The 72,089-nt window shown below is 35.7% G+C and overlaps 1 protein-coding gene and 1 pseudogene across 7 annotated transcripts; one reads left to right on the forward strand and one right to left on the reverse strand.

Moving 5' to 3' along the window:
* The first annotated feature begins 2,050 nt into the window (after positions 1 to 2,050).
* Positions 2,051 to 6,708, forward strand: LOC132635692 (uncharacterized). 7 transcript variants are annotated; one of them, XR_009580672.1, is made up of 4 exons: positions 2,053 to 3,076; positions 4,381 to 4,477; positions 4,897 to 5,093; positions 5,651 to 6,708. XR_009580672.1 is itself a non-coding variant. In XM_060352191.1 (2 exons), exon 1 carries the CDS (start codon positions 2,157 to 2,159, stop codon positions 3,063 to 3,065), a length of 909 nt encoding a protein of 302 aa, XP_060208174.1. In that variant the 5' UTR covers positions 2,051 to 2,156; the 3' UTR covers positions 3,066 to 3,076; positions 5,651 to 6,708. The 7 variants fall into 7 exon arrangements, 2 of the variants coding, with proteins under 2 accessions (XP_060208174.1, XP_060208173.1); XR_009580675.1 differs by having other exon boundaries at positions 5,696 to 6,708; XR_009580674.1 differs by lacking the exon at positions 4,897 to 5,093 and having other exon boundaries at positions 4,381 to 4,530.
* Positions 6,709 to 7,026: 318 nt separating this feature from the next.
* LOC132635691 (TMV resistance protein N-like) lies at positions 7,027 to 26,925 on the reverse strand (annotated as a pseudogene).
* Between the last annotated feature and the right edge of the window lie 45,164 nt (positions 26,926 to 72,089).

The raw sequence follows: 72,089 nt of genomic DNA on the forward strand, positions 1-72,089 counted from the left end.
GTTACTGTTTTGAGTGCTATTTTTTATGTTCACTTGCTAGTGCACTTATATTTTGGTGCTCTTATGATATTTTTCAATGAATTTATGGTGTTATTCTGGTGTATTGTTGGTGCTGAAATTTTGCTGCTGTCATTGCTGGTTTTATAAGCTGGTGCTCAAGTTTGCAACAATTTTTGCTGGTCTTGTAAGCTGGTGTTAGATTTTTGCTACAGTTTTGTTAAGCTGTTGCTGGATCTATGTTGCTGTCTTTGTTGAAGTTGGTACAGAAATTTGGCTGTTAAGCTAAAAAAAATTGGCTACTGTTTTGTGTTTTGGCTCCAACAGGTTGGAGTATTCTCTTCGCAAGTAAACAGCCAGAGGGAAAGAGAACTACGTTTGATTAGTGTCGTTAAAAAGTTAACCCTGGTTAGGGTTACGACTAAAAGTGCTCCACTCTTAGAAAGAACTAGGACTATTAATGCACCATGTAAAAAAATATGTATTTTTTGAGACTAAGACCAAAGATAGTGTATGATTTTGGGCTTTTTCTCCATTTTTGATAAACAATTATAAACTGAAAGGTTGTCCGTCGTTATTTTTGTTTACAATATCTCATATACGATTATTGATTTTAAAATTGATGTATTTTTAAATATTGTACAAGTTGTTTGGATCATTACCTACAAACCATCTACATCATGTGTTCAGAAGTTGATGTTTTTTTTAATCTATTTATGGTCACCATATAAGGTTTCAACATGAAACTCTAATATTTATTGCGCTAGAGTTTTTAGGAAAATTGCAGGATTTTAAATGATGAGATCTCAAAGAAAAAGATATTTGGTCTTGTTATGGCACATGTATTTCTGGTTGGATTTCAAGAAAGATGCCTATCACATATACACATTTTAACAGTACTTGAATAAGGATTTAACTTTGATGATAACATCGGGTATATAACAATGACAAGTTCCTCACACACAGAACTTCCTTATAGAAAGAGTAACACATTTGCATGAGGGAAAAAGAGTAAATCGTATTTAAAAAGAATAAAATTAAATATTTAAAATTTGTAATGAACTAATACCAAGAGTTTGAATTAATAAATATAAATTATTTCCTTTGGTATTACGAACAAATACTTAAAATATTGAGTTAACTAATTAGCAAAAGAATCTAATTTTATACTTTTTCAAATTCCTCACTTAAATAAATTTATTTTCAAATTGACAAAAAATTTAAGTATATAAATTTGTTAAATAAGAAAAATATCAGTGGTGAAAGAAATTAGAAATAAAGCAAAATCAAGTATAGTATAATGTTAAATGTCAAATTGGTAAAATGCAAATGCAAAATAACAAGTACTCCCTCTGTTTCAATTTATGTGAACCTATTTCCTTTTTAGTCCGTGCCAAAATGAATGACCTCTTTCCTTATTTGGAAACAACTTCACTTTATGAAATGATTTACAGCCACACAAGTATTAAAGACTTATTTTGAACCATAAGTTTCAAAGTCTTCACTCTTTCTTAAATGTCGTGCCCAGTCAAATGGGTTCACATAAATAGAAACGGAGGGAGTATGAGATAGTAGAAAAATATATTCTCAATTAAGTGTCTTTTTTTTTTGTTACACTTATTTCAACAAATGAAAATTATCAATATTCTTATACATTAAGTTATTTCACTGCTAAATAAACATGAATTATCCACAAAAAATTAAACAGTAAAATTTGTTGCAAATTCTATTAGGCAATGGATTATCAAAATAATATTTAGCTACGAGCAATTTAGTGACGGATTAGCGATGAAATTCATAGCTAACTCCAACCTTTTTTCCTATAATGTTTATTGTCAAATGAGGTACGCGCTTTGATCACGTGCAAAGCGCACACGCTGAATTAATAAGCATAAAAAAGGAAAAACAACGTAGTCAATAAATTCAAATAAAATGAAGAACTATGAAAAATAGAATTAAAGAAAACTAAAATACTACGTGTATATTTTTGATAAAATCCCATTATTTACTTGCGTGTCACCCAAAATTTCTCCGGTTTCCTAAATGGGGTCGTTTACGCTATAGTATATTAGGAGGCCTTAAGGAAATTTTGATAAAACAACTCTGTGGTTCTAAATTAGGACTAGGGTTTAAGGATTAAAAACAGTAATCAACACATTATGGAAGAGTACGAGGTTTACATTGATGAAAAGATTGAGACTGTTTTGGGTCATCTTCGTAAAGATTTTGAAGGAGTTATTTCTTCTGGTAATTTGGGTCCAAGATTTGGGGTTTATGGTTCGTTTTTGCCGACTTATAAACGCCCCACACAAGATTCATGCTTTTCTGTTCAAGAATCAAGTAAGTTCATTGTAAAACATGAAGTTTCTATGATTAGGTCGCTTAATCAGAGAACACTTACTGATTTAGGTGAAGTATCGTCCACATTTAGAGAAGTTTCGGGTGATTTTTCTCCAACAAGTATCCTTCATAATATGACATCTTTTCCGGTTGTTGGAGACATACTGCTTTCACCTCTCCATGAGAAGTTATTAACTCTGTCAAGAAATAAGAAAGTTTTCGCGAAGATTGACAAATATGATCACCAGGAAGTAAGAAGTAGTTCAGTGGAATTTGGTGGTGCTGTCTCTCTAAGAAAGAAAGATGTTACAAAAGTTGCAAGTCATAAACCTGACCAACCAAGGATGCTCCACACAAAGAAAAGAAAATTGAGGGATCACTTGGATGACAATGATGCTAATGCTTTTGAGAGGGAGGTTAGTGGTGAGAGTGGATTCAGAAAGCAGAAGAAATCGAAGGTGTATCAGACTGAAAAAAAGGAGTGCAATACAAGCAAGGGTGTTGAGAAATCAAGAACGAGAGGTTCAGTTACTAGAATTGTACCAGGAATCAGGGATTCTCCTCGTATAGATAGGAGCGTAGAGAGAGAACACCAGAAAAAGAAGTACAAAGTAAAGCTTCAGTCTCAAGCACAATCTGGCATTATCCGCAAGCAAGTTTGCAAGTTCCCGCTCAACCAGGCCCCCGGATGTGGGAAGGAAGTGAGGACCTGCATTGCAATTTGGTGAAGAGGCATGCTGTAAGTGTGTTATATTCCTCGTGTACACGTGTGCAAAGTAGGATCGATTGCTATTTCCTGAAATTTTGAGAATTCAACTTTTTTGTATGTTATGATGCTCAACCTTTAAGATTTACCGGTTTGGGACAAGAGGTGTATAAAGTTTCAATCTTTCAAGGATAAGAAGCGGAGTTTTCTTAAGATCCAATTTTGAGTGTTAGGTTCTTTTTGTTGAGAATAGTGAAATATAGGAGTTTGGATACATCAGGTACAATTTTGGTGGAGGAATTTAATGAAATTACTATATTATCTATCATTATTTTTTTTCTCCTTTTTTAACTTTACCAGTTTCAAATTTTTGTTTCTCCTTCTTTTTAAATTGGTTTATCTGGTGAAAATATATGAAAATAAGTGATTGATTCTGATTCACAAGTTTATTTATGTACTAGCAGATTAGTTAAGGAAAAAAAAAAAAGAACCTAAGCTCAAGCGTAATGATAAGTCCTCTGTAGGGATCTAGTAGCTCAGTTGGTTGACTATCTGAAGGTGAGGGTTCGAATCCCCATATTGTAATCCCCTTCCCCTACCCCCTATGTAATAAAAATATTTTTTTTAAAAAAAAAATGATAAGTCCTCTAATCCCAATTGAAGAACCAACATACTCTTAGCTACTATATTAATTGAACATCTAACTTCCAAGTCTTGTAATGCTATTTATCTAAATATATTTTAGGTGATAAGGGTTGGATCTCAAGCCACAAGGTCCTTTATAATTATCTAACAAACAATTTCGAAACTTCATTAAAAATAGATCATGAGAAGTATCATAAATGTAAAGAGAACTGAAACAATGGATATAGTTGTCACCGGGGCACCTATTGTAGATGTATTTTTCCTTTAATGAAGTTAGGCAGCTTGAGTTGTACTGGAGTGGCATGATTATTTTTAGAAAAAAATGTGAGTGAGACGTGCAGTATAAACACTTATAGTCGACATTGGCAATCAGACTCTGTAACTGCTATCCATGATTTGTTCCTGGTAGCGGCGAAACCAAGTCCGTTGAATATGACCAAAACTGTTTCCAAGTATTGCAATGTGATTGGGAATGGGAAGTTTTGTTCCTATTATCAGATATTCCATTAGGATTCAATATTTTCACCCATTGATTTTGCAGGTATGATTTCTGAAATTCTGATCTGGATTGGTTATAGTTCTCATTGACAATTATAATAACATGTTAGCTTAAGTCGAAACTTGTTTTTTCTTGAAGCACACAATCTCAAGTACTTGTTTGTCATTCTAACGTGGAAGTGAAAAATTTGCAGAGGATAACTGGAATTCGTTGTTCTGGCAGCAGATCATGATGTCTTCTTCCCAGTTTGTGTCCGTTTTACTGCCTCAAGAACGTTTGATGACCTGAAGGTTCGCACCTGGTTCTACACATGACATTGTGACCCTTGATTTTCAGCTATTAGGTTGCTGATTCATGTTCTTTCTTATTTTGATTTGTTTGCATACGATTTTCTTATGTCTGTTTTATGGTCATTTTTGTACATTTTCTCAAGAAATCTTGTGGTTGTGTGGAGAACAGTTACAATGTTGAGTGAGTCTTTTGTGATTTTATGCATATGATGTTTTCCCGGGTTACTTCCAATAGGTTGTTAACCGTTGTCCCTAAGAGTTGGTTGATATGTTGATTCATTGTACTTTTATAACCTGTAACAATTTACTGGAAACTGAGTGTTAAAACATTGCAACTATTAAACCATCATTGCAATGTCAGATTTATGCACTGATAGCATAGCATGTTAGTTCCTCGTCGTTTAAAACTTATGCTTCAGATGATAGATTCCTCAAATTTGCAAAGGGACTAGGAGAATGCTCTAACAATCCATGAAATCATCGACATGCACTGCATATGATAACTCGAAACAAATTCTGAAGAAATTGTGAAATAGAGAACGGAATTTGCTTCTGATTCTTCTCAGGGCAGCTCTAGACAAGACTGAGACTATGAAAGCCACAAAGCATTAACTTGGTAAGTGATGTCTTCTGGCAAAAGGTTGCAACATGAACAACAGCTTTCCTTCACTTCCTTTAGTTCTTGTGCTTGGTGTTGTTGGAGTATCATGAATGCCTCTGTTGTAGATTCACTAATTAATATATGAGGCTAGAAACATGCAGATAACGATTATTCTTGTTATTATAGGCAAACAACGAATTTGGAACATATGTAAAATCACCTTGCAAGTTATTAGTTGTGTATGCTAGACTAATAGTAATATTATTGTCATCATACTGTATTTGTATGTCGAGTCCATCTAACAAGGGAAGACACAAAAACATGATTTTTTTTCTTCAGCTTTAACTTTCTGAGAGGACTTGCTCAGTCTACATCAGTGTAAACTGTTCTTTCAAATCTGCTATTTTTCTTCTACTTGTCTTTGATCTTATTGTTTCCAATTGACACATCTGTGCAATTCGTTATGATGTTTCTCTCATTTTTATGATTTTCATTTGCTTCATGTAGTGGAATGGATTTTAGCTTAATTTGCTGCCCATCCTTGGCTCATTTCTTTTATGGATCATTCTCAGGCTGAATCTCTTCAGACTGGATTGTTATCTTACATGTGTGAACAGATAGTTTGCAAATCGGAAGACATTAAAGCCTAAAAAAGGGCAGCCTCGCACAAAGCATCCCGTATTAGCAGGGTCTGGGGAAGGGCGGCACTGCAAGGGGTGTGATGTAGACAACCTACCCTAATGCAAGCATTAGTGGCTGCTTTCTCGGCTCAAACCCGTGATGATTTTGCTGGTGAAAGGGAAGATCCTTCTAGAAAATTTAGTCTTCCAGAGCCAGAGGCAGTGCTACAAGAGCTATTACGTAAATTTTGATTGTTGTTCCTTACACCAATAATCAGCTGATGAATTCTGTTCGTCATTGCTCAGATAATGGGAAATAACTCTTTAATCCATAAGTGAAATATGCTTTGTTCATTGAGCGTATTTGATTCAGAGATTAGCCACTCAGATCCTTCCACCAATAGTTCAGAAAGCTTCCTACTTTCCAGGGAAAACTATTCTCTTTGCCAAGCTGCTCAAAGTTTGAACTATTAAAGCTTCGAGTTGTAAAAGGCAGCCTACAGATGCTGGGACCAGATGGGTAGTTGAAGAAGCATGGAAACCATGCCCATGCCCCATACGTTTGGTTCCACTGTCCGTCTTCCGATTCTGATTTTGTGGACGATTCAATAGAAGTTGCAAAATCATCAGTCAATGAAATCCCAGAAACTGATAAATGTGGATGCAAGCTGGAGGCTTCTTCTGCGATGGAACACTTAAATGATCCTAAAATTAAGTGAGGAAGACGGAGAAGGCAGCTGATAGCCAGTGTATGAAGAATATGGAGGTTGAAAGGCATTTTATCTCGGATAAAAATGACAATAATGATGCATTTGGAAGGTTCAAAATGGCACCTGATGATTGATGGAGTCTGCAACCAATTTTGTAGCTTGTATATTATTGGCCAATGGAATTCGCTGCTAAATTCCAATATTTAAAGTTATTTGTTTTACCTTCTTAATGTATATGATTCCATTATCATGCAAAACAGACAAGGAAAATGAATTAATATCACTGGGTTGTTGTTAGCATATTTAATCTTTTGATGGTTACGTGAGAAAGTTATTTTCCTTTTAGCATTATGATGTTGGCACTGCAATTTTCCTTTTGTGAAAGCAATATATGTGCTTGCTGTTGTGTTAAGGTGCTTTTTGACATATGTACCTTTCTCTACCAGTTGTTTTCTTTCAAATTCTTATCCTAAAAGGGAACATCAGACCTCTATGCTAACCATACAACAGAGGAAGATAACTCATATTCATGCTTCAAATTCTCTTTTGCTGAATGTTTTTCAATGATGTTATTACATGTTATTACTTTTTCAAGATCAACTTCAACAAGAAACAGCAGACGGTAAGATAAAAAAGATTGCATATTCCTAATTAAAATTGATCACATCACGCCTAACCATGAATTAGTGCAAACAGTCTTGAAAGGGAAGGGCTTCTACGTAACATTTGGTATCTATGTTGCAAGACATTTGAAAGATCATAAGCCTTTAACTCTACCACAATTAGTGTTCTGTTATATTATCTGATGTAATAGGCAAGTCAACACAAAGACTTTGTTGCTTATTTTCCCTTCACAAGGGAGAACGAACTTCAACTTCACCTCATACTCCAGCTTCCTCCACTGTCACCTTCACGAGGCAGAACGAACTTCAACTTCACCTCGTACTCCAGCTTCCTCCACTTTCTCACGCTGAACTGCGTCTTCAATTGTTTCATCGTTTTCCCAACTCCCTACCATAACAAGAAAGACATTTGTATTTAAAAGTTAAATCCGGAAATTTATCCTATTAAGACATCCAGAGTTAAAACAGAGATTTGCCCAAATGTAACAATCATCAGGAGTATTAGTAAGTTTTGCTTAAAATCTGCCAATATTCCAGACAGACTTCTTCCCCTCTCTCACTCTCACTTTATGCCTCAAAAGATTGAATCAAATCGGTAGGCAATAATGAGGAACACCTCTACATACTGTGACTAATCTGGTACTTCTATGATTAGGATTCCAAATGAAACAGCAATCAGCAGGATCTTTTAATGAAACAAATGCACATATTTAATGTTTCTCTTTCCTACTGTTGTTTATTTTCTGAAAAAAAAAATGCTGTTTGCTCCAATCCTGAATTGAACCTCCACATTTAACTTGGTATAGATATGAAAATGGCCCCGACAAAAATGTATTGCTAAAGTTAATAGACGATCATTACCTTTCAACAAGAAATATTTAAATGCAGATTATGAGAGAGTAGTTTTTTTTTTCCCTCAATATGATGACAATCACAATGGTTAGTATCTGGTGACATTCAAGTTTGGTTCTATAAATTATTTCCGGAGTGCTTACTTCCTCAACATCTTCAGTTTCTTGCCTTTGCGTAACCAATTGTTGATCAAACTGTGGCAACTGCCTCATAAACTCCTCAACAGATGCACTGGACTGAAAACTGCACCAAAATATTACTTCATGAAGGGAAAACTAGTTCTGTAACTAATGCAACATGTAGTCAAGCTAAGCACTCACCCTTAATGGTTCAGACACAAGGGTCTGAACAGGGATATCTGAAAGTTCTAGCTGTAATCTGCTTTCTCAATCGAGCATTATCACCTTGAACAAGATCTCTATCAGGTAAGAGAATTCTAACTCGAGATGTAAGACATTAACACACATTTCCAGAGGGTAGCTTTACTTGAGAATCTATTGAAGAAAGAATCATACAATTAGATCTCCTATTTATATATCATATGAGTAATATTTAACCATGCAGAAGGCCAAGTATTTGAAGGAATGATGATACGGAAAGCACCCCTCCCACCTCCATTGGATTGAAGCTCTACTTGGGGCAATGGAGATTACCAGATAGAGGAGAATGTTTCTCTTGGGGAAGCTTGATATAAAGGAATGCATAAGTTGATACTATGCCATTTTTTGCCAACTATATGGGGATCAGTGCTTAAATATCACACAACAATACCAAAGAATTTTAGAAACATATCCTTATAGAAGACTCCGATTAACCAATTTAACAAAGGAAGAACAGCGAAAGCATTCATCATTTGAAAGCAAGATGTATCAAAATAAGTATGATAATTAATTATCTAGGAGAAAGCCTAGTTCTTCATTCACATTGAAAAGGGTAAGTAAACTAATTAAAGAGACAAAATATTTTATCTCAGAGAACCGTTTTAGAGCCAATTAAGCAAAAAGAACCGCCATTATTTTTCCTCACTTTTAGCATGGCCTCAAGCTCAGGTTCATGTTTATACAACAAATGAAATCTCAACTCCATTTCTCCAGAGAAAGGTAACCTAATAAGCCCACAGTCATTTGGTGCTTTCCATTTGCTTTAGATGTATCTCATTACTCATGAGCCATCAAGAGGTACCAAGAAAAAATGAAAATTAAATTCTGGAAAATATTTTGAATAGTTGCACAAGGCAAGAATCTAGGACATATCCATGACATCCTGTCATCATATAAGGGAATCAAATGAGTTGTGGTTTCAATTAAGCTGCCAGAGTGACATAGAACAAGTACCAAGAAGTTATCAGATACATACCGATTCTCAGGCAAATTGACTGTGGTGTGAGGATCACCAGCTGTAAGTTCTTGTTGGTCGCTAAACTATGAAAACTGTTCAGAGCCAGATGATAATCTGCATGCGATGCATCTAATTTTGGTGGAAGTCCTGGCAGCTGTGCAAGACTCTTGCACTCTGTTAAGTCAAAGGATCGAAGAGCACTAAGTTGGCTATGCTTTGAAGCAAATGCTCAAAATCATTTCCCCTACGATAAACTCTTTCAAAGAGGATAAGGATCCAATGCCTTCCGGAAGTTTGTAGTTATTAAGATTCAAAGTTTCCAATGAGCATAATCCTTCAGCCAAGGCTTACTTCTGATTTTTGTTTTGCAGAACTCAAGAATTTAAGCTTTGTTCAAGCGGACAATGGAAGACGGAGGTCGTGACATTATAGTGCATGTGCCATTAAGCGTTTCCAGATCACCTATCTCTGCTGGAAAACTTTCAAGCTTAGAGCAAACTGGTACATTTAGACTAACCAAACTTTTCAACCTACAAATGCTGCTCCGAAGAGTTACAAGATTTTCTGAATCTCTCAAATCTAGGTACCTTATCTCACTCTTCAACTCCAAATTTATGCTTCCGAGGTTCTGGAAAATTTTCTAAATTAGAGCATCCCTGTAGATACAGATATTCAAGGGAATTGATGCACAAAGCTGGAAACCTCTTAAGCCGTTTACAATTAGTCAATTCTAATCTAAAGAGCTTTTTGAGAAATCCCAGGGAATGATGAACTTCTTCAAGATTCATACAATTTGACAGATCCAAAGTCTCCAAATTTGGCATCCCCATGAAACCTGGCAACTCTTTAAGCCTCGTACAATCTGATAAGTTCAAGAATTGAAGAACACCAAGTTGGGCTATGCTTTGAGGCAAATACTCAAAATTGTTTCCGGTGAGATACAACTCTTTTAATGAGGATACAGATCCTAGGTCTTTTGGAAGTCCTCCATCTATTAGATTGCAGTAACTAAGATTCAGAATTTCCAATGAGCGTAACCCTTCATTCACCTGAGGGAACACAAAATACACTTCATATTTGAGGCCTACTTCTGATTTTTGTTTTGCAAAACTCAAGAATTTAAGCTTGTTTAACCGGACAATGGAGGGCGGAGGCTGTGAGATTCGAGTATTTTTGGCATCAATCCACTCCAAGTTTTCTAAATCCCCTATTGTTTCTGGAAAACTTCCAAGTTTTGAGCAACTCGATACATTTAGACTGACCAAAGTTTTCAACTTACAAATGCTGATCGGGAGTGCTAGAATTTCTAAACCCCTCAAATCTAAATCCTTTATCATACTGTCTAGCATGTGATTCTCTAACTCCAGTTTCATGCTTCCAAGGATTTTTGGAAAATTTTGTAAACTAGAACACCCTTGTAGCCACAGATATTCAAGGGAATCAATGCACAAAGCCGGAAACCACTTAAGGCGTTTACAGCTAGTCAATTCTAATGTACAGAGTTTTTTTAAAAATCCTAGGGAATGATGAACCTCTTCAAGATTCATGCAATTTGACAGATATAAAGTCTCCAAATTTGGCATCCTCATTAAGTCTGGCAACTCTTTAAGCCTCTTCCCATATGAAAAGTCTAATAACCGAAGACCACCAAACTGCACTATGCTTCGAGGCAAATGATCAAAGTTATTTCCAGCGAGATACAACTCTTTCAAAGAGGATAAACATTCAATGTCTTCCGGAAGCCCTCCGTCCATTAGATTGCAGTTACTGAGATTCAAGATTTCCAATGAGCGTAGTCCTTTAGCCACCGGGGGGAACACAAAGCGCACTTCATCTTCGAGGCCTACTTCTGATATTTGTTTCGCAAAAATCAAGAATTTAAGCTTGTTCAACCGGACAACAGAAGGCGGAGGTTGTGAGATTAGAGTATCTCTAGCATCAAGCTGCTCCAAGTTTTCTAAGTCCCCTATCTCTTCTGGCAAGCTTTCAAGTTTTGAGCAATACGACACATTGAGACTAACCAAACTTTTCAACCCACAGATGCTGCTTGGAAGAGCTACAAGGTCCTTTAAACATCTCAAATCTAGCTTGGCAATATGAGTTTGTGTTATGTCCCGTATTTTTATACATTGGGACAACCCGGATTAACTATGATAATTTAAGGCCAAGACCATTCCGAGATTTGAAGTCGGGACTTTTGACCTTTGATTGTATTTTGAGACATAAGTTGTACATGAAATTGTTGGCATTGAACACTTAGGAAAAATTGGGACCACAATTCATAAATTTGGAATTGAAAATCTTGCACAAAATGGGCCCTTGGCCGTGTGGACTTGGAATGGTCCCACACATTGTTGTGGCCAATTTTAATTGGTCCAACACATGTGTGGGCCATATACAAGTGGAGATATTTTTGTGGGACTAAAAGATGACTTTCAAGTCATCTTTCCTCATTTCTATACTTAGCAAAATAAAGCCACAAGTTGAAGAGCTTCTCCAAGAAGCTCACGGCCAAGCTCCATGGAAAATCAAATCCAACTTCAAGCCTTCCAAAATTATTTCCTTGGTATAAATCAACTATTTTGAGGTCCCTAAGTAACGTGGAAGCATGGTTGGAGCGATCAAGCCATCAATTTTGTGGATTTCAAACCCTAGCCTAATTGTGGAGTAAAGAAGAAAGGTAAGAATTTCTCTTGTTTTATGAGTTGTGAATGTTTTGTGCACATTGTAGTATGTTAATATGGATGAAAATCATGAGATATAGTATGTTGGAAGTGGGTTGTGTGATGGGTGTGCTAGCCGTGTAAATGGGGATTGTGATTGGGTTATTGAATAAATTCCTTGTAGCATGTTAAATTGTTGTAGCGTGTAGGATGGCCAAGAATCATCAATATATGTATATGTGTAGTGATAGATGAATATGGGTCATGCTATATGCCCAAGAACACACTAATGTCGCTTAGCGTTTTAATGGTTGTTGTGATGACTTCTAGTTTGGAAATGAAAGTTTAATGTCCCAAAGTGATATGGTGAATTGTTGCGGGCTGATTTGAGGCTTATTGTGCGTTTGGCGTAATTTGTATATCCATGAAAATGATATCGTTATATTGTAAATTGTCGATACAAATCATGAATTGAAAATGAGGAATGTGTTAAAAGGGGCTGTTCTCGGTTGGGACTGTTTTCGGCCAACTTGGAGAAGTTGTTGGATTATTGGAAATATTATGTGAATTGTTTAGAATGTCCTTGAATATTGTTGGTAAGGATTCGGGTTGATAATTGAATGTATAAGCGATAATGTGGCTTGAATGTAAGCAGTCGAATAAATTATTATGAAGGTTATTGAATGATGAAAAAGAGAGTATTAATGTAATATTGCCTTTCGAATTGATTATCGATGTTGCTAGGTTGGTTATTGTGGTTGTTGTTGTTGATTTTGAGCGAGTTAAATTCTCGGGTTGGCCTATTTACAGGGGAAATGCTGCCGAATTTTCTGTAGAATTTAGAGTTAGTTTGGAATAAATCGCTTAAGTGCCTATGTTTAATATTGGATATTCGTTGGCATATTTGTAGACCTTGGGGAGCCCGAGGCGTAGATTGGGATTTACTTTAGATTGACTATTTTGGAGTGCGTACAAGGTATGTAAGGCAACTTCCTTTCTTTTTAGCATGTCTTAGTTTTCATAGGCTAAATTAGAGCCTTAAGGAAAATTCCAAATCCGAAATCCGAGCATGTTATGATCCGTATATGTTCTTTGGCACTCGTACGTATGATTTGACGAAATATGAACCTTTATGTATTTGAAAAATCGCTTTTCGAACTTTGCACAAAAAGGTTTCACTTTAAAGAACTTCGAAATATCCGAATGCCATATCTTTCACAAAAATGCTCGGATTGCTCCAATATATTTTTATAAAAGTTTGCATTACGCATAACGAGTATGTTTTCCATAAGCGGGCCCGACTTGGGTAAAAATCCCATCCGTGGGTCCCGCGACTCCCTTTATGTAAATTCGGGAACTTTTGAAAGAATTTGTTAAGACTATTATTTCGATTTTCAAACATGATCATTTTACTTATGTTTGAATTTATGATAATGATTTTATGCATATGACTACTCACGACTCTATTCGTGCACCTTGTTATTTCCTTCGCCGAGTCCCGGGCCGGTTCTGTTATCGTGCACATTTTCTATACTCCGAAGTTATGCTGTGTTTATGGTTCACCGAGCTACTCGCAAAAGAGGGTCGGGTTCCACCTATACTTGGTGTTATGCTGTGTATGGCGTTATGTTGTGATGTGATATGTGACGGGGATACGGAGATTTGAGACTTTCTGGTGTTATGCTGTGTTATGGCGCCATCGACGGGCGGGCGACCATATTCTTCTGTACCTGATGCATGACTTGCATATTTTTGAAAGCAAACAAATTTTGATATGTTGGATTTGCACTTATGTTTGATACTCCATTTCGTTTATGTCTCAGATTTACTTTCTGTACATTCTGCTTTGCATACTCAGTACATATTTCGTACTGACCCCCTTTCTTCGGGGGGCTGCGTTTCATGGCCGCAGGTACAGACGCACAGTTTGGTGATCCACCGGTTTAGGTCATCCCCTTTTTGCTGTTGGAGTGCTCTTCTCCTTTCAGAGCATATCTTTCGGTATATATTTTGTTCGCTATGTATGCATATATTCGTTCAGGGGTACGGCGGGGCCATGTCCCGCCATATGATTCGTTTGGTCTGTTTAGAGGTCTGTAGACGTATTTGTGGGTGTGTGTGCCTACCTCTGCTCAGATGTGTTAGTATGAGCCTATTCGTTATGGCAGCCTCGTCGGCGTGCATTTTGTATATGTTTTGGTTATGGCAGCCTTGTCGGTGTGCACTTGGTATATGTTTTGGGGCCGTCGTGCCATTTGATAGCCTTGTCGGCTTTTGATATATGTATACGCCTATGGTTATGTTAAAAATGTGTTTGCAGCAGTTTGATATAATTTGAGACGGCAGATAGTATTTATGGCCGTATATGTTATTTGTATGTGATTCGATATGGATAGGTATGTCAGGGTGCCCAATTAGGGCACCAGTCACGGCCTACAGGGTTGGGTCGTGACAGAAGTGGTATCAGAGCGGTTTGTCCTCGGAATGTCTACAGACCGTGTCTCGTAGAGTCTTGTTTATCGATGTGTTGTGCACCACATCGATAAACAGGAGGCTACAGGACATTTAGGGTGTTTCCTTTCTTTGAATCTTAGATTGTGCGATAGAGCCAGCCGTAGGAAATGAATCTCTTTCTACTAACCTTTAATTTCAGCTGGAGGGCAGTATCGACGTAAGAAAGTGACCGATGATGTTGGAAGCTATACCGTACACAGGTAAGAGATGGTATGAAAAATGTAGGTCGGGGAAGCTATTTGAAGTATGATGGAAATATAAAGTTGAAGATTGAAAAGAAAAAGATAAACAGGAAAGTGTCACCGGTGCCGTTAAGTTAGGCATGTGAGGTAAGTCTCGACATCTGTATACCTTTATTTGCAATTGTTAGCCCTGTGTGGCTACGATATGACACGATATGATATATAAATATGTATATGTGTTGGCCCTGTGAGGCATGATTGGTATTTCCTGTCTACAGGTTTTGGGATAGTAAGAAATACAGAGGAACCTCTGCCTAAATTTTTCTAGAAGTACGAAGTGGAAAATTAGATATGAGTTCTTAATATGTCTTTAAAGTTGATATCGATAGGGTAATATATTATGTTGGATTGAAGTTAAGAGATACCCTCCATGTCACTTGTAAGAAACATTATCCCTAATTGGGAAATTTTATTTCGAGGAAGCATATATGAGCAGCAAATTCGCAATTCATTTAAACGGACCAGAATATGTTCCAACCACATTTTGCTTCAGAAAAGCTTATGTTGAAAGGCAAAAATGTCCAACGATTAAGTTCCGATTCATTTGAAGAATACTAAATGTATAACAGACAGTTGGGAATTAAATGGTTCGTTTACGACTCAAAAGAAAAATATATATATGTATAAATATGGATGTAGTTATGTGAATTTAGTACAAAAAGATTCCGCGATGTTCGTCGGATTCTAGTGTTCTTTTGCTGGCGGTTGGAGAATGCCTTACAGTAATACTTTATCAGTTTTGCATCGACTAATTGGAGATGGAATTTGTGGAATGAAAAGTTAAATTTGTGGGCTGTTTAAAAATTATATATATGCATGAAGGTAAATATTGAGGAATTATCGGGGGCGACACGGTAGTTATATAGTAAGAAAAGTAAAAGAATTCTCTCTAGATCGCGGTGGGACCCGCTACGAGAACGTTTCGAAAGTTGTTAAGACCCCGAATTGCCTTAAATTACGTGATAAAGGTCGTGCGGGGAAATTGATGCAATTATACCGGCCTTAACGTGCCTAAATGCATTAAAGTTGTAAAGTTAAGCGTGCCAGGGCCAGAGCAATTCTGGGATGGGTGACCCCCTAGGAAAGGTACAAAAAATTTCGCAAATCTGGATATAAGAGACGAGTAGGAAATTTGAAGTAACCAAAAAGGAAATTAGGGTACGTGGAATGATTAGAAACTTTATAAAGGTCGCGTGGGCTGAGACGGATTAGATTAGTGAAAAAGGGAGAAAGAACAACGCAGCTCCGGAATTAGAGTAAGTTTGAACAGGTAATTGAAGACGCTTTGTAAAAGAAATGCTAGTGATATATATGTATGTATAGGACCCCCATTTATGATTTTGCCGATCGATTGGCGAACCTTAATAGCCAGCGTTATAATATATGGGAGACATTAACAGAATAGAATTTATGAGGCAAAGTAAAGGGTATGGTACAGATGATACGAGATAAACTGATATCCATTTTGCTACCGGTTGAGATTGGAAGATTCTAATACGATGACGTTTGGAAAGAAAAGAGAATAATTGAGTGGAAGGTAAGGAGATCAAAGTGTCAGAAAAAGTGAACCGTAAGAAACGTAATTAAGCAGAGCTTCAAAAAGGGTCGACGGGCAAAGCACGAAATTATTTGCGAAAACGGACTGGAATGTAATAGTACAGGGCAAAATAAAAACCTATGGCATGGAATGATGAATCATGCGAATATTAAGTAATTCGACTATCGAGAAAACAGAACGACGGATAAGGAACGGGTATGAAGGAAGGATATGATTTTTAAAAGATAAATTGCTATATTAATTAAATTATTTGAGTGCCAGTTATCAGATAAGATTTTGTACTATATGATTGAGAGTTTTTATCACTTCATGATTTTGTTAAGATCTCGTACGAAGACAATCAAGTTATAGATTATAAAGGAAAAACACGGATACGGTATGAGCACAACCCCAAAAGAGGGGGAGCGGATGAAAGTGAAGTAAAGTAAGTATAAATGGAAATAATTCACACACACAAGATCAGAGCGATAAAGAATTGGCCTAGGTCTTCAACATAGACCGAGATACGCAGTTTTTGGGGATTAGCCAGGTATTACAGAAATATTTGTGAAGGACTTTGCTTCTTCTACGACACTATTAACGAAGCTAACTCAGAAGGCCGTGAAATTTCAGTGAACCGGTACGTGTGAATGCAGTTTCCAGTACTGGAGGAAAAAATTATTTCGGCTCCAGTCTAGCTCTTCCCGAGGGCCAGCCGGGTATGTTACTCATTATGGTGCATTTGGTATTGGGATAGGTTATGAATTAGTGCAGCACAGTCAAGTTATGGCATAAGCTCCCCGGCAGTTCAAATCGCACGAGAGAAATTATCCCATACATAATCTGGAATTAGCCGCGGCGATTCATGTTTTGAGAATGTGGCGGCATTACTTACATGGGGTCCACGCTGATATTTATACGGACCATAAAATCCCCAGTACATTTTTAAGCAAAAGGGAGCCAAATCTGCGGCATAAATGGCTTGAATTATTGAAAGATTATAATGTCGATATTCTGTATCATCCTGGAAAAGCCAATGTGGTGGCTAATGCACTTAGCCGTAAGTCCATGGGCAGTTTGACTGATGTACAACCTAATAAGAAAGAATCGGTTTGTGAAATTTATCAATTAGCCAGCCTCGGAGTCCGCTTGGCAGACTCTGGAGATACTGGAATTTCTGTTCGAGAAATTGCTGAGTCATAAATTATGGAAGAGGTAAAGCAGCGCCGATTTGATAGTCCTATGTTGGTACAGTACGGAGATACAACCCTTGATAAGGAAAAGACCCAGTTCGAGGTTTCACCTGATGGGTATCGTTATACAGAGGCAGGTTATGTGTGCCTGACGTTACAGGGCTGCGACGACCAATTATGGGCGAAGCATATAATGTTCGGTATTCTGTTTATCCTGAATCAAAAAAATGTGTACCATAAGCTTAAATGTTTGTACGGAAGGGACGGTATAAAAAGGGGCACGGCAGAGTTCGTTGGCCAATGCCCACATTGTCAGTAAGTCAAGATCGAGTATCAAAGGCCCGGCGGATTTCTACAGGAACTGGAAATTTCAGTTTGGAAACGAGAAACGATTCGCATGAACTTCATTATAGGTTTACCGCGCACTCCACACGGATACGATTCTGTTTGGATTATTGTCGATAAACTGACGAGATCAGCCCGTGTTCTCCTGGTCAGGACCACTTATTCAGCTGAGAATTATGCCAGATGATATATTAAAGAGATGATAAGACTTCACGGGGTTCCTGTACCTAGTATAACCGACAGAGGTGCTCAGTTACAGCTAATTCTGGAGATCATTTTAGGAGGGATTGGGGACCCAGGTGAGCCTGAGTACAACATTTCATCCCAGTCCGACGGACAGGCCGAGCGCACTATTCAGACGCTGGAAGATATGTTGCGTGCCTGTGCTATTGATTTCAGGGGTAGCTGGGATGATCATTTGCCGCTTGTTGAGTTTGCTTATAACGACAGCTACCACTCCAGTATTCAGATGACATCATATGAGGCTTTGTATGGCAGGGAATGCAGATCTCTGATTGGTTGGTTTGACGTGGGTGAGGTTCAGTTAATTGGTCCAGATGTGGTCCAGCAGGTAGTCGATAAAGTGAAAATGATTCGAGAGTGACTATTAGCGGCCCAGAGTCGACAGAAATCTTATGCTGATAAGCGACGTCGACCGTTGGAATTCCAGGTTGGAAATTGGGTGTTCCTGAAAGTGTCACCAATGAAAGGTGTTAGGCGATTTTGCAAGAAAGGAAAGCTCAGTCCGAGATATATTGGGCCTTATCTGATTATTCGTAAAATAGGCAAGGTGGCCTACGAATTGGATCTGCTAGCTGACTTGGGAGCGGTTCACCTGGTATTCCATGTTTCTATGCTTCGTAAGTGTATTGGTGACCCTTCCAGAATTTTTCCTGCAGTTGATATACAGGTCACCGAGGAGCTATCTTATGAAGAGCAGCCTATAGCCATCTTGGATCGTCAGGTAAGAAAATTGTGAAATAAAGATGTGGCTTCTGTTAAGGTGTTGTGGTAGAATAATAGCCGAGAAGAAATGATCTGGGAAGCTGAGGAGCAGATGAAGGAAAAAGTGTCCTCACCTATTTCCAAAACCTATAGGTAATCCAAATTCCTTGTTTGACTAAGTTGAATTGTGAATAACTTGTATGTGATGGCTATAAAAGAACCTCCCCTGAATTTGTGGTAAGACCCGTAGAATTAATCCAACATTCGAGGACGAATGTTCTTAAGGGGGGGAGAATGTTATGTCCCGTATTTTTATACATTGGGACAACCCGGATTAACTATGATAATTTAAGGCCAAGACCATTCCGGGATTTGAAGTCGGGACTTTTGACCTTTGATTGTATTTTGAGACATAAGTTGTACATGAAATTGTTGGCATTGAACACTTAGGAAAAATTGGGACCACAATTCATAAATTTGGAATTGAAAATCTTGCACAAAATGGGCCCTTGGCCGTGTGGACTTGGAATGGTCCCACACATTGTTGTGGCCAATTTTAATTGGTCCAACACATGTGTGGGCCATATACAAGTGGAGATATTTTTGTGGGACTAAAAGATGACTTTCAAGTCATCTTTCCTCATTTCTATACTTAGCAAAATAAAGCCACAAGTTGAAGAGCTTCTCCAAGAAGCTCACGGCCAAGCTCCATGGAAAATCAAATCCAACTTCAAGCCTTCCAAAATTATTTCCTTGGTATAAATCAACTATTTTGAGGTCCCTAAGTAACGTGGAAGCGTGGTTGGAGCGATCAAGCCATCAATTTTGTGGATTTCAAACCCTAGCCTAATTGTGGAGTAAAGAAGAAAGGTAAGAATTTCTCTTGTTTTATGAGTTGTGAATGTTTTGTGCACATTGTAGTATGTTAATATGGATGAAAATCATGAGATATAGTATGTTGGAAGTGGGTTGTGTGATGGGTGTGCTAGCCGTGTAAATGAGTATTGTGATTGGGTTATTGAATAAATTCCTTGTAGCATGTTAAATTGTTGTAGCGTGTAGGATGGCCAAGAATCATCAATATATGTATATGTGTAGTGATAGATGAATATGGGTCATGCTATATGCCCAAGAACACACTAATGTCGCTTAGCGTTTTAATAGTTGTTGTGATGACTTCTAGTTTGGAAATGAAAGTTTAATGTCCCAAAGTGATATGGTGAATTGTTGCGGGCTGATTTGAGGCTTATTGTGCGTTTGGCGTAATTTGTATATCCATGAAAATGATATCGTTATATTGTAAATTGTCGATACAAATCATGAATTGAAAATGAGGAATGTGTTAAAAGGGGCTGTTCTCGGTTGGGACTGTTTTCGGCCAACTTGGAGAAGTTGTTAGATTATTGGAAATATTATGTGAATTGTTTAGAATGTCCTTGAATATTGTTGGTAAGGATTCGGGTTGATAATTGAATGTATAAGCGATAATGTGGCTTGAATGTAAGCAGTCGAATAAATTATTATGAAGGTTATTGAATGATGAAAAAGAGAGTATTAATGTAATATTGCCTTTCGAATTGATTATCGATGTTGCTAGGTTGGTTATTGTGGTTGTTGTTGTTGATTTTGAGCGAGTTAAATTCTCGGGTTGGCCTATTTACAGGGGAAATGCTGCCGAATTTTCTGTAGAATTTAGAGTTAGTTTGGAATAAATCGCTTAAGTGCCTATGTTTAATATTGGATATTCGTTGGCATATTTGTAGACCTTGGGGAGCCCGAGGCGTAGATTGGGATTTACTTTAGATTGACTATTTTGGAGTGCGTACAAGGTATGTAAGGCAACTTCCTTTCTTTTTAGCATGTCTTAGTTTTCATAGGCTAAATTAGAGCCTTAAGGAAAATTCCAAATCCGAAATCCGAGCATGTTATGATCCGTATATGTTCTTTGGCACTCGTACGTATGATTTGACGAAATATGAACCTTTATGTATTTGAAAAATCGCTTTTCGAACTTTGCACAAAAAGGTTTCACTTTAAAGAACTTCGAAATATCCGAATGCCATATCTTTCACAAAAATGCTCGGATTGCTCCAATATATTTTTATAAAAGTTTGCATTACGCATAACAAGTATGTTTTCCATAAGCGGGCCCGACTTGGGTAAAAATCCCATCCATGGGTCCCGCGACTCCCTTTATGTAAATTCGGGAACTTTTGAAAGAATTTGTTAAGACTATTATTTCGATTTTCAAACATGATCATTTTACTTATGTTTGAATTTATGATAATGATTTTATGCATATGACTACTCACGACTCTATTCGTGCACCTTGTTATTTCCTTCGCCGAGTCCCGGGCCGGTTCTGTTATCGTGCACATTTTCTATACTCCGAAGTTATGCTATGTTTATGGTTCACCGAGCTACTCGCAAAAGAGGGTCGGGTTCCACCTATACTTGGTGTTATGCTGTGTATGGCGTTATGTTGTGATGTGATATGTGACGGGGATACGGAGATTTGAGACTTTCTGGTGTTATGCTGTGTTATGGCGCCATCGACGGGCGGGCGACCATATTCTTCTGTACCCGATGCATGACTTGCATATTTTTGAAAGCAAACAAATTTTGATATGTTGGATTTGCACTTATGTTTGATACTCCATTTCGTTTATGTCTCAGATTTACTTTCTGTACATTCTGCTTTGCATACTCAGTACATATTTCGTACTGACCCCCTTTCTTCGGGGGGCTGCGTTTCATGGCCGCAGGTACAGACGCACAGTTTGGTGATCCACCGGTTTAGGTCATCCCCTTTTTGCTGTTGGAGTGCTCTTCTCCTTTCAGAGCATATCTTTCGGTATATATTTTGTTCGCTATGTATGCATATATTCGTTCAGGGGTACGGCGGGGCCCTGTCCCGCCATATGATTCGTTTGGTCTGTTTAGAGGTCTGTAGACGTATTTGTGGGTGTGTGTGCCTACCTCTGCTCAGATGTGTTAGTATGAGCCTATTCGTTATGGCAGCCTCGTCGGCGTGCATTTTGTCTATGTTTTGGTTATGGCAGCCTTGTCGGCGTGCACTTGGTATATGTTTTGGGTCGTCGTGCCATTTGATAGCCTTGTCGGCTTTTGATATATGTATACGCCTATGGTTATGTTAAAAATGTGTTTGCAGCAGTTTGATATAATTTGAGACGGCAGATAGTATTTATGGCCGTAGATGTTATTTGTATGTGATTCGATATGGATAGGTATGTCAGGGTGCCCAATTAGGGCACCAGTTACGGCCTACGGGGTTGGGTCGTGACAGTTTGGTACTGGATAGATGATGGTAGTTCCCTTATCCCAGAGCCTCCCATGTGAATCTTTAACTCTAGCTTCATTCTTCCTAGGATTTCTGGAAATTTCTCTAAACCAGAGCAATCTTGTAGATACATATATTCAAGAGATTCCACGTTAACACATGGAAACCTCTTAAGGCTTTTACAATCACGCAAATTTAACTCAACGAGTTTTTTGGAACATCCCAGGGAATGGTGAACCTCTTCAAGATTACTACAATCTGACAGACTCAAATACTCCAAATTTGGCATCCCCGAGCAATCCGGTGTTTGGATCAGGTGCTTAGAGCCGCTGAGATTTAGCATCCGTAGATACGGAAAATGCTGTTCAAATAAAAAAAGGAATGTGATAGAAAAAAATGAACAACAAGGTAAAATGGAAAATACTTGAGTGAGTTTTAAAATTGAGCTTCTTACTTAAAATGATGATGGGACGATTTGGAAAAAGACATAAAGATCTTATATCAATCTTGAAAACTATTGATAAATCAAGAATCAAATGAGATTGAAAGGGTTCTATATATTTTGTGATTTACAATTCATGAACTAGAGACTATTTATACACAAATACCTACATAATTACAAGCATGATTCCAGGCGTATGTCTTGCACAATATCAAGTCATATCTTCCACAATATTAAGGGTGTGATTCTGCATATTTAAAGAATATATAAAATCATATTTGACAATAAAACCATGTCTGATATGGTCAACAAATCTGAGAACAGACCAAAATAATGCATAATGCATATATTTTAGTTTTGGAATTAATGTAACATTTTTCATCTAAGGACATGCATCCAGAGGCGGATCCAGGATTTGAAGGTTCCGGGTGCCACACCATCCAAATAGGATAAACGGGTCGGTTTGTTGGATTTTGGGTTACGGTTCAGGTTATTTATCTTTTTCGATTTATTTAATAGTGTTCTCTTCTAGATATTTTGAGATTAAAGAAATCTAAGCAGTCTAAAAAAATTGTAGGAACAGGATGCCTTATTCTCTAAAACTTAGAGAGAAACAGATTTTCCACGTTAAAATCCTTACCTGTATAAACCATCTAATATCGTTACTTCAATATCTTCATCTTCCAATGTCTTTGTGTGTTGTTGCAGATACAAAGTTGAGAAAGAATCAAGAATTGTAGCTTTAACTCAATCATCTTCACTTAGCGCAAACATCGGTGAAAGATCACAATATCCTTTAAATTTTATCATAATATTATTTATCCTTATTACTTAATATTTATGTGATATTTTAAAATTTAGTACTCATTGATATGGGATATGCACGCAACGTGTATATCAAGAGATTAATAATTGAGAAAGAGGGAGGAAAAAAAGGTCAAGAATTAATTAAAGCAAGTAAAGAAGAATTGAAGAAAAAAATAAAAAATGAAAAATGAAAAAGGATACAGCTGATGCGTGTAATTAGCAGCAAGCAAAAGAGCAAGCCAAAAAATATGTGCTAGATGAGATTCGAACTCAGGTCAATTGTGTGGTATGGATACCAGATTGCTTCAATTGTTTTGGTCCCCTGGTAAAAAGATCATTAGTATAAAACTTTAAATGTTGTATAAATCTGCTTGTCAATATAACTACTTACTCACTCCTTGCGATGACAAATCTCGTCATGTTTTGTACTATTTATTGTTGCACTTGAAGTTCTAGAAGAGCACTGTTCAAAACTTTTAAGGTAGTATATTATTTAGGTCTCTTTTCAGAATATGTTGCTTAAGGGAAATACTTTGTGCAATTAAATCTATAATTAAATTCTATAATAATTTTTTCTAATAATACATTTTCCGAGATGTTCTTTAGAGTCAGGTCTAAAAGCTTTTTATGTTGTGATAAAACAAAGATGTAATTGAAATAGTACCAACAAATTGTCATTTTCGAAAATAAAAAATAACCACGGCAAAAAGAATTCATGATTGAGTTGTTATGTATAAAATATCATACAAATTTCAAATTAATCCAAAGAATGAAGTTGGATTGAACAACTTAAGAAGCTACAAGTCTAATTCAGAAAAATTAGGCCGCATTAGGCAATTAATTTTTCATTTGCTTCTCCTACTAAAGTAAACAAGTAAAATGACTTACGTGCGAGAATTTGAAGCAAGAGAAACAAACATTTGGAATTGACCCTATATGTCTTTGGAACATGAAGAATAGAAATTGAAAAGTATTGCATTGTTTAGCCTACTAACCGTATTGTTGACCACCACTTCTTCGAAATCTTCTGCGAGCCACAGTCTACTACGTTCTCCCGATTCCTTTTGCATGTTCACCACATATTTACTCATATCTTGTATTAAATCATGCGTTTCAATCATATCTTTTTCAGATAGAAACACAAGGGATTTTTCAAATAGGCTATCCAATCCATATTCAGCTCCAATATGACAGCTCTCAAGAATTTCACGATCTCATCTTTTTTCCTCCCTCGTAAGAAGCATGCTATGTCTAGAAATATGTCTTGTTGTATGGGCTCCAGTCCATCATAACTAATTTTGAGCTTGTCAATAATTTCTAAACTAGAGTTATTTTTCATCTGCTCTATAGCACTTCTCCACACATTTATATTCCTTTTATGTAAGAAAGAACCCCACACTTTGAGGGCTAAAGGAAGGCCTTTAGCATGATTTACTACCTCCAAGGAAAGCTTCATAAAACACTTACTTGGAACTTCTTTTTTGAAAGCATGTTGATTGAACAATTGAGTAGCTTCATGATCAGGTAGTGTAGTCACTTCATAGATTGCATCATCCTTCTCTATGAGATGTCTGTTTCTAGTTGTTACAACAACTCTACTGCCATTACCAAACCAATCAAGATCACCTGCTAAATACTCCAAATGATCAGTATGATCTATGTCGTCAAGCACAACTAGCACCTTTTTAGAACAAAGTCTGCTCCGAATCATGTCTTTACTGTTAAACTTATTATTGACATAATCATCTTTTCTTCTTAACAGTTCAGAGAGAAGGGTATTTTGTAAAGAATGCAGTTGATTCTTTTTTTCATTTTCTTTTACATCCGCAAGAAAACAAGCAGCTTCAAATTGATAATATAGAGTATCAAAAATAACTCTTGCTATTGTCGTCTTACCAACACCTCCCATGCCCCATATCCCCACAATCCGAACATCATCAGTTTCCATATCAAGTAGGGACTTTAATTTCTCTAAATGAACATTCATTCCCACAACATCTCGCAAAGAAGATAAAGAAGCACTCTTGCATAGTTTGGAAGAAATTTGCTCGACAATCTGCTGAATATTCTTTGACTCAATCCTACATAAATAAGAAGATTAATTGTGGATGTAAGAAAGTCAAGAATTAGTAAGTATTTCATATTGTTGATGCATAAATATATAAAAAGACTGCACATAAATCAAACTCTTAACTAATCCGAATATTATATATGTAAGAATGTTAATGAGGAATTCAAGTGATAGGAACTATAATGTCTTCTAGCAGATAAAAACATATAAATCATCTGTCAATCCTTGTTACCAGAAATCATGAAATAAAATATTTCTAATGTCTAATGTACATATAAAATTAAATAATTGCATATATTTTTTTACTCACCCTTGGCGGATGTCATATCCTTTTAGATTTGCGGCAGCAGTTAGGGCAGTCCTCCATCCTTGCACCTTCTGCATTCCTTCAACATCATCCTTACACTTTGATTCATGTTTGACAAAGGCTTCAGCAAAGCTCTCCCTCTGGTTTCGAACTTCTGATGGATCCACATCATAGAAGACAGGTATGACAGTTTGTCCATTATCGTTCTTGCATTTCATGATCTTCACTAGTTCATCTAAGCACCACCTCGATGTAGCATAATTCTTTGAGAAAATGATAACGGCAACTTGAGACTCTTGGATAGCTTTCAAGAGTTCTTCTGTGATGGATGTGCCATGCTTTAGCCTTTCATCATCTTCAAAGGTGAATATTCCTCTATTTCTCAAACCTTCATACAAGTGACTTGTAAAATTTCTGCGAGTATCTTTGCCTCTAAAACTTAGGAAGACATCATACTTCCATCGAGGACACTGTGAATTACCCACAGAAGAAGAACATGATGCCATTGATTTAGTTAATTTGTTGAAAATTGAGAAGAAAAATAAACTGTGTGGATAGATTTGTGGTTGTGATAGGAGATAAATTGATGATATTTTGGACGAAGTTATATATAGGACTTCAAATCTACTCCACAGAATTATTGCTATTGGTCTAGTCAACTGGTATATACTGTAGCATTAGATGTGATACATTATCATTGAATATTATTTATAACAATAGTAAGAAGTAGGAAATTTCTGTGAAGCTTCTTAATACTCTTTGAACTGTAACTGAAGGAAGTGGGAACTTCCTTTCAAAGACCCACCCCTCCACCCTTTGTGGCTCCTGCACTAAGACTCCACAATAATATGTATACAATGGACAGCTCAAAGTACAAGCCGATAAAGCTACAATTAAAAGAATATACTTGGAAGAACATCCCAAATGTGAAGAAACGAAAATTTGTGTGATGTTTCACCAGTTGGATAGAATTATTGCTCCAGAAGTCCAAACACCAACGTCCCTTTCTCTTCTCTGCCGAAAATTGTTGTCATATTAATCAATTGATTGAATTGTTTTTAATTTTCCACGAAGTTGAAAAAGTCTTCGTCCAGCAAAATATTTCTCTAATAAAAATAATCTAAACAAAACGGAGAAAAATGAAACTTTACTCAACAATTTATGAGCTTGTATTTGAAATTGTAAAATACTATATTAATGGGTAAAAGTAAGGTAATACAATTTCTTTGTCACCAACGACAGCTATAAGACGACTTGACTTCATTGAGATTGAAGATAACAACCAATTAAAAGCACCATGGTCCTATTTTCTTTGTGCAGATGGAAAAGTAGAAACAAAATAATGTTACTTTTTCCAAAAGCATATTTGTTAGTTTAATAAGCAATTTCCAGAATCTATATAGAGTGAAATGAACACATATTTCATGTTTTTCTTTCCAGCTACTCTTGTGTATCCTTTAAGAAGTTGCTTTATTCCCTCTATTCCTAAATTGAATGTCCATGTTGGAACATCACATTGTGTGCACAAGCCAGTGTGTACACCACTGTCATAGAAAAAAAAACTTGATTGTCACCTTTCGTCAATTCCCCTGTAAAGTTTTTGAAGCTAGGTAGTGCAAGCGAAAACTTATGGTGTCAAGACAATAGAAATTATTTTGCTCACTTTTTCATGGAGGGACCTGTTCTAGTGAAGGACCAAAAGCTTTAAAAAAACATAGTATAAGGCTATTTTAAATGAGAAATACGATTTACCAACTAAATGTGAAGAACATAATAATGAGCAGAATTGTTAATGCTCTACTCTAATTCTGATCAGAATTATTATTGGGGATTCCTTGATCCGTAATATAAGCTAGTATGAAAGTTCCTTCAAAGACCCAACCCTCCTTGCACTAAAGCTCCACTGTTATATGTACACAATGGACAGCTCAAAGTACAAGCCGATAAAAGCTACAAATAAAAGACTATACGTGGAAGAACATCCCAAATGTGAAGAAACGAAAATTTGTGAGAAGCTTCACCAGTTGGATAGAATTATTGCTCCAGAAGTCCAAACACCAGAGCCCCTCTCTCTTTTGCCAAAAATTGTTGTCATACTAACCAATTGATTGAATTGTTTTTAATTTTCCACGAAGTTGAAAAAGTCTTCGTCCAGCAAAATATTTCTCTAATAAAAATAATCTAAACAAAACGGATAAAGATGAAACTTTACTCAACAATTTGTGAGCTTGTATTTGATATTTTAAAATACTATATTAATGGGTAAAGTAAGGTAATACAATTTCTTTGTCACCGACAGCAACTGCAAGACGACTAGACTTCATTGTGATTGAAGATAACAACCAATTAAAAGCACCATGGTCCTATTTTCTTTGTGCAAATGGAAAAGTGGAAACAAAAGAATGTTACTTTTCCAAAGCATATTTGTTAGTTTAATAAGCAATTTTCAGAATCTATATAGAGTGAAATGAACACATATTTCATGTTTTTCTTTCCAGCTACTCTTGTGTATCCTTTAAGAAGTTGCTTTATTCCCTCTATTCCTAAATTGAATGTCCATGTTGGAACATCACATTGTGTGCACAAGCCAGTGTGTACACCACTGTCATAGAAAAAAAAACTTGATTGTCACCTTTCGTCAATTCCCCTGTAAAGTTTTTGAAGCTAGGTAGTGCAAGCGAAAACTTATGGTGTCAAGACAATAGAAATTATTTTGCTCACTTTTTCATGGAGGGACCTGTTCTAGTGAAGGACCAAAAGCTTTAAAAAAACATAGTATAAGGCTATTTTAAATGAGAAATACGATTTACCAACTAAATGTGAAGAACATAATAATGAGCAGAATTGTTAATGCTCTACTCTAATTCTGATCAGAATTATTATTGGGGATTCCTTGATCCGTAATATAAGCTAGTATGAAAGTTCCTTCAAAGACCCAACCCTCCTTGCACTAAAGCTCCACTGTTATATGTACACAATGGACAGCTCAAAGTACAAGCCGATAAAAGCTACAAATAAAAGACTATACGTGGAAGAACATCCCAAATGTGAAGAAACGAAAATTTGTGAGAAGCTTCACCAGTTGGATAGAATTATTGCTCTAGAAGTCCAAACACCAGAGCCCCTCTCTCTTTTGCCAAAAATTGTTGTCATACTAACCAATTGATTGAATTGTTTTTAATTTTCCACGAAGTTGAAAAAGTCTTCGTCCAGCAAAATATTTCTCTAATAAAAATAATCTAAACAAAACGGATAAAGATGAAACTTTACTCAACAATTTGTGAGCTTGTATTTGATATTTTAAAATACTATATTAATGGGTAAAGTAAGGTAATACAATTTCTTTGTCACCGACAGCAACTGCAAGACGACTAGACTTCATTGTGATTGAAGATAACAACCAATTAAAAGCACCATGGTCCTATTTTCTTTGTGCAAATGGAAAAGTGGAAACAAAAGAATGTTACTTTTCCAAAGCATATTTGTTAGTTTAATAAGCAATTTTCAGAATCTATATAGAGTGAAATGAACACATATTTCATGTTTTTCTTTCCAGCTACTCTTGTGTATCCTTTAAGAAGTTGCTTTATTCCCTCTATTCCTAAATTGAATGTCCATGTTGGAACATCACATTGTGTGCACAAGCCAGTGTGTACACCACTGTCATAGAAAAAAAAACTTGATTGTCACCTTTCGTCAATTCCCCTGTAAAGTTTTTGAAGCTAGGTAGTGCAAGCGAAAACTTATGGTGTCAAGACAATAGAAATTATTTTGCTCACTTTTTCATGGAGGGACCTGTTCTAGTGAAGGACCAAAAGCTTTAAAAAAACATAGTATAAGGCTATTTTAAATGAGAAATACGATTTACCAACTAAATGTGAAGAACATAATAATGAGCAGAATTGTTAATGCTCTACTCTAATTCTGATCAGAATTATTATTGGGGATTCCTTGATCCGTAATATAAGCTAGTATGAAAGTTCCTTCAAAGACCCAACCCTCCTTGCACTAAAGCTCCACTGTTATATGTACACAATGGACAGCTCAAAGTACAAGCCGATAAAAGCTACAAATAAAAGACTATACGTGGAAGAACATCCCAAATGTGAAGAAACGAAAATTTGTGAGAAGCTTCACCAGTTGGATAGAATTATTGCTCTAGAAGTCCAAACACCAGAGCCCCTCTCTCTTTTGCCAAAAATTGTTGTCATACTAACCAATTGATTGAATTGTTTTTAATTTTCCACGAAGTTGAAAAAGTCTTCGTCCAGCAAAATATTTCTCTAATAAAAATAATCTAAACAAAACGGATAAAGATGAAACTTTACTCAACAATTTGTGAGCTTGTATTTGATATTTTAAAATACTATATTAATGGGTAAAGTAAGGTAATACAATTTCTTTGTCACCGACAGCAACTGCAAGACGACTAGACTTCATTGTGATTGAAGATAACAACCAATTAAAAGCACCATGGTCCTATTTTCTTTGTGCAAATGGAAAAGTGGAAACAAAAGAATGTTACTTTTCCAAAGCATATTTGTTAGTTTAATAAGCAATTTTCAGAATCTATATAGAGTGAAATGAACACATATTTCATGTTTTTCTTTCCAGCTACTCTTGTGTATCCTTTAAGAAGTTGCTTTATTCCCTCTATTCCTAAATTGAATGTCCATGTTGGAACATCACATTGTGTGCACAAGCCAGTGTGTACACCACTGTCATAGAAAAAAAAACTTGATTGTCACCTTTCGTCAATTCCCCTGTAAAGTTTTTGAAGCTAGGTAGTGCAAGCGAAAACTTATGGTGTCAAGACAATAGAAATTATTTTGCTCACTTTTTCATGGAGGGACCTGTTCTAGTGAAGGACCAAAAGCTTTAAAAAAACATAGTATAAGGCTATTTTAAATGAGAAATACGATTTACCAACTAAATGTGAAGAACATAATAATGAGCAGAATTGTTAATGCTCTACTCTAATTCTGATCAGAATTATTATTGGGGATTCCTTGATCCGTAATATAAGCTAGTATGAAAGTTCCTTCAAAGACCCAACCCTCCTTGCACTAAAGCTCCACTGTTATATGTACACAATGGACAGCTCAAAGTACAAGCCGATAAAAGCTACAAATAAAAGACTATACGTGGAAGAACATCCCAAATGTGAAGAAACGAAAATTTGTGAGAAGCTTCACCAGTTGGATAGAATTATTGCTCTAGAAGTCCAAACACCAGAGCCCCTCTCTCTTTTGCCAAAAATTGTTGTCATACTAACCAATTGATTGAATTGTTTTTAATTTTCCACGAAGTTGAAAAAGTCTTCGTCCAGCAAAATATTTCTCTAATAAAAATAATCTAAACAAAACGGATAAAGATGAAACTTTACTCAACAATTTGTGAGCTTGTATTTGATATTTTAAAATACTATATTAATGGGTAAAGTAAGGTAATACAATTTCTTTGTCACCGACAGCAACTGCAAGACGACTAGACTTCATTGTGATTGAAGATAACAACCAATTAAAAGCACCATGGTCCTATTTTCTTTGTGCAAATGGAAAAGTGGAAACAAAAGAATGTTACTTTTCCAAAGCATATTTGTTAGTTTAATAAGCAATTTTCAGAATCTATATAGAGTGAAATGAACACATATTTCATGTTTTTCTTTCCAGCTACTCTTGTGTATCCTTTAAGAAGTTGCTTTATTCCCTCTATTCCTAAATTGAATGTCCATGTTGGAACATCACATTGTGTGCACAAGCCAGTGTGTACACCACTGTCATAGAAAAAAAAACTTGATTGTCACCTTTCGTCAATTCCCCTGTAAAGTTTTTGAAGCTAGGTAGTGCAAGCGAAAACTTATGGTGTCAAGACAATAGAAATTATTTTGCTCACTTTTTCATGGAGGGACCTGTTCTAGTGAAGGACCAAAAGCTTTAAAAAAACATAGTATAAGGCTATTTTAAATGAGAAATACGATTTACCAACTAAATGTGAAGAACATAATAATGAGCAGAATTGTTAATGCTCTACTCTAATTCTGATCAGAATTATTATTGGGGATTCCTTGATCCGTAATATAGCAAGTATGAAAGTTCCTTCAAAGACCCAACCCTCCTTGCACCAAAGCTCCACTGTTATATGTACACAATGGACAACTAAAAGTACAAGCCGATGAAGCTGCAAATAAAAAGAAGGGTAATATCCCAGCAATTTCTTTAGAGTTAGATTTCTCATATGGTCATTCAACTAATGATCATCTCTCTTCTTTATTCCAATTTTTGTGTTGTTGAGTAACCATATGAGAAATTAACTCATTTCTTTGTCGATGACTTTACTTCATCCATTCATTGTGATTGAAGATAACGATCTATCAATAGCAGTACTATTTTTTAATGGAAAGTGAAAACAAAAGTGGGTTCATACCTTATAATTCTCTTCAGAAAGAATATTGTGTATCTCACGAAAATCCCCAATGGTGGTGCAACTTGCAGTGTTTGTCATAACGTCCATGAAATCCTACCTCGCACGGCGACAATTTTGCTACTATAGGTCTTTTGGCCTTTGCCACTAAGTGTCTGTTCGTCTTCCTACCTATATATACATATATAGAGCTAGTTAAGCCGTCAATTAACCTTTGAACCTATTCATTGATGACTTCTAATATCCATGTAAGTGTAAAAATTCAGACCCCACAGATAATGATTTTATTATAAGAACACATAATCCAAGACACAAGTGTATCAAGACCACGAAAAACTAGCTATGCAATTGTAATTTCACCAGAAACTACCTATGCAATTCTAGTTTCTTGGCCAATTAAGCACTATAAGGATAAAATCACGGAACAGCCAAATATTAGGATATTCAAGTTTGAAGAGTTAATTAACAAGGAGTTGGAAGTAATGTAGGAAAACAACTGCTTAGAATATTTCAACTAAGAGATTTTACAAATACCTTGATAATAAACATATCTCCAATGGCATTGAAGCTATTGGATAGTAACATGGAGAGATCAATGAAATAGATTGAAACAGAGATGTTTGGTTTAAAATCAGGGATGATAGATATAGACACACCGCGAATCTGAATAATCAGAATTGTAGCTGCAGGGCTGTGACACTCAAGGAAATTTCTTGTGCACATGCCACAGTTGCCGTGCATCGTAGGAATTAATATGAACCAACTGACTGGGTTGATTGTTATTATACCATGAAGACTTATATAACTTGGAGACTTATTCTCATCTCCTGTAAACAACAAAAAATGGTGCCCAAGAAATGATAGGCCTCTTGTTGGCTCTTCAATGGTATGTAATGTTCATTCAAATAACGAATGACAAAATCATCATTCCAACTGTAGACATATTACACATCCAGTTAGCAACAACTATATTTCTAACTCACCTTGAAATATGACCAAGAATACTTACCGCATCAACGTGTCCATTAAATTACTTCAGTGATTGTTCCTTATCTCCAAAAAAAAAAAAAAAAACCGTTAGATTTTTTTCTTTTCGTGGGGAAGCTTTGTCAATTTATGTCACATTGATATTAAATTCAAATTCAGGTGAATCTGCTACTAGTACTACATCAACTTTTTGATCTCCCTTTTTTCATGCTCTTTTTATTCATTTCAATTTTCATTTAAGTGAGAATTTGATTAACAATTCAAATAAGGAAGTGATTTATATAAGTCATCCATACACTAATCATGGTCGTCTCATCGTAATGTCATACAATTTTGATAAATTTACTAGTATGGCCAATATTTTACGTTCTTGTGGTCTGCCATTAGGCCAGCCTACATAGACACATGTGATTCTAGACCTTGAACCCATCCCGATTAGAACTTATGAGCAAATTGTATTTGGGTAATTTTGATCTTTGTTCAATCGAAAGAGGAAGTGATAATGTTGAAATAGTTGATGGTAATCTTAATTAGTTCATACATTAAGCTAAATTATTGTATACACTAAAATGTGAAGTCATATTCTTTTTAGGAAAAATATATTTGGCACAATCACAAATGACACAATTTGGCACAACTCCACCTTTTTAGGGGTATTAATATAATTCCACATGGCATTTGAGGGTGTACCAGTAAATTTCTCTTTTTTCTATTCCATTGATACCCTTCCTGAAAAGTTAGAGGAAAAAGTCAAAATAATTCAAATTTTACTCTCTCTTTCTTCAAGACCATAATTATTTTTTTCTTCCCAATAATATTCAACAAGAAAAAACGTGCAATACACCTATTCCAAGTACATATTTGCATGCCTATTTTTTTTTTAAATACAACTCCAAAAATATCTTCATTGGATAAATCAGATAATTATCATATGCAACATATTGTTGACATGTTGAAAAAATTCAAGCTCAATTCAATGGCTAAGAAATTTTTCTTCCTTCTTATAATAATCATGGTGGTGATCAGATGCTTCTCACTAACTTTGTACCGACTAATAAGACTGATGGTTTTCAATATAACAGAAGGGTATACATTTCGTTTTTTTAATTCTGATTAAAATTCTTTGTAATTTTTTTATTTTTTTTTTGGAAATTGATGTTTTTGCCTGTTTTGTCTTATGGATCGATTCAAAATTGAATTAGTGCAAATTAACTAAGATTAGATTAGGATTAAGTAAAAAAAATTGCTAAAAAAATTGCTAAGTGTTGATTTAATTTCGTCAATTTTAAAAAAATGTATGTAACAAGTAGTCAACATTATGGTTGAGACGAAAAAATGAATCAACTAGAACATAATATAATCTAAAACCTAACATTCTCTTCTCTCTCTAGACAGAGGCCTGAGGGCGTAGCCGTTGCTGCCACAGCTAGTTGACTTTAACTGAAGCATTAAATTATCGCAATTTAGCTAAGATTAGATATAATTGAGTAATAATTAGCAAGTTTTGATTTAATTCAATAATTTATTTATTTTAAATAGTGAATGTAACAAGTGTTCAACACTATGGTTGACTTTAATTGAAATATAAGATTGATTCAATTTAGCTAAGTATTATATAAGATTACGTAAAACAAATTGATAACTACTGATTCAATTTCATCAATTTAAAAAAAAAAAAAAAAGTGATGTAAGATTTTGTCAACACTATGGTTGACTTTAATTGAACCATTAAATTATCTCAACTTAGATAAGTATTAGATAGAATTAAGTAGCAATTAGTAAATTTAGATCTAATTTAATCAATAAAACAATGGATGTAACAAGTACTCAACACTATGATTGACTTTGATTGAAACATTGAATTGCTTCAATTCACCTAAGTATTATATAAGATTGAGTAACAATTAGCAGCTTTTGATTTAATTCTATCAATTTTAAAAGAAAAAAGTATATGTAATTAGTAGTCAGTACTATGGTTGACTTTAATTGAAACATATCATTGAATTATCTCGATTAGTTAAGTATTAAATGGAAAAAAGTAACAATGAGCAACTTTAGATCTAATTCAATCAATTTTTTTTTTTAAAAAAAAGAGTGGATGTAACAAGTAGTCAGCACTACGGTTGACTTTAATTGAAACAATGAATTATCTCACTTTAGCTGAGTATTAGATAGAATTGAGTAGCAATTAGTAAGTTTATATCTAATTCAATCAATAAAACAGTGGATGTAACAAGTGAAATATTACGATTAACTTTAATTGAAATATTGAATTGCTTCAATTTATCTAAGTATTATATAGGATTGAATAACAATTAGCAACTTTTGATTTAATTCAATCATTTTTTTAAAAAGTAGATGTAGCAAGTAGTCAATATTATGGTTGACTTTAATTGAAACATAGAATTATCTCAATTAGTAAAGTATTAAATAGAATTGAGTAGCAATTAACAAGTTTAGATCTAATTCAATCAATTTAAACAAAAATAAAGGATGTAACAAGTAGTCAACACTATGGCCGACTTTCATTGAAACATTGAATTCCTTCAATTTAGCTAAGTATTATATAGGATTGAATAACAATTTGCAACTTCTGATTTAATTCAATCAATTTTTTTTTTTATAAAAGTAGATGTAACAAATAGTCAATACTATAGTTGACTTTAATTGGAACATTGAATTGTCTCAATTAGATAAGTATAAAATAGAATTGAGTAACAATGACTAAGTTTAGATCTAATTCAATCAATTTAAACAAAAAATGTAGATGTAACAAGTAGTCAACACTATGGTTGATTTTAATTGAAATATTGAATTGCTTCAATTTAGCTAAGCATTATATAGGATTGAGTAACAATTAGCAACTCTTGATTTAATTCAATCAATTTTCTTAATAAAAAAGTAGACGCAACAAGTAGTCAATATATGGTTGACTTTAATTGAAAAATTGAATTATCTCAATTAGTCAAGTATTAAATGTTACACCTCGGATTTTCACATGTTAAAGTCGCATCATGGGTTAGTCGACGTAAGTTCAAAAAGAAATTATGTTGAGGATAAAAGGGATTGATTTTATTAATAAAAATGGTTACAAGAGTCTATAATAATATTAGTAAGTGGCGGAAGATTTGGAGGGTGAATGAATCAAAGAAGCAAGAGTTTCGTTAAAAGTCGGCAAGTTGGGAATACGATAACTTGTACTTTTGGGTGAGATTAGGAGTGCTCCACATGCTAAGCAAGTAATGATATGAAGTATTTGAATTGTATAATGGTCTCTTGTTAAGTTTGGAAGTCAAACGAGTTGTAATACGAAAGTCGACAAACGGCGTCGCAAGTTAAGCTTGTAAATTTCACTGAAATTTGGGTCAGATGTCTCGGAGCTTTTCTCTCAATATACTTGGAGTTACAAGGTGATCCACCTATCAAATCGAAGGTCTATGAGTCTAGTTTCTAGCCGATTTTACCGTTCGTCAATAAGACATCGGAGTAGAGAGATATTCGCATTTCCATCCAGGGACATAAACTGTCGCTGGAACAGTGCTCTAGGTCAGTGGCAGCTTATTCCTTTTTATATAAAAGACCCACAAATCAGATTGGAACCTCATTTCTCTTCAAAGAACAAACCCTAAACACTCCCTATACTCTCTCAAACATTTCTCCATCAATCATAAGCAAATCCAAAGGCTAATCAAGTAACTTTAACGTAAGGAATCATGTGGTAATCGTAGAATCGTCGTTTCTTCGTTGTTTCGCTTTTCGGAAGAAATCTTCAACTTGAAGAAATCTCTGTTTTGGATTGATTCTGGGAATCTAAGGTATGTTTTATCCTCTTAATCATCTCCTTATGATTCTCTAAGCATTTAATCTAAGAAATTTGGAGGAAATCCCATGTATATGAACCATATGAACTAGTATGGATGAAATTGATTGGTTGAGCTGATTTATGTGGTTTAAATGTATTTTCTTGGAGCTGTGAAGGTATGGATGGATTGATAAGGAAGAGTAGGAGCAAAGAAGAAGAAAGTGGTAGTCTTGAATGAAGAAATTGAACTACAAATGGCCCTACGAACTTACGCCTGCAAGTTGTTCGGCGAAATGTCTCATTGAGTATTTCCATAAAATATGAACTTGAAATTGATCCCATATTGGTCGTGTGATGTAGGAAATCTTTCGTAAGACGTTCGAGGACTCGGGAAAATGTATATAACTCCATCGACGAGGTATGTAGGGCTTTCTATTCTCTTTGTGGCATGACTAGACTTCAAATGACCTTTCATTGAAAAGTTGTTCCGCTAACTTGGATCGATCGCGTTCCATGATAATTGAGCTGACACATACTCATCTATGACTTGTACCAAATTATGGTCCACGTCTCCTTTTGGCTATCTGTCACGCCCCGAACCATGGCCTGGACGTAACACGGCACTCGGTGCCTGACTGCATGTGACCGAGCGAACCACATGGCCTGCTGAATCATCATGATACATAACATAAGCGGAATATAACGTGAATGCATGATGAGCCTTTATAAAACATGGTAAGTCATAATACTTAATAGAATACTTGTTTAAACATGAGTGAGCCAAATTGGCTATACGACTCCAAATGTCTGGCATGACATAACTCACTTGTCTAGTCTATGAAACCTCTATCATGAGTCTGACTAGAAAACATACTTACTGGGACAAGGCCCCCAACATACCTTTAGATACAAAACTAAATAAAGAAATACAATGTCTAAACCCTGAATGAGATGGGGCTCACCAATAAGCTGGTACGTGCAAATCCTAATGAGCAGAAGCGTCGTCCTGTAAATCCGTACCTGCATCGTGAAATACAGGCCCCCGGGCAATAAAAGGGGACGTCAGCACATTGAATGTACTGGTATGTAAAGTAACCGAAAGAAACAACATGGGACATGAAATAACATAATAAGAACTGAAACTGAAAACCTGGACATGAACATGAGAATGTGTACATACGTATATATATAACATAAGTAAAAACATGATAAGTAGGGAGAACATTTCATAAACCGACACATGATATCACCACGTGGATACGTGGAGTCTGGTACCTCGCCGGACCAGCAGAGCCCCTATACCTTGCCAGGGTATAAGGTGGTAACATGCCTGATGGATCCATTCAGTGTAAAATTAAGGTATCGTCCTAACTGGGCGGAGCGATCCTTGTCCTATGGTGGCTACATAGTTTTAGGCTATCTGAGCCTTCTCGGTAATTCGTGCAACTCCTAAAAACATGAACATAATATAGTTGGCTAAGAAGCCCATGACTTTCGTGAATTAACTTGTACTTGTCTTGTAATCATGATTTCACGAAATAACTTGTAAGCATGGTTTCATGAAATAGCTTGTAAACATGTTCTTGATTTATGAGTAATACAATAGTTCATAATCATATATTTGTAATTGACTTGAAAACATGCTTGTAACTTGCAAAATAAAATCATAAAGTTTCATATGAACATGATGAGAACACATGAGGAAGAATTCATGATTCATGGATTAAGCTAGGGTTCCTAATAACCGTAATGGAAGATTAGGAATACAACAACGAATATAGATACAAAATTCATGTACATAAATACTTAAATACGGGCTACCAATATGTTGGGTTTAATGCCCTAAGATTTGAACTTCATGGATATCAAGGAAACGAAGCATGGGGAAGAACATAGAGATTCCCTCATGTGGATGGAAGTTCTACATACCTTAATTGCTCCAAAACTTGAATTAAAGACTTGAATTTTGGAGAAGATTTCCTAAATCTTGATTCTTGAATCTTGAGATGGGTTTTCTTGAAAACCCTAGATTAGGAATGATGATTTCTTGTTTAGATTACAAGGATATATGTTAGAATTGAGTTGGAATAATTAGAATGGACTTACCTTGGTGTTCTTGATGTTGGAGGAGAGTAGGAGGTCGTTCTAGGGTTTGAAGGAATGAAAAATAATGAGTTGAACTGGTATGGATGAATATATACTGTCCTGTGAAATTGCAATTTACGACCTGAACAGTGCTGGTCGTATTTTCAGTTTACGGGTCATAAACTGCAATACGGGCCGTATTTTGCAATACGGACTGCACTGCGTCTCTTCAGTAAAATGGCTATAACTCTTTGCACAGATGTCCGTTTGACCCCCATAATATACCGTTGGAAAGGTATTTCAAAGATATACAACTTTCATCAAGGAGGTTTTCCCAAATTCCGAATACGTTTTGAAATACGGGCCGTAAAGTGATATACGGTCCGTATTTAACCATATGACCTCAAAATGTCAAATTCCAGAATGTTCAGAAATTCTTGGTTTCCGTTTACGGGCACTGTTCATGGTCGTAAATTGAAATACGACCACTGTTCATGGGCATAAACCACCATATCACAACTGAACAGAAAAATTTCAATTCCCACATTCTTTATCTGATTTTCTAAGTCTAGGATCGTGGTCAAAACTTTCGTTAAAGGTACGGGGTGTTACACTATCGATTAAAAGACTTTCCGTTCAACTTGTGTCGATTATGTCCCAAAATGGTTAAGCTTACCCTTTTCTCATGAATAACTTGTATTGAAGTACCTTTCACATTTCGTATCACTCTTGTTTATCAAATGAAGAATGATATTAGTTATGGTACTCTTCACATCAAGGTTGAGTCAATTGTACTTCCTTTAATTGAGTTAATCCATATCTTCTTGTCTATTGCTCCAAGGTGACGAACTTCTCATTAGCACACTCTTTCCGATAAAAGTTGGGTCGATCATATTTCATAAGAGTTTGGCTAACTTTGGCTTCGTGAATAATTCATAACAAGATGTTTCCTTGTACTTTTACTTCTTTGGCCTAATGATCAGATCATGATAAACGTAGCGAGAATAATGATAGTCGGAGGATAACGACGATAGGTCACTCCGACTCTTTCCATGATATTTCTTCTGAGGTCAATCTTTCATATATATATATATATATATATATATATATATATATATATATATATATATATATATATATATATATATATATATATATATATATATATATATATATATATATATATAATGTATTTATTTTCATTACCGATCCGCGCTATAGTCGGCCGGGTAGGCACTTATATGCGCACCTAGACATGTTTCTTTCTTTACCGAGCCGTGTTGTAGGTGGTCGGGTAGGCACGTAGCTGTGTACCTAGATATATTTCTTTCTTTACCGAGCCGTGTTGTAGGCGGCCAGGTAGGCACGTAGTTGTGCATTGCCACTGATCAGTTGGGCAGAGATGATGTTATGATGATGAGCTAACCCCACAGAGGAATTTATTATTGTTATATGATATGATATATGCCTCCACAGTGAGGAATGATTTTACGGGCATACATTTATGTCATGATTATGGTCGCCCTTAGTGGCCTCGTTCAGAGTTTCAGGTTGTCTCTACATCTTTTCCCAAGTTATCTGTATCTCTTATGCTTATGTTATGTTTATGCTTACTGCCTCACATACTCGGTACATCTTTCGTACTGACGCATTTTGTGCGCTGTGATCATGCCCACAGGTACGGTAGACGGATTGTTGTACCTTTCTCAGTGGGATACCAAAGTTCAGCAGGGATGTTCCCACTCCATTCTCCGGAGTTGCTGGTCAGAGTCATTAAATAGGATGCATGCATATATATATATATAGAGAGAGAGTATGGCTATGGGTATGTCGGGGCCACTGTCCCGATGAGTTGATGCATGTTAGTGCTCTTAGAGGCTTACAGACTATCAGTCAGTGTACAAGTATTGTGTTTGGCCTTGTCGGCCTTCTGACTAGTTGTCTTTCTTGGTTGTGGCATTGTTGGCCCTTGTAATGCATATATGTGTTGTTGGGCCTTTTCTACTTGCAGGTTGTTATGATATACTTCTCACTATTGTTATTCAGCGGCCTCGTCGGCCTATGATTCACGTTACAGAGTTTAGATATCACAGTTGGTTTACTCAGCCCTTCGGGTGCTGATGAGCCGTGAAATTACGAGATATTCGATGCTAATTCCTTAAGCTTTTGTGACTCTTCAAGCACTTTTGTTGTTACTTTTTGTGTATTTATGTTGTTTTGTAGGATAAGATGCCCGGAGAGCATAACAGAGCAAAATGGAGCAAAATAGAGCAAAACATACGAATATAGGAGAAGTGTGACCTGCGAGTCTGATAAGTTGATTTTATATGATTTAGAAGTGATCAGAAGAAACCAAGTGAAAATAAAGTCAAAAAGAAGCTAAATTGGACAGATTTGCAAACTGCAAAAACGGGACAGATTCGCAAAAAACGGGCAGAATTGCAAATCTAAAATCTGGGGCATAAAAGAGAGGCTTAGGGCAAAAATATTTTCATTTTTGGCCATTTCTTACAAGCTTGGCGGCTAGGGTTTTTCTACACCATTGGAGGAGAAGATTGGAAGCACTTCAATGAAATATTTCTTAATCCTTTCTTCAATTCCTTGTTTTGTATTGTATATCTAAGTGTGTAGTATTTATTCCATTACTTGAATCTTGTTTATGAAAATATTCTTGATTAAAGTTTAGTTTGAAACTCTTGTTATGCTTATGTATTGAATGATTTTTATTCCTAATGAAGTGGGTTATTGTTTCTTTAATTAATCTCGTTCTTGAATGTTTCCAAAGGGATTAGCTAACCCTAGGACTCACCCATTTACTTAGATTGAGCTTGGAAGAAGAAATCTAGGTTGGGAAAGATTAGTTAACAAGGATTTGGGTCATTAAACCCATATAATAACTTGAGCTCGGAAGAGGATAGTTACTTGAGGTTAAATTGATTGTGCCTAATATCACACTCTAAGGCTTGGAAAAGCTTAGAGTGAAATTCATTGATTTGGTTGGAAAACTTTCAATGAGATTTTAGAAATCATTATCTATTAACATAAACCCGTTCTTAGTTGTGAAATCGTGAAATACATTGGATCGTTACTTGAGTGTAATCTCCTATTATCCATGCTTGTGGCCATTGATCATTTTACTTGCTTTCTAGGTTAGTTTACATTTCCGCATTAGCTATAATATTCTCCAAAAACCAAAATATTATCCATTGTTTGGCTTTAGCTTAGTTGGTGAAAGTTCCTTACTTTCTTAATCGCCTAGCATATTGTTCCCTGTGGGATCGACCCCGACTCATAGTTGGGTAAAATATATTGCATACGACCGTGTACACTTTCTCTTTGAGGAGTGGATTTGGACGTTATCAAAAATGGCGTCGTTGCCGGGGAACAATTTGACGTATTTGGTTTAGTTTGGGATTTAAGCAAACTTGCTTTGGTCTAAACTTTTTTTGCTTTATTTTATCTTTAAAAAAAAAAACTGATCAATTTTTGCAAAATTGCACAGTTTCTGCAAAACTGTCCAGTTTTTGTTTCTGCAAAACTGGCCAGTTTTTGCTTTTGCTAAAATAAATTAAAAAAAAAAAAAACAATGGCATCTTGTAATGAAAATGGGTTTGATGGTTGCTACCTATATTTTGATGATCCTTGTCCATATTGTGGAGGACCCCACTTTTGGCAAGATTGTGAATATGCTCCCGGGAGAGAGATGTGTGCACCGTCTCAATCCTATGATGAGAGTATTTGTAATATATGTGGTGGTCAAGGTGGACATTGGGGTGATTGTCCCAATTATTTTGCTTCCCCTCCCCCAAGTTGTTCTAACGAAAATGCTAGTTATGCTTTTGAGTTTGATAGGGAAAATGACATGGCAAGTGAAGGACAAAGTGCCGGATTTGAAGGCATCATGGCAATGCTCCAAACATACTTAGATCGAGAAGCTAAAATGGAGGAAGAGCGAAAGCTCGTCCAACAATCCATTTTAGAAAATGGAGAAGCTATGAAAAGGATGAATGATTCATTTGAGGATGCCAATTCCTCAATTGTCATGGAAGTGTCTACTCCTCAAAATGAATTGGTTGAAGAAGAGATTTCAAATTTGAAAGATGAGCCCGAAAATCCTTATGTCCACAACGAAAGTTGTGAAAGTGAAGAAGTGGTTCAACTTGAAGAAGAGCAAAATCTTGAAGAAGAAATCTCCAATTCTCAAAAAGAAGAAGTTGAGGAAATTTTGAAAAGCATAATGGGGAGAAACAAAAACTATGGGCAAGTCTTGACCAAATTGTGGGAAGAAGTTCAACATGGAGATGATGAAACTATCCAAAAGGTATATCTCACCATGGATGGAATTTTACAAGAGTTGGACGACTCTCACAATGAAGAAAAACTTGACAAGATGGAAAGTGTGAGCCAAGATTGGCTAATGAATCAAGCTCAACAACTTGAAGCCTATGGGGATCACCGTGAAGGCATTTCACGGATGATGGAAGAATTTATAAAAATGCATGTTGAGCAAAGTCAAGAAGTGGATCTACTTGAAATTGCTATCCAAAAATTGAAGGCCGAATTGAATGCAAAGATTGAGGCATGTAATGCTCAATACCAAAGGGCCACGGATTGTAGTTTTGAGTTGGTTTCCAATGAAGAAGTGGTCAAGATTGATTTTTCAAGAGCTAATGATGAATTGCCAACCGACCAACAAAAAAATAATGCAAGATGCCAAAATTGAAGAAATGATACTAGAGTTGCATAAAAAAGTTCATGAAATGGTTTTTTAAGACTCTAGTTCATTTTTGGGTGAGGATGTAAAAAATGAAGCGAATTTGAAAATGGAGCGCCTTAGACCACATTCCAACCATTTTTCAACATTATGCTTGGTTAGTGAAATGGAAGTTCAACTAACCGAGCCTATCGAGAATTTTGGAGATGAAGAAGAAAGTGTTTTCATTTTGAAGTTTGCTATGCCAAGAAGACAAAATGACATGCCTCACTTACGGGCCAAGAAGTGCAAAATGCGACACTCGAGAGTTGGCCTCTTTGCTTTCCTACCACCGCCTCATAAGCATCACCGGAATCTTGATTCAAAGTTGGGGCGCCAATTCATAATCTCCAAATGGTGAGAAAAGTGGTAAAGGTAACCGTTGTGCCGCGACGTTAAATCAAGCGCTTGGTGGGAGGTAACCCATCATTTTAAAAAATTTAAATCGTTTTTGAAATTTTATTTTTTAGAATAGTTTAGTTTATGGTTTTTGACTAATCTGCAAAGTTTTAGAATTTTTGGAATTGTTTTGAGCAGGTCGAATTTCCGGACAGCCCCCAAACCAGTAAAAGTTGCTGATTTTTTTTTTCCAGGTGTCATAACCTGCGAATCGCAGGTATGACCTGCGAGTCGCAGGTCACGTCGCAGGTTGTGACAAAGAGCAAAAAAAAAATCAGGTGACATCACCTGCGAATCGCAGGTCGGGTCGCAGGTCGTGACAGAGAAAAAAAAATTCCTTACTATTTTTATGTTTTGTTTTGATTATGTGCAGCGAGGACGCTGCAATGTTTACAGTTGGGGTGGCACGTGGTAGCACATTATATTTTGAAACTTGCTCAAAATTTTTGAAAATTTTGTTCTTTTGACATGTTGTGAATTAGTCACTCTTATTATTTTATTTTCTTTGAGGAAAAATGTGAAAACTCTTTGCTTGTTTGATATTAATAGAGTTAGTCTCTTGCATGTGACATTGAAATGTGAATACCCCTCCAAATTATTTTGTGGAAGTTAAAAAGCAAGGTGCATAGGAAAGAATGATCTTTGTGACAACTTTTTGGCTCATTTGATGACTCTTTACCTACTAGTAGTGTTTACTTTGGATTATGAGATATTGCACTAGTTGTTCTTGCTTGGGAAGTGAAATTGATCCATCTTGACTAGTTCATATGCCATGTATGTGAGTGATTGTTGAATAATTCTTGTGTTTACTTTTATCATCTAGAACTTGCCCGGTTAGTCTTTCAATGCTAATTTTGATTTGGTTGTTTGGAGATATGACCTTGGGCTATTTTTGTGATTTTTGAAAAAGTCTCTTTAGCCTTTCTAGCCTACCATTGCATATATAATATCACTAGTAACCTCATTTGAGTTTATGACCTTTTCTTTGATTGCTACATTACAAGCCTTTACCCTGTTCGATGAAAAGTCTCTTTTTTTAACCTTTCTTTCCTTGAACATGAACTTGTGAATTTGAGGCCAAAAGCCTAAGTTGGGGATGTTAGTGTTGCTTGAGAGTGGTGAAGGTTGGTGTTGTGGAAAAGTCAAAAGAAAGGAAGAAAATTTAAAAAATACAAAAAGGTTGCAAACTTTTTGTGCAAAAAAATGTATCTTTGTAAAAAAAAAAAAATTAGAAATCAAGAAAATGTGTGCACAAAAAGAAGTTGGAATAATTGGGGAAATTAGTATGCAAAGGAAGGAGTGATGTTTTGAAATGAAGACGAAAATTTGTGTAGTGTTCAAGGAGGGCGTAGTCACTTGTATCTCAAATACTTATCCTACCCTTTCCTAAGCCTACATTACGAGCTTAAAAAGTCCCTATGTGATCTCCAACTGAATGTTCTTGAGTTAGTGATGATTGAAAATAAGGGCAAGCTTATGGTGTGATATTTGTAAGCACTAGAATTTCTTTGTTGAGTGTGAGTGACTTTGTGTATTTGTCCCTTACGTTATTGTTGTGAATATAGTGATTTTGGGACTTTCTTTCTTGTGAGGGCATATGGATTACGATAGATTGCGATGTTCAAAAATTCCAAGTTGAGTCAAATGAGCATATCTAGTAAGCTAGTGGTTTTGAGTCACTTATTGAGGCTTGAGTGTTGTTGCTTGATGGTTTTAAATCTCTATTGCATTCTTGAAATTGTATTTTGAAATGAGGGAGTTATTTGGTTGAAGCTTCACATGCTTGTAGCTTAATTGTTGGTACCAACCAAAGTCATGTTTTTGTGCTTAAAGTGGATCCTCATTGAGATTTTTGTTTTGATTTGCTTGAGGACAAGCAAAGACTTTAAGTTGGGGGTGTTGATGAGCCGTGAAATTACGGGATATTCGATGTTAATTCCTTAAGCTTTTGTGACTCTTCAAGCACTTTTGTTGTTACTTTTTGTGTATTTATGTTGTTTTGTAGGATAAGATGTCCGGAGAGCATAACGGAGCAAAATGGACCAAAATGGAGCAAAATAGAGCAAAACATACGAATATAGGAGAAGCGTGACCTGCGAGTCTGATAAGTTGATTTTATATGATTTAGAAGTGATCAGAAGAAACCAAGTGAAAATAAAGTCAAAAAGAGGCTAAATTGGACAGATTTGCAAAACTGTCAAAACTGGACAGTTTTGCAAAAACGGGACAGATTCGCAAAAAACGGGCAGAATTGCAAATCTGAAATCTGGGGCATAAAAGAGAGGCTTAGGGAAAAAACATTTTCATTTTTGGCCATTTCTTACAAGCTTGGAGGCTAGGGTTTTTCTACACCATTGGAGGAGAAGATTGGAAGCACTTCAATGAAATATTTCTTAATCCTTTCTTCAATTCCTTGTTTTGTATTGTATATCTAAGTGTGTAGTATTTATTCCATTACTTGAATCTTGTTTATGAAAATATTCTTGATTAAAGTTTGGTTTGAAACTCTTGTTATGCTTATGTATTGAATGATTTTTATTCCTAATGAAGTGGGTTATTGTTTCTTTAATTAATCTCGTTCTTGAATGTTTCCAAAGGGATTAGCTAACCCTAGGACTCACCCATTTACTTAGATTGAGCTTGGAAGAAGAAATCTAGGTTGGGAAAGATTAGTTAACAAGGATTTGGGTCATTAAACCCATATAATAACTTGAGCTCGGAAGAGGATAGTTACTTGAGGTTAAATTGATTGTGCCTAATATCACACTCTAAGGCTTGGAAAAGCTTAGAGTGAAATTCATTGATTTGGTTGGAAAACTTTCAATGAGATTTTAGAAATCATTATCTATTAACATAAACTCGTTCTTAGTTGTGAAATCGTGAAATACATTGGATCGTTACTTGAGTGTAATCTCCTATTATCCATGCTTGTGGCCATTGATCATTTTACTTGCTTTCTAGGTTAGTTTACATTTCCGCATTAGTTATAATATTCTCCAAAAACCAAAATATTATCTATTGTTTGGCTTTAGCTTAGTTGGTGAAAGTTCCTTACTTTCTTAATCGCCTAGCATGTTGTTCCCTGTGGGATCGACCCCGACTCATAGTTGGGTAAAATATTGCATACGACCGTGTACACTTTCTCTTTGAGAAGTGGATTTAGACGTTATCAGGTGTCAGGTGCCAGGCACACCCCCAAGGTTGGGGTGTGACATTAAATAAAATTTAGTAACAATTGGCAAATTTTGATCTAATTTAATTAGTCTAAACAAAAATAATGAATGTAACAAGTAGTCAACACTAGGATTAACTTGCTTAACACATAGATGACCCCTTAAACTTGGCATGTTTTGTAAGATAGTTATATAAACTTATATAGTGACCAGTTAGATACTTGAACTTAGTAAAAGTGTGTCTTTTAGACATACCAATCCTACGTGGCATATTGTGTGTTGTTTTGTCCGTTATGGGCGCGTGGGTCTTTTAAAAGTTGCTGAATCAGCTATTCTAACCCTAAAAAGTCTTTCATAACCCAAATTTACCCTTATCTCCCTCAATTTGATCTTCACCATTGTTAAAATAAACCCCTAACAGAAAACTCTCTTCTCCATCCATAAACAGTACAATCGAAGACTGACATTTAAAACCAAGCCCTGGTTTTATAAAAAAATTCCAGATGTTTTTTTATATCCTTTGATCTTCATATTCCTTTGACAACAAAATGAAGCAAATAAACGCCAAAGTATTATTCAGAAGCTTTGAAGCTATGATATAATAAACAGAGTCAAAGTTAAGGTGAAGTATTCGAAGGATTTTTTTTTTTTTCAATCAATACAATACTAGTAATCTTAAAAATTTGCATGGCTCTCCTACTAATTAATCACAAAATGCAGGGACAATTAACTGCAAAAAAATTCCATCGGAGAAGAAGACTAAAATATATTAATTGATTGTTATAGGACATGTGAATTTGCAGAAGTAAATAATGGAGAATGAGGGTAAAGTTTAGTTCTTGTTGAACGAAGAAGAAGATCAAAAAGGGATTTGAATTAGAGTAGGTCGGTAGGGGATGCTTCTTTTGGTTTTTTCCTATGACACGTGTTTCGATCTCATTCGTTCTTTGACACATCATCAGCAAGTAATGCTCACGCACTTGATTTTGCTGACGTGATTGTTCAAAAGACACACTTGAGACGAGTTAAGGTGTCTATCTGGTCACTAGTTAAGTTTAAATGCCTAACTTATAAATTATGCCAAGTTTAAGGGGCTATCAAGGTATTTAGCCGATTAACTTTAACTAAAACATAAAAACTATCTCAATTTAACTAAGTATTAGATAGAATTGAATAGCAATTAGTAAGTTTAGATCTAATTCAATCAATAAAATAGTGAATGCAACAAGTAGTCAACACTATAGTGGACTTTAATTGAAACATTGAATTGCTTCAATTAAGCTAAGTATTGGATTGAGTAACAATTAGCAATTTTTGATTTAATTCAATCAATTAAAAAAAAAAGTAGATGTAACAAGTAGTCAATGCTATCGTTGACTTTAATTGAAATATGAATTATCTCAATTAGTTAATTATTAAATAGAATTGAGTGACAATTAGCAAGTTCATATCTAATTCATTCAATTTAAACAAAAATAGTGGATGTTACAAGAGTTAACACTATGATAATGGTTGGCTTTGATTGGAATATCTAATTATCTCAATTTAGGAAAGTATTAGATATGATTGAGTAACAATTAACAAGCTTTAATTTAAGTCAATTATTTATTAAAAATATGGATGTAACAAGTAGTCAACAATATGGTTGACTTTAATTGCAATAATAAATTATCTCAATTTAGTTAAGCATTAGATAGGATTGAATAACAATTAGCAAGTTTTGATTTAATTCAATTTTTTTTTTTAAAAAATAGACGATGTAACAAGTGGTGTCTCTTCATAGACATTCGATAAAATTGAAACGATACAAAGAGACGTAACAAGTAGTTAACACTATGGTTGACTTTGATTGAAGTTGAATTATCTTAATTTAGCTAAGCATCAACCATTATTAAGTAAAAGTTTTCCCTAGTGTTGATTCAGTTCAATCATTTTTTTTTAAAATAAGTGGATATAAGAAGTAGTCAAACACTATGATTGACTTTAATTGAAATGTTGAATTATTTTAGTTTTTCTAAGAGTTAGATAAATTTGAGTACCAATTAGCAAGTTTTGATTTAATTCCATCATTATTTTTTTAAACAGGATGTAACAAGCAGTCAACACTATGGTTGACTCTAATTAAAATATTAAATTATCTTAAATTAGCTAAGTATTAGATATGATTGAGTAACAATTATCGGCTTTTAATTTAATTCCATCAACTTTTAAAAAATAATAATAATAATAAATGTAACAAGTAGTTGACATTGTGATTGACTTTAATTAAAGCATTGAATTATCTCAATTTGTTAAGCATTAGATAGGATTAGATCGAATAAATATTTTGTAAGTGCTGATTTAATTCAATTAATTTAAGAAAATAAAAAAAATAGTCAATGTAACAATTAGTCAACACCGAGTTGACCTTAATGTAAACATTGAATTATCTCAATTTAGCTAAGTATTAGATAGAATTGAATAACAATTAGCAAATTTCGATTTACTTCAATCATTTTTTTTTTAAATAGCGGGTTTAACAAGTAGTCACACTATTGTTGACTTTGAATTAAAGATTTATTCTAGCAAGAATTTAGATAAGTATTAGATATAATTGAGGAACAATTAGCAAGTTTTAATTTAATTCAATCAATTTTAAAAAAAAATGACAAAAACTGGATGAAACAAGCAATCAACACTATGATTGACTGTAATTGAAATGTTGAATTACTTCAATTTAGCTAAGTATTATATAGGATTGAGTAAATATTTTTACTAAATTTTGATTCAATTAAATCGTTTTTTATATAAAATAAATGCAATTTTGTCAAAAAATTTAGACAATTTTTGTATGTAGGACTTTTTTCTATTATTTTAAAGATATTTATAGGGTACATTAACTTGTGGTTTGTATTGATAGACCGTATATATAGATTGACCAAACAACTTAATTAGATGAATGTATAATTTATTTATTTTAAAACAAACCACTAAGCAGACTTAGTGGATATTTTATTAGGAAACCAAACAAAAAGAAACGTAAAACAAAAGAGTCTTAAAACAACAAACAAAACAAATGTCAGCTAAGAAGCCTACCAAAAAAGCTTTCTAGGTCCATGCTTTGTATGTATAAATTATATAAAAATATTAGAGGGAGATAAATTTATGGGTTCTAGGTGTTGAAAGAATGAAAAGCTTAAGCATGCTATGTGTAATAATTGCTTTGTCATGAAGAAAAAAAATTTGGAGGAAAATACCACTTATCGGAGCCAAATCTTCATTAAGGATAATTAGGACTTTTTAATAGGGTTGTGTAAAGTTGTGCCATTTTGAGTTGTGCCAAATAGCAGCACCCTTCTTTTTATGACTTTATTATCTATTTTATCTTATTTTCCTAGAGCTTAGAGGGTAAAGTATATGTTAATAATGATGGGGGCTACATAGACTTCATAAGATTGTCAACTATTTAAGGGGCAATTCGCAGAATTGTCCTTCTTTTGGGGTGATCTTTAAATTTTGCCCCTCATAATTGTGATCTTTATATTTTGTCCTTCGCTTGGATATCTGAGGTTCTGGGTTCGAACCCCCGCACAGGCATAAAATAAAAAAATAATTTGGCAAGACAGGGCTGGGGGAGTGTATGCTGGATCCGACATAAAGTCCTTTAGGAAAAACTAAAGTTATGCTGGAGGGGGCATAATGTTTCCTCAAGGCATAGTTTAGTTATGCCTTATGGGGCAAAACTTTTCCTTAAGGAACTATGTCTTATGGGGCAGACTTTTAATTAAGGCATAACCAAAAGTATGCCCCATAAGACAGAACTTTTTCTTAAGGTATAGACTTTGCCTTATAAGGCAAACTTTTAGTTATGACTTAAGGAAAAATTCCGCCTTATGTGACATACTTTTAGTTATGTCTTATAGGGCACACTTTTAGTTAAGGCATAACTAAAAGTTTACCTTGAAAATTAAAAAAAATAAAATATATGTCTCAAGGCAAAGTCTGCTCCCTCCGGCATAACTTTAGTTTTTTCCTTAAGGATTGTATGTCGGATCCGGCATACACTCCCCCAGCCCTGCCTTGTGAAATTATTTTTTTATTTTATGCCTGAGCTGGGGTTCGAACCCAGGACCTCAAGTATCCAAGCGAAGGGCAAAACTTAAATACTACAAATATGAGGGGCAAAATTTAAAAACCACCCCAAAAGAAGGGCAATCCGTGCAAAAATATGCTATTTAATAGTAGGATTCAGAAAACAGGTTAGCGCAGGCGGGATATCTATTGTAGTAGTAGTTTTTTTCATAGCCTGCAGGATGTGTCTATTTTGACGATTTTTATGGAAGAAGTTTGACATCTAAACTGAACTTTGAGGGAAAAAATAATAAAGTTTCACTTTAAGCAACAAAATCTGACAAAACTGAACTTTGAGGGACAAAATAATCAACTTCACCTTTTAGGCAACAAAATCTAACAAAACTGAACTTTGAGGGTCAAAATAATTGATTGTCACCTTTTAAGCAACAAAGTAAAACATATAAAAGCATAAGTTTAATTTGTACTTCCTAGCTCTATCGGTCCAAAGAACAAATTGACTGTTATAATCAAATTTATGAAAATTCGCAGTCAAATTACTCTTTTCAGACTAGAATTCAATAATTTAACGGTATTTTTATCACTTAAATTTTGAAGAATTAATTTAAAAACTATTGAAGTCAAACAAATTGGACTGCTACTAAGGTCAAGTTGAAACATCAAGTGGAAGTGTGGAACAATGAGTATTATTCTACATTTGAAGCACATTTGTACCCTATAGACCTTCACTATCATATTTAATAATATTCAAATATAAGATTAGTAACTTGTTCAAAAATTAATTCTCTTATCAGTATGCGCTAAAGTCAACATAAACTCGGGTCGGTCAAAGATCCCAAAATTGCATGCTAATATTACTATATATAATAAGTGGCAATGTAATGAATTTTGTAGGCCTTAGTTAGTTCTCAACTTTCTTGTTGGGGAGTTTGCTAACCAAATGGTTTGCAATTTCAATTTTGCCCTTGTATTTGATTTTTATTGCATATATATTAAAGTATATTTTCAATAAATCTAGACACTTCCAAACTTATTTTGGTAATACATGATCCCTCAAATTAACTTTTTGTTACTATTATATATAAGAGCAAATGTGGAGATTTTTGTAGTCCTCACAATAATTTTCAAAATTTTTAAAAACTTTTTAATTAACTACTTTTAGGTCCTAATCTTATTTATTTAAGTCAAATTTTTTGCTTTTTATTTTTAAGGTCTACTTTTCAAAAGCTATCGAACCTGGGGACTTTTGTAGTCCTCACAATAATTTTCAAAATTTTTAAAACTTTTTAATTAATTACTTTTAGGTCCTAATCTTATTTATGTAAGTCAATTTTTTTGTTTTTTTGTTTTTAAGGTCTACTTTTCAAAAGCTATCGAAGCTCCTACCTCATTTTTCATGTTCTTTGGTTTTCTGGTTGGTGCTTGATATCCGCATTTGAGCCCAATTAATCCAAATAATTCGCATTGTATTGCGCTTATCGGGAGGAGCCTTCCTCCAAAGATCTTTTCCATATCCATGTTCGAACCCCTAATCCCTAATTAAGAGAGAAGTAGCTCCATCCGCTGCACAAGTTAAAGTATGTATTTGTCTTAAAAATTCATTAACTATGTATAGATTATTTATTTGGAACTAAATAACTTCAGAAAATTAGGATACATAAGTTATAAATGTCAAATTCTGGCTCCACATTTGATTTGAAGTAAATAATTTCATCAAAATGGAAGTTAAAATATTAAAGGAGTGGAATGAAAATTTTGCTTTCATATAACTACCCACTTGCGGGACTACAATGGGTATATGGTTGTTGTTGTTGTTGTACACTTGTACTAACACAAATTATATTTTCTTTAGTTAAAATATTTACTTTTATATCTTGAGTTTGGGCCCGGGCTCAGCACGGGCCTCACATAACTAGTAGTAATATAATCAAGGTAGAATTCTCTTCCAATGACTCAAATTAGAAGTGTTGAAACTGAAAGTATATAGTTTAACTTGAGAAAAATTCAGTACATGAAATTTCAGTGTTGAATGAAGGAAACAAAGTCATGACATCAATTCTAAGGTATCGTAGGCTTGCTTGTATGGCCATATATTAAGTTTTGTTCCTTTGGTCGTAACATACATACAAATTACTTACTGAATCAGATGATCCGGCCAATTCACGAAATATTGTGTGGACCTTTTTAAGGCTATCTACCGACAACAATATATCTAGAGGACGGAAAAACTTACTTGAAAGTAATTTTCCAGAGTGTTGGTCATAAAATAGGAAGACATCACTTAACCTAATTCTCATAAAAGTTTTTAAATCCGCGATTATGATATTATAAGGTACTTTGTCTTTCATGTAAATCTTTACTAGTATAGGCATATTCAATCTACAATAATCACATAGTAGGTTTTGGGTTTTGTCTTTCATGTAAATCTTCACAAGTATAGGCATCCAATCCATAATAATCAAGTAGGTTTTGGGTTGATATGTCCTAGATTTGAAACAATTTGGGATTCCTTTAAATACAGCATTCATGCAAGATTACTAATTTTAATTTCGGCCAATTACTTTATATCTTTGTTAACTAGAAAGAAACATTGAAAAAGAGGAAAAGGACGTGAGGGTGGAAAACAAAATACAGCTATCGGTTTCTCACCGAACGGCAAACGACAAAGAACCGTTTATTTATTAAGCACTAATTAAAAGATTAATAATAAAAAAAAGTGCGACAAGAAACACATAGTGGTAATAAACGTTTCTACCCCTACAAACATTTTTATCCAGATATGTTTCGCTTGACATAAGTTCTATAACATATTTATCTTCAGAGAACTTTTGCCTCGCTCGGTACAAGTTAGGCAGGAATTAAGTTATACGGCATAAGTTGTGTAGTATTTTTCAGATTATGTTGAGCGTTGAAAGTTTTGCCTTTTCCAGCATAACTTGTGGATATGATGATACATATGCTGAAGCTAAACGCTAACTATGCCGAGCGAAATATAAATTTATTCCTTTTTTCAGATTATGTTGGATGTTGAAAGTTTTACCTTGTCTGGTATAATTTGTGGGATGTTATATATGCCGAATCTAAACACTAACTATCCCAGCCGAAATTTAGTTTATGCCGCACCAAAAATGTTGAAGTACAAAAATTAAAGACCACTAATTTGAGGGACAAAAATCAAAAGACCAACCCGAAATAGGGGCATTTGTTAGAATAACCCTTACAACTTTACATTGAGTGATTTGCACAAAAAGAATATTTTTTTACGCTGTTATTGAAATGTTATCCTCAGTCTTGATATTTATGTGAAAACTAACCTTTTAAATTTTAATAAAAAAATTCAACTAAAATACCCTGGGGTTGAGCGCGGATGGAGGCAAGAGGAATCAAGTAAAGTATGCATGCAAGTCATGATCCAAATGCCCTTGGCTTTTCTAATTGCAATTTTACTTAAATATTTTAGATTAAAATCTCCGATGATCCAAATTTTCATATGTTAAATTAATTTCATTTGTTTTTCTGAATTGGACTTACTTATTTTTTCCCAAAAAATATTACACTATTCAATTAACGTCAAAAATATATACTATGAAAATATTGTTGTATGATGAAATCAATAAAGTTACTTATAAATAAATATAAATAATTAAAAGCCTTGATATGACAAGATATTTTGTAGATGTCTTCTCAAATTAAACGCACGAAAAAATATTGAAAAATCAATAAAATTAAATCTTTCTTACTTTAAGCTTTCATTTTCTTTCCAAAAGATGCATGTTAAAAAATAACATTTTTTTCTTGTTCTTAATTTAATAAACTATTTTATGAAATCTACATTGTAATAACCTTTTCATGTTGAATTTAACTATTTTGTCTTTGATTATACGGTATTTTACAATATATTTTACTATTAAAAAGGTAAACAATATACTCCACTTTTTGCAATTGTTTGGTATTATTATTGTTTGGTTTCTTTAACTACAATTTTGTTTTCAAACATTTTCAAACATATATATATATATATATATATATATATACACACAAAAGGAAATGGGGAGATTGATGATGACGTCACATAACGAATTGGTGCAGGGTGGATGAAATGGAGGCTTGCCTCCGAAGTGTTGTGTGACAAGAAGGTGCCACCGAAACTTAAAGGCAAGTTCTACAAAGTGGTGATTATACCAACTATGTTGTATGGGGTGGAGTGTTGGCCAGTCAAGAAATCTCATGTTCAGAAGATGAAAGTGGCGGAAATGAGAATGCTGCGATGGATGTGTGGACACACTAGGAGCGATAGAATTAGGAATGAAGTCATCCGAGACAAGGTTGGAATAGCCTCAGTGGAAGACAAGATGCGGGAAGCGAGGCTGAGATGGTTTGGGCATGTGATGCGGAGATATGCAAATGCCCCAGTGCGGAGGTGCGAGAGGTTGGCCAGCGACGGTTTCAGAAGAGGTAGAGGTAGGCCGAAGAAGTATTGAGGGGAAGTGATTAGACAGGACATGGCACATTTCCTGCTTACCTAGGACATGACCTTAGATAAGAGGGTATGGAGGACTCATATTAGGGTAGAAGGCTAGTAGGTAGTCGCGTTTATCCTTTCTTACGAGTAGTTATGTTGCTCTATAGTTTCTTGTCTCTTGATTTCTGCGAGTATCTGTTGGTTTATAATGGCTTATTTACTTTCATTGTTGTCATTTTCATAATTGCTTTGATTTGTTTGCCCGTATCTAACCTTTCTTATGCTTTTTCTTGAGCCGAGGGTCTCCCGAAAACAGTCTCCCTACCTAAGGTGGGGGTAAGGTCTGCGTACACTCTACCCTCCCCAGACCCCACGTTGTGGGATTCACTGGGTATGTTGTTGTTGTTGTTGTTATATATATATATATATATATATATATATATATATATATATATATATATATATATATATTATTTTATAGTTCCTCTTGTAATATAGTAATTTATTAGATAATTTTTATGTTGAAAGTGTGCGCACGTAAAATTTGAACTAACGTACTTTGGACTATAATTTATAATTTTGATTCATTTTTAAGTATATTTAACAATGATAGTCTATTTGTATTTATTCTTTTAACTTAAAGTTGAATCCTACCTTAAGTGAAATCTTCGTTAATTACTTATTTTTGCCGGTATGTACGACACAAAATTACATTACAAGAGAAAATAAAAAACTATATGTATAACCGAACGAATAAAAATTTAAAATAGAAAATGATAATTGGTAATTAACATCAACAAATAATAAATAGTATTATAAGAATAATATTTTAATTCAATAATTAAGCCTATATTAAGATAGAATTTGAATGGCATGATAATTATATTCTTTAAGTGTCTATAATAAATTCTTGAGGAAAAATATAATTTTAAACAAATTTAATATATTTTCTCATAACACACAAATTTGTATAAGCATGCTTTGTGGGGACCACTAATCTTTTCCATGACATGATCATATTTTGTGGCATAAAAAATGCCCTTAAAGTTCTTAAAATTTATCAAAATGTGTGAGAATTCACATCACAAAGTAATAAAAACTTTAATTAGGGGTAAAAAGAGACAAAAAATTCATGTGAAGACTACAAAACATTGGTATTCTCCCTTATATATAGTAGTAATTTCACGCATGATGCCTCTCTTATATGATTTCAAATATACAAAAGGAAAATAATACATTTTAGAACGGTGACCGGAGCTAGTCATGACAAATCTGTAGGACTTCATGCTATATTCAACCTAGCTATCATAAATAACTCATTGACTACGTACACTGAATTGATTTGAGTTCAAGTTTTCTCTCATTGAAACTTGTTTCATTCTATTTTATGTGCATCTCCTTTATTTATTCCATTTTACTCATGATACCTCTCTATCTATTCAATTTCGCTCGTGAATCGTGATATCTCTCTTTTTATGATCAAAGCTATAAAAGGAAAAAAGAATCCATTTCTAAATAATAACATGCAAAATATGACAAACCCATAAGAATTCATGTTATATTCAATATCATGTTAAATTACTCAGAGCTAAAGAGATAATAGATATAATCGTGTAAGCACAAATTGATAAAGAGAGATAAAAAGAAGAAATATTCTTAATTTGACGAATGTTTACGTTCAGTTACCAAAATCATTACGTGTATCAGATTTTTAGACATAGGGTTTGATTAATTTAAATAGAACTTTCAGTTATAAAAAAAAAAAAAAAAAATCTTTGTCATAATCAGTCTTTAACACCACATGGGTGAAATTATTTTTTCGAACTAATAGTCAAATATTTCTCTCTTAAGAAACTATATATTATATTTGATCAAAACAAAACCAACAACAAACATACATTTCAAATTTTCTTGAAACAAAAACGAGTTGGGAAAATAATCTGACTCGGATGATGGAAGAACATGAGCGTGAAGAAGGGGAAATATGTTATGATCCTAACGTAGCGCTCTCATATATTGATGTAAAGCTTCAAAGTGTTTTGGGTCATTCTGTGAAAGATTCTGAAAGAGGTATTTCTACTTGATAATTTGTGGCCAAAATATGGTTCTTATGGAACGTTTTGACAACCTCTCAATGAACAGTAAGAAACCGTGCCCATTATAATTATGGTCATTAGCAATAGCAATTGGGCTCGCCATAATCTAGCCAATATCAAGTGACCGGGCTTTTTGTTCTTAAGCCTCTCTAAGGGTCAAGCACTCTATCACACTCACTTCAAGCAATTTTAGAGAGTCCTCAAACTTCATACCAGCACTACATCAATTATTCCCAATATGTAATACCTTCCTCTATGACATAATATTGCAAAAGTCGACTTCGCCTTCGACAATAGCCATGGCCAGCTTTGAACTGCCACTTTGGTGATACCTAGATTGAGCGCACCAAACGATTTTCTGAAAACGTCAGGTTATTAATCGATCTATCCTTTTCGTGCGCTCTCGTGCAATTCAATCCTTCTCTACAATAGTCCCATTTGAAGTACTTACATAAGGCGGCCGGAGAATAATGGTATGCGTCAGGATGCCTCCTCTTTGTTAAATGGTTGGTGTGCAAATAGGGACATGATAAGCGGCTGAAGCACGGGTACGTTAGACAACGGGTGATCTTAAAATTATATATCATCCAACGACGGGCAGCTAAAAGCATATCCTTGATAAGATCTTGGGGAGGATTTCCAATTCTAATACCTAGTACAAACTGAATATTTTTCACAACATGGCTTACGGCGTCCTTCATTACGCTCATCTCTTGGTCGTGTTTATCCTCCTTGGCTCTTCATTCCCTCTTCATCTCTTTGTAATGGTCTAGCTTGGACTGGCATTTAAATGGAGTGTTTTGGGTGTCGGCTATATATGTTGGCAGACTGACAATATGCTTGGTTGGTGTGTGTTGGTTGGGGTTTTGGTGTCTAGGCATTTTTGTTAAGGGCTTCTCTTATAGGTGGTAAATTAGAGTTAGGGATAAAAAGGTGAAATTTTTGGGAAGTTCAGTTCTACATATGTGTTGGGGAAATACTAAGATTGAAGTGACAAACTTCTCTAAATTTTGAATTTTTATTCTCCCTAAAGAAAGATAACCTTACTTATGCATTGTCAATAATCATTTTTCTTTTCAGTTTTACCATAACGGGTAAGTTTGCCACTGTTATTTTTTGTACTTGGTAGTTTATAGATATGGTATTTTCAATTGTGATAACGCATTTGCTTTGCAACGCACACATATTAGTAACATTTATTTATATGGTTTCAAGTTAACAAAATGGTGGTCATATTGTGGATAACCAAATTTTATTAACTTTCAATTCACAAGAAATTCAAATTATATTAAATCAAAGATATGTTAGTCCAAATAAATATTGTTGGCTAGTATATTTGGATCAATTATTTAAGTCCAATAAATACGGAGTTAATTAAAGGTCCAATTTCGTTGGGCTAGTCCATTGATTTGGGCTACAAATGGTGAGCCCACTTTGCTAAGCCCAAGATGTCATCTAATCCTAGAGGCCCAAATTGGTGCCACATGTCAAATGACGTGGCACGCCAAGTCAAATGAAGGAGCCAATAGGATCATGCCACGTGTCAAAATGATGCAGCATGCCCAGTCAAATCAAAGGCCAATGAAGGTGTGCCACGTGTATAAGCGACATGTTCCGGCCAATCAAACATCGACATGTCAGCTTAAATCTGATTGGTCGAAAGAAGCCTGTCCTTATTGTTGACACCTAATTTTGGCTCGACGTGCTTAAAATTAACGTTTTGGGGGGGGGGGGGGGGGGGGGGCCTGATTCGTTAAAGAGCACGAAATACATTTTTACATATTTTTACATTTTTTGACAATTTATTGATGATTATCCTTATTTTAGGAAAATTTTCAATTTATTGTCATTTTACAAGAATCATTATTTTGCACATGTACAGCGTAATATGACCATTTTTTTGTGCAATTAATTGTTTCTTAATTTTATAGCAATACATTGTTTTTTATCCTATACATTACTATTTATATTTTATACTTACATTATTATTTATATATGTATTAATCAACTATATTTTAGTACAGCCCGACAGTATAAAAAAAAATCGGAGTAATTAATTTTTAAACGCAGAGTAAAATTTGATAAAGTCAAGGTCTCATCATTTAAAAAACAAAGTTGATTGAGGTGATGGGTTGGGGACAAAGGGGTATGGCTTCATCATTATTTTTTGGACAAAAAGGAGGGTTTGTTCACATTTTAAGGAAAAGTGGGGGTTGATTTAATCTTGGGATGCAACGCACACTTCCACACACCTACACAGCAAGACAAGGACATTTTTAGATTTTTTTCCCTCTCCCCTAAACCCTAAACATTTTTTTCTTTTTCCCCCTCATTTTTTCTCACCGCCGCCAGCCCTTCACGCCGGAGCTCCGAGCTCCGGCGAACACGAACCGCGAAATCACAACCAGCAACCGAAACCCCGTGCTTCTCCTTCGTCTTCATCACTGCTCCGGTGAGGAGCTTCTAGCTCCGATGAATTGGAGCAGTTAACAATTAGTGTCAAGCTCCCAGTCTGCTCCTTCCCTTCCTCCTCTCTACATCTCTCTTGTCTTCTTCTCCTTCACCGCAACCACGTCGTCGCGTCACCATCCACGCCGACGAGCTAGCCCATCCCCGGTGTACTTCGTTAGAGTTCCGACGAGCTCCAACTAAAAAAAAAAAAAACAAATTTCAGTTAATGGTTGACTTGTGGATGAATTCGAAGTAAAGTGCCATAGTTATTTTAAACACTGTCTATAAGGATTGTTCTTCAGTCGTATTTGATGCATGGAATTCATCTTTTGGGAATATGCTTGCTATTTCTGTTGGTGTTGCTCATAATGGCAATTTAGTAAATTATAAAACAACTTAGGGGTGAATTAGAGGAGAATGGTTCTATTTTTAATACTAGTAGTGATACTGAGGTGCTTTATGATGTCGATTGATCTGATAAATGGGATCTGATGATGATTTGCTTCTTTCTTGACTTATCTACTTTAATGCATTGAGGAAATCCGACCCATATCTTGACGGGGAGACCCGGTAGGCATCTGTTTGCAAACCGATATCTTGCTGCCATGGCGTGTGTCGGTTTCTCTTTGCATGCTCATATACAGCTCAAAGTTGAGGTAATCGTGGAAAAAAAAAAAGGATTTTTCAGGGTGGTTGACGATCTCCGGTATGCCCATGAATTCGTATTTGCTCTAATCAACAACCCTTTTTAGCTGAAAAATGAAGAAGGGACTATATAGACTCTTTAATTTATCTGCTTCTGCATACTACTAAATTTGATATTTGCAAATAGTACTTTCATGTCCCTTTATATTACAAGGTAGAAATGACACAATAAGATTGCTGCTTTTTAAGAGTTCTGAACCTTAGTGTTTTATTGATGTTGATTGATCTGAAAAATGGGTTGCGCTTGCTGTATATATATTTACTAATATGTCCTTGGTTGGCCATGACACTTGGGAATTGAGATTGTGTTTGCTGTATATACGTCTTTAGCAGAACCCCGAACAGGAAAGGAAGGGTGAATTGAAACCATGGATGCAGAGCAACTTTGATAGTATGCTGGCCGATGAAGAAATTTCCGTCGATTTCTAAGGCCTTCCATGTACAAAGACGGGTTTTTATTTTAAGTTTATTCATTATTTCTTTAATTCATCTGATAGTTATTTATTTTCTTACTAACATTTTTATTAAGTCTCACGCAGGTATCCGGAGTTGCTTTTTGAAGATGACACTCAAAAGAAGTTCAAATAGCTTCTTAAATTCTCTGTTTATATTTTTTACATTCTTAAATTATACAAGCATAAAATATAGTGAAACTTTACTTTTTAGGGTGCAGGTTGGTGGTATTTATTTATGATCTGCTTAGGTGATTGAAATTTTATGTGTTTTAGACAAATCAATATTAGGCATTTATTTTTGTAGCTAATATTCCTATAGTTATCATGTTTTGCTAGAGTTTTAATTCAATAGCTTAGCACACTTAAGTGAATAAATAGGGTGATTTGCCTCAATATTTAGGCTTTATAATATACTTTCATAATTAATTGATTAGGCGTACATACTTAGCTAGTTAAATTAGTTAACTCACTTCGAGTGCAAAATAATTTCATGCCCATTTTTTATACCTTTGTCACATACCCAAGCTTCTAAGTTGCACATAACTTTTTTTTTAATAATTATTATAACACATATGTATAAAATACGTATTGCATGATTATTTATGTGAATATTCATATTATTCTTTAGTCTAAATTCTATTAATTTTTGTAAATAATAAAGCCTTTTTACACATCCCTCGTATAGTTAAATTGGTCCAGCCGGGAACCACATTTGTGGATTCTGAAGGATGCCTAACACCTTCCCTTCGGAATAATTTGAACCCTTACCTAGAATCTCACTTATTTTCGTAGATCATGTTAAGCTGCATATATTAATAATTTATAGGTACCCTAGTATACCTTAAATGCTAGGTGGCGACTCTGTACATAATTAATTATTTCAGAGCTCCATAAGTTGTGCTTTGTTTAGCCTTGGTAAAAATGGGGTGCAACAACATGGCGACTCTGCTGGGGAAACTTAGGTTCTAACCATATGGGCTCAAATTTGTTATTCGAGGTATGTTATCTTTATTTAAATTTTTTTTCTTTATTTTACTTGCCTGTATTTATTCGTCATGTATATACTTTCCCTTGTTTCCTTATTTGTTTACGTACATATCTGCTTTTAATTTCATACACTATATTATTGCTTTTTTTACTAGCAAGTTTTATTTACCATACTCATTTTTTACTTTATTGTAAATTATGCATATTGCTTTTACTGTTTCTCTTTAATTGCTATCTTTTTGTGGTTTTATATTAATATTCATACGTGTTATCGGTTTGTATAAATTGGCATTCCGTTCATATTTCCTCCACTTCTGGAAAACTCACACTATCACACGTACACGCGAGGTGTGTTTTGCGCACCCGCGATTTTTTTTTCCGTAAAATCCAAATTTTAGGAGAGTTGGCGTATGCGCGGGGTGCCCGAGTAACGGGGACTGCGTAGCCTTCTCACTCGAGTAGTCCGCTCGGGAGCCTTGTGTCATAGGAAAACCAACTCTTAGAATTCCTAGGTTACTGTACATTTCATTTTGCAGTTGTTTTTAGCTAGGTTGAATTTTATCCTTTATTTCGAACATTCTTTTCATTTTTCACATACTCTTTATTTGTTACATGTTTTGTTTTTAAATAAATATTGTGTTATTTGCTTTGCACTGCCTTAGCACTTTATCTAATTCTTTTTAGTTGACTCGTGTTGAACCCTGCATTTTGTAAAAAAAAAAAAAAAAAAAAAAAAAAAATTCAATCATGCATTTTATACCCTATCAGCAAGAAGTACGCACACATGATTCTCTTCTTTGATGAGATACGTAGGAAGCCCTTTTGGGTTCGCTATTCATTATTCAAAAAATCACAAAAAAATTCACTATTCAAAAAATCACAAAAAAAATTCATTATTTTGAAAAATCACAAAAATATTTTATTTCTTTCTATCCTATCTGAACGAACTACGCGCACCTGATTCTCATCAAAGATGAGATACGTAGGCAGCCCTATTTGGGTTCGGTACCCCTATTCAAAAAATACAAAAATATTTTTTAGATTCATATCTTTGACTCGGTTGGTACCAACACAGTTAGGATTGTGCATATGAAATAAACAAGTGATAATCAATATGATAGAGAGGACTGACTTTGTGGTAAACCATAGATTCTTTTGGTACCTTTCATTCACACTTTAAGTGACACTTGAAAAATTCTCTTGCATGCTTGTAAGACAAGAACAAAATCAACCTCATTGTTTCATGTGTATTGTGTGGTGAGCTTTAGATAGCGTTCAATTTCATTGCATTATGATCTAGAATTTGGCCTGAATGTCTGTTGAGGCGAAATTATGAGTAACACTCAGCATAGAAAAGGATCGTGGGCCCTCTTTGACCCGTTTGAGCCTTTCTAGCCTACCAAATGACATTATCCCTAGCAATTCCCCTTTGAGCCTAAAGCCTTTTCTTTGACCAACACATCATAAGCCTATACCATTTCTGAGTGCTTACATGCACTATCTCTCTCTTGGCCCAACCTCCCTAAGCGCACTAAAACGTGCAATCGCGGATAGAGATCTGAGCTGAAGCCAAAAAAAAAAAAAAATGAGAGATTCGACTGTCCCAGAAAAACAAAGGCTAAAAACGACCTCCAAAGCAAGAAGAAGCACACAAAAACAAAAAAAAACTCAGTCATTCGGGATCTCGGACATACAACCCGTTATTTCTATTTTTTTTTTCACACTCAGGCATACAACCTGGAATTACTATCAAGACCTCGGGCATGCAACCCAGGTCAATTCTCTTAATCCCCACAGAGTCTCGGGCATGCAACCCTAAACTCAAAAAAAAAAGAAAAAGAAAAAAAAAGGGCTTTAACTTGCAAAAAGGGTCGCATAAGTACCAAATAAAGGGACAATAAAGCAAAATAGATCAGCGTCAGAGCACACAAATACTAAGCACAGACATAGTGCAACGCTTAGGGAAGGATTAGTCACTCCTTACCCAAATAATATCCTACCCTTTTCCCAAGCCTACATTACAACACCATAACAAGCCCTACGTGATTCTATGCTAAGGTTTCTCTCATTAGTGGATACTTACATGACGGCCAAGCTTATGGTATTACAATTGCATGCATTGAACATTTTTCTGAGTATGAGTGTACTTCTCTAGACATCCCAAAGTTAAAAAAAGAATATATATTGAATATGTGTGAAAAAGGGACTTTCTTTCTGGTGAAGGCACTTGAAACATGAGGATAGGTGTAGTTCAAAGTCTTTGTTTGAAGCAAAATGAACCAATCTTGTCGATCCTTAGGTATGTCTGAGGTACCACTTGAAGCTGTAGGAATTACCAATAAGTCGATCTTAGTTTGTTGGACGATAAATAATGGTGAATTCTTATGCACAATACTAATTGTTGGTACCAACTGAAGTCGAGGCAGGTTATATCAATCATTGTTATTATTCAAAAAAAAAACAATTTTGCTGGATTTTGCTATCGTGATTTTGCTATTTTTCTTAATTTATTTTTTTTATTTTTTTTTTATTTTTTTTTATTGTTGCACAGTAAATAGAGTTCAATGTTGTTGTGTTGTTACTAACTCTACGAAGTATCGACATCTGGTCTTACCATGAAAGATCCTCGTATTTCTCCGCTGAAGCATGAAATTGGGAGCACATTTTTTGAGTAAAAAAAAAAACCGCAAATGCACATCACATTTCGCGGGAAATATGCAAATTTTTGTTTGTTGTCTAAACTGGGACAAAATTTTTGAGGGGCCCTCAAAAATTCCACCAATGGCACATTTCGAGAGAAAGGGCACGGGCTCGGCCAGCCCCACAGTAGGACACCGAGGGCGTCATAGTCTAAAGTCATCATTCTCATCGCCTAAAGGCACCATTTCATGGCCCAAGGACCTTACCTTCTGCACTTCATTCGCGCCGAAACAAAGGCGTTACCCTCCACACCTGCATTGCTTTATTTTTTTTTATTTTTTTCAAATGCCCCCGCGTATGCTCGCGGCCGCATTGCACTGCATCTGCATAAGGCTGCGCACCGCCTTCAATGCTGCATGGGCTGTGCACCGCCCTTTTAGAATTTTTGCATAAGGCTGAGCACCGCCTTTCATATGATGCATGGGCTGCGCACCGCCCTTTGCATCGCTTTCATATGTTGCATGGGCCATGCACCGCCCTTTGCATCGCTTTCATATACTTTCTGGGCCATGCACCGCCCTTTTAAATTTCTGCATAAGGTTGTGCACCGCTTTTCATATGATGCATGGGCTGCGCACCGCCCTTCGCATCGCTTTCATATGTTACATGGGCCATGCACCGCCCTTTGTAATTTCTGCATAAGGCTGAGCACCGCCTTTCATTAATGCATGGGCCATGCACCGCCCTTTGTATCGCTTTCATATACTTTCTGGGCCATGCACCGCCCTTTTAAATTTCTGCAAAAGGCTGTGCACCGCCTTTCATATGATGCATGGGCTGCGCACCGCCCTTCGCATCGCTTTCATATGTTACATGGGCCATGCACCGCCCTTTGTAATTACTGCATAAGGCTGAGCACCGCCTTTCATTGATGCATGGGCTGCGCACCGCCCTTTGCGTCGCTTTCATATATTACATGGGTCATGCACCGTCCTTTGTAATTTCTGCATAAGGCTGAGCACCGCCTTTCATTGATGCATGGGCTGCGCACCGCCCTTTGCGTCGCTTTCATATGTTACATGGGCCATGCACCGCCCTTTTAATTTCTGCATAAGGCTGAGCACCGCTTTTCATACGATGCACGGGCTGCGCACCGCCCTTCGCATCGCTTTCATATGTTACATGGGCCATGCACCGCCCTTTGTAATTTCTGCATAAGGCTGAGCACCGCCTTTCATATGATGCATGGGCTGCGCACCGCCCTTTGCATCGCTTTCATATGTTGCATGGGCCATGCACCGCCCTTTGCATCGCTTTCATATACTTTCTGGGCCATGCACCGCCCTTTTAAATTTCTGCATAAGGCTGTGCACCGCTTTTCATATGATGCATGGGCTGCGCACCGCCCTTCACATCGCTTTCATATGTTACATGGGCCATGCACCGCCCTTTGTAATTTCTGCATAAGGCTGAGCACCGCCTTTCATTAATGCATGGGCCATGCACCGCCCTTTGTATCGCTTTCATATACTTTCTGGGCCATGCACCGCCCTTTTAAATTTCTGCATAAGGCTGTGCACCGCCTTTCATATGATGCATGGGCTGCGCACCGCCCTTCGCATCGCTTTCATATGTTACATGGGCCATGCACCGCCCTTTGTAATTTCTGCATAAGGCTGAGCACCGCCTTTCATTGATGCATGGGCTGCGCACCGCCCTTTGCGTCGCTTTCATATATTACATGGGTCATGCACCGTCCTTTGTAATTTCTGCATAAGGCTGAGCACCGCCTTTCATTGATGCATGGGCTGCGCACCGCCCTTTGCGTCGCTTTCATATGTTACATGGGCCATGCACCGCCCTTTTAATTTCTGCATAAGGCTGAGCACCGCCTTTCATACGATGCACGGGCTGCGCACCGCCCTTCGCATCGCTTTCATATGTTACATGGGCCATGCACCGCCCTTTGTAATTTCTGCATAAGGCTGAGCACCGCCTTTCATATGATGCACGAGCTGCGCACCGCCCTTCGCATCGCTTTCATATGTTACATGGGCCATGCACCGCCCCATTGTAATTTCTGCATACGGCTGAGCACCGCCTTTCATATGATGCACGGGCTGTGCACCGCCCTTCGCATCGCTTTCATATGTTACATGGGCCATGCACCGCCCTTTGTAATTTTTGCATAAGGCTGAGCACCGCCTTTCATATGATGCACGAGCTGCGCACCGCCCTTCGCATCGCTTTCATATGTTACATGGGCCATGCACCGCCCTTTGTAATTTCTGCATAAGGCTGAGCACCGCCTTTCATATGATGCACGGGCTGCGCACCGCCCTTCGCATCGCTTTCATATGTTACATGGGCCATGCACCGCCCTTTGTAATTTCTGCATAAGGCTGAGCACCGCCTTTCATATGATGCATGGGTCGCGCACCGCCCTTTGCATCCCTTTCATATGTTACATAGGTCATGCACCGCCCTTTGTAATTTGCACCGCCTTTCATATGTTGCACGGGCCGCGCACCGCCCTTTGAAAATTTCTGCATAAGACATCGCACCGCATCTGCCTTGTTTTATTATTGTTTTCTTAATGCCCCTATGTATGCTCGCAGCCGCATTGCACCGCACCTGCATTTCTTTATTGTTTTCAAATGCCCCTGCATATGCTCGCAGCCGCATTGTACTGCACCTGCATTGTTTTATTATTTTCAAATGCCCCTGCGTATGCTCGCAGACGCATTGCACCGTACCTGCATTTGTTTGTTTTAAATGCCCTGCGTACGCTCGCAGATACACTGCACATACATTGCATCATTGCTTTGCGAATGCTCGCAAACACTGCACATGCATTGCATTATCATTTTCACATACCCTTCAAACGCATTGCATCATGCCGGCTTAAAAAAAAAAAAAAAAAAAAAAAGGGGGCGTTACATAACACGACCGTTCTTCATCCTACACTTGCTAGGACCATTCTAATAACACTGGGGCAAAATTTTGATTGGACGATCAAAATTTGCCACAACATCCATTAGTTATCACCTTTCGAACTACATTGACCTGATTCTCGTGATTGACGAGATATGTAGGAAGCTCTATGCAGAGTTCGGTCACATCGGGACGAGAATCATTCTTTCCCCAGCAGGTATACAATCCTTCCCTTTTATCATTTTTTTTTTATCGCAACCCTGCCGACAAACTGAGAGTATTGTCAAAGCTCTACCAATGTCTGGCCTCTTTCTCCGTACATATCCTTTTAGCAATTCTTTGTCGAGCCAAAATAGGTTACATGTCAACGTCTTCGTCCGAAAACTCTTTCATCGTCTCCGGTCGAAGAGGGACAAGTTGTTGACACCTAATTTTGTCTCGACGTGCTTAAAATTAACGTTTTGGGGGGGGGGGGGGGGGGGCCTGATTCGTTAAAGAGCACGAAATACATTTTTACATATTTTTACATTTTTTGACAATTTATTGATGATTATCCTTATTTTAGGAAAATTTTCAATTTATTGTCATTTTACAAGAATCATTATTTTGCACATGTACAGCGTAATATGACCATTTTTTTGTGCAATTAATTGTTTTTTAATTTTATAGCAATACATTTTTTTTATCCTATACATTACTATTTATATTTTATACTTACATTATTATTTATATATGTATTAATCAACTATATTTTAGTACAGCCCGACAGTATAAAAAAAAATCGGAGTAATTAATTTTTAAACGCAGAGTAAAATTTGATAAAGTCAAGGTCTCATCATTTAAAAAAAAAAAAAAAAGTTGATTGAGGTGATGGGTTGGGGACAAAGGGGTATGGCTTCATCATTATTTTTTGGACAAAAAGGAGGGTTTGTTCACATTTTAAGGAAAAGTGGGGGTTGATTTAATCTTGGGATCCAACGCACACTTCCACACACCTACACAGCAAGACAAGGACATTTTCAGATTTTTTTCCCTCTCCCCTAAACCTTAAACATTTTTTTCTTTTTCCCCCTCATTTTTTCTCACCGCCGCCAGCCCTTCACGCCGGAGCTCGGAGCTCCGGCGAACACGAACCGCGAAATAACAACCAGCAACCGAAACCCCGTGCTTCTCCTTCGTCTTCATCACTGCTCCGGTGAGGAGCTTCTAGCTCCGATGAATTGGAGCAGTTAACAATGAGTGTCAAGCTCCCAGTCTGCTCCTTCCCTTCCTCCTCTCTACATCTCTCTTGTCTTCTTCTCCTTCACCGCAACCACGTCGTCGCGTCACCATCCACGCCGACGAGCTAGCCCATCCCCGGTGTACTTCGTTAGAGTTCCGACGAGCTCCAACTAAAAAAAAAAAACAAATTTCAGTTAATGGTTAACTTGTGGATGAATTCGAAGTAAAGTGCCATAGTTATTTTAAACACTGTCTATAAGGATTGTTCTTCAGTCGTATTTGATGCATGGAATTCATCTTTTGGGAATATTCTTGCTATTTCTGTTGGTGTTGCTCATAATGGAAATTTAGTAAATTATAAAACAACTTAGGGGTGAATTAGAGGAGAATGGTTCTATTTGTAATACTAGTAGTGATACTGAGGTGCTTTATGATGTCGATTGATCTGATAAATGGGATCTGATGATGATTTGCTTCTTTTTTGACTTATCTACTTTAATGCATTGAGGAAATCCGACCCATATCTTGACGGGGAGACCCGGTAGGCATCTGTTTGCAAACCGGTATCTTGCAGCCATGGCGTGTGTCGGTTTCTCTTTGCATGCTCATATACAACTCAAAGTTGTGGTAATCGTGGAAAAAAAAGAGAGGATTTTTCAGGGTGGTTGACGATCTCCGGTATGCCCATGAATTCGTATTTGCTCTAATCAACAACCCTTTTTAGCTGAAAAATGAAGAAGGGACTATATAGACTCTTTAATTTATCTGCTTCTGCATACTACTAAATTTGATATTTGCAAATAGTACTTTCATGTCCCTTTATATTACAAGGTAGAAATGACACAATAAGATTGCTGCTTTTTAAGAGTTCTGAACCTTAGTGTTTTATTGATGTTGATTGATCTGAAAAATGGGTTGCACTTGTTGTATATATATTTACTAATATGTCCTTGGTTGGCCATGACACTTGGGAATTGAGATTGTGTTTGCTGTATATACGTCTTTAGCAGAACCCCGAACAGGAAAGGAAGGGTGAATTGAAACCATGGATGCAGAGCAACTTTGATAGTATGCTGGCCGATGAAGAAATTTCCGTCGATTTCTAAGGCCTTCCATGTACAAAGACGGGTTTTTATTTTAAGTTTATTCATTATTTCTTTAATTCATCTGATAGTTATTTATTTTCTTACTAACATTTTTATTAAGTCTCACGCAGGTATCCGGAGTTACTTTTTGAAGATGACACTCAAAAGAAGTTCAAATAGCTTCTTAAATTCTCTGTTTATATTTTTTACATTCTTAAATTATACAAGCATAAAATATAGTGAAACTTTACTTTTTAGGGTGCAGGTTGGTGGTATTTATTTATGATCTGCTTAGGTGATTGAAATTTTATGTGTTTTAGACAAATCAATATTAGGCATTTATTTTTGTAGCTAATATTCCTATAGTTATCATGTTTTGCTAGAGTTTTAATTCAATAGCTTAGCACACTTAAGTGAATAAATAGGGTGATTTGCCTCAATATTTAGGCTTTATAATATACTTTCATAATTAATTGATTAGGCGTACATACTTAGCTAGTTAAATTAGTTAACTCACTTCGAGTGCAAAATAATTTCATGCCCATTTTTTATACCTTTGTCACATACCCAAGCTTCTAAGTTGCACATAACTTTTTTTTTTAATAATTATTATAACACATATGTATAAAATACGTATTGCATGATTATTTATGTGAATATTCATATTATTCTTTAGTCTAAATTCTATTAATTTTTGTAAATAATAAAGCCTTTTTACATATCCCTCGTATAGTTAAATTGGTCCAGCCGGGAACCACATTTGTGGATTCTGAAGGATGCCTAACACCTTCCCTTCGGAATAATTTGAACCCTTACCTAGAATCTCACTTATTTTCGTAGATCATGTTAAGCTGCATATATTAATAATTTATAGGTACCCTAGTATACCTTAAATGCTAGGTGGCGACTCTGTACATAATTAATTATTTCAGAGTTCCATAAGTTGTGCTTTGTTTAGCCTTGGTAAAAATGAGGTGCAACACTTATCACAACTCCTCCATCCTACAACTATAAATAGGGGTCTCATAATTCAGAAAAGGGGACAGAAATTTTAACAAGAAGCAAGAGAGAGCTCGTGGATCAAACGCTGCGAATTTCTCTACAAGCTAAAAGCATTCAAGTATTTCTCTAGAAGTTCTAGAGATCTAGACGAAGATTCAAGATCAAGCTTCAAGCCCTTGAATCCAAGTACAAGTTCAAGATCAAGACCACGAGATTCAAGATCAAGCTCAAAAGCCCTTGAATTCAAGTACAAGTTAAGATCAAATCCATCAAGTTCAAGATCAAGCTCAAAAGCCCTTGAAAGTATTGTTCAAAAGACGAATCAGAGGAATAATAGAGATTGTAACACTCATATTCTGAAATCAAATACAAAGATTGTTGCGATATTTTCCTGTCTTGATTATTATTTTCTCGACTCGAATTTTATTGTCTACAAATTCTGGCACGCCCAGTGGGACAATCTCTACCTCTCATCTCAACTTTTCAATCATCAAAGTTTAACAACATCGAGATGACTTCAGAGAAGATCAACTCCAAATCAGTTTCCTCCATGGTTGCTAGCTCCAAGTTCTCTGCTGATGTGGAAAGCATCCTCGACATTACCTTTGGTAGCATTGGACCAGTTACGAGGAGCAAAGCAAGCATGTTGGGACAACAAGTACTCCAAGTCTCATCCGTAACAACTCCTGTTTTTGGATCTTCATCTCCAAAAGGAGCGAGATCCTCTACTGATGCATCGGAGGAAGGAAGCAGCATTGCTGAAAAGATTA

The sequence above is a fragment of the Lycium barbarum genome, chromosome 4 (assembly GCF_019175385.1).
Source record: "Lycium barbarum isolate Lr01 chromosome 4, ASM1917538v2, whole genome shotgun sequence".
NCBI lineage: Eukaryota > Viridiplantae > Streptophyta > Magnoliopsida > Solanales > Solanaceae > Lycium > Lycium barbarum.

What these genes read in the sequence shown, in the direction of transcription:
- LOC132635692 (XM_060352191.1), top strand. Translation starts at nt 2,157, where the DNA reads ATGGAAGAGTACGAGGTTTACATTGATGAAAAGATTGAGACTGTTTTG.